The sequence below is a fragment of the Papaver somniferum genome, chromosome 5 (assembly GCF_003573695.1).
Source record: "Papaver somniferum cultivar HN1 chromosome 5, ASM357369v1, whole genome shotgun sequence".
NCBI classification, from domain to species: domain Eukaryota; kingdom Viridiplantae; phylum Streptophyta; class Magnoliopsida; order Ranunculales; family Papaveraceae; genus Papaver; species Papaver somniferum.
Genome location: NC_039362.1, coordinates 114,125,776 through 114,197,864, shown reverse-complemented (window position 1 = coordinate 114,197,864; position 72,089 = coordinate 114,125,776). Strand labels below are relative to the sequence as shown.

Sequence of the window (72,089 nt, the reverse complement as noted above, 5' to 3'; positions counted from 1 at the left end):
TGTGTTTTAAGGAAGCAAAGTTCATAAACTTGTTTATGAATCGAAAAGGAAATCGCCAGGGATTATTGGTATTGTTATTCATTGCATATCTTGTGAACAACCAATATGTGTGATTTAATATAACCGCTCATGACTTGTTTGTGTTCTTGGTAAAACTATTCACAAAGGCCTGACTTATGTATTGGTATGACTTTTGTTAGTGAAACCGATCTTAAGTAATCACCTGAGATGGTATGATCGAGTTTGTGATTTGTGTATGACCGACTTTGGGTAAAGGGAACCGATACTAGTAAGAGGTCCAACACATCACAAAGGGGAATCGATCCTTGTATGAGGTGTAACAAGTATTTAGCAGAAAGGGGAACCGATCTTATGGACATGTGCAACACGTTTTTAGGAAAAGGGGAACTGACCCTATGGACATGTGCAACACATACAAGTTAGATACCATATATATGTGGGGAACCGATCCTAGTACCTAGTCAACCGAATTTTGGAAAGCTAGTGTGGCTATGCACAGTACTCACATGGAGGTAGAACCGAAACTTGTTTTGGTAGAACCGTTAAACCCATGATTTGTGCTTGAGTGTTCTTGATCAATCACATAGTTCTTGAAAGTCAGATGAACCAATTCTAAACTTGTTTGGAAGTGTGGCAAATCGGTTTCAAGGTTGTAAGTATGAAAGAGGACATATAAAGTAAGGATGTCGACATACTTTGAACATGTACTGTAATGTTTATCTTTTATTGTTCAAAGTTATTCCATAATAGCTAAAGGAAGAAAATCCCAGGATCGAAAGATAAATAAGTTAAGAATCTTTTACTTAAGGTTGTTAATTTTATTTTAGGAAAATGAGAATTAGTAATGTGCATTTACTAGTTAAAGATTTTCCAAAGATATTTTCGGTCAATATTTTGGACAGAACATTTCCAGGAATTATGGAAACCGAATTTGGAATATATTGCATATCTTGAGAATATTTCGATTTTGGAAATTCCTTGGTGTCCAAACTTCCTTGTCTATAAATACTTGAAGTTTGCATTTCTAGCAAACTAATCCTTCGTAACAGCAAACTTCCTCGGTTATGTTGTTACTGATGAAGCCGCCTATTCGGAGAGGAGAGTAACCTAATTAGGCGAAATCTCTTACGGCCGCTCAGTTTAAAGTATTCTTTGGGATTGAGAAGCTCTATTAGTACCGTCGGTGGGAAACTAGATAATTGTGGTTTATCTTGTGTTTTCGAATGATTTGATTGACTAACGGTGGTTGAAATTTGATTGCACCTAGTTTTTTTTTATGCTTGAGAATCTTCTCTTCTGATATAAGATTCAATCAAACTAGATCGATGTTTCGACAGGGATCTTTAGACTGTTTTTAGTTCTAAAGACGATCTTGTGATAATCCATTGTTAACATACTCCATTCTGTGCATGATTGATTACAAGAGATTCAAGTTGTCGTGTGCAGGCGTTTATTAAAGATCTAAGAAGATTTGAATACAAATAAGATATTGAAGATTTCTGATTTGGGGTTCATAATCTTTGGTGTGCACAATACTTGTTTCGGTATAGAGGATCCAACTATAATCGGTTTATCCTTGTGGTAGATTGGATTGATTAGTTGTGTAGATCGGCATCAATACAATTCTTTGTGATTAAGAATATAGATTGCAAAATCTTAAGAATTACCTTTGGTAGTTGAACATAAGATAGATCTAAGAACCCGACGAAGGAGTTTATTGAGATAAACAGAAGAGCCTTTGTCGAACTCACATCACTTGGTTGAAGAGAGTTGGTACCAAACAGATTTGTTGTTCCTTTACTGTTTGGAATACGAACCAAAGGAATTGTTTCAAGTACGTGACTTATTCATAAGTTGGAGGTGTGGGAATAAAGACGGAACTAGGTGAACTATAGGTTTAGTTGCTTGGTCTCAACTATACGAAGTTGGTTTAACTTTGTGTAGCGGATTAATCCTGAGAGTATTCAATTCTGGACAAGGTCCCCGGGTTTTTCTGCATTTGCGGTTTCCTCGTTAACAAAATCTTGCTGTGTCATTTTCTTTTATTTTCCGCATTATAATTGTTTTATTATAATTAAAGTAAATTACACAAACGTTAATTCCTATTTACTTGATAATCAATCCTATTGTGTTTGGTTAAGTTCGAACCTTTTTATCAAGTAAACATACTTCGTTGTTGTATTATCTCGATCTCGTATGCATAGACGATCAAACAAAGTGTGAACCGGTTAGTTGCATTGTCTCGACTCAGTCCTAGACAATCACTTTCGGAGAAAGGACTTATAGGTAGGAAAAGTTTTAGCTTGAGGTATATTTGGGTACCCTCGCCTTTTCAATTGGTATCAGAGCAGGCAAACACGAAAAGATCTAACAATCTATGTTTGGCGCGATCCAACCTATAAGGATTAAATCTATGTCTGATTCAGTTAACGTTATGCAAGAGTATGAATACTCAGAAGTTGAAGATGTTACTCCTTTGTTGACTCATGATCCAGGAGTTGCGAAAACATCTGTGTCCATCTCTGATGGAAAAGAAGATGCTTATAAAGAGTTGGTAAAACAATTAAAGCCTATAAAATCTCTGTCTACTAAAGTAGTGTTATTAAAGACAGAGACAAATCTTCTTAAACAGGAGATCAGAGATAAATACATTCAACTGAATTGTCTGGCTAAAGAGAATATGGATCTCACTATCAAACTAGAAGTTCTTGGTAAATCTCTTACTTTTGTTAAAGAGACACTACCTATGACTCTGACTAATGATGTTGTTGTGATTTCTTCTGATCCTGAGGAAACTAAAAGTCCTTGCTCGACTTTTACAAATCGTGCTAAAACCGGTTTAGTCACATCTGAAACAGATCAAGATGATGGTAGTTTGCCTAACTACATCAAGTCAGAAGAGGATGAAAAACCAGCTTCTAGATCTACTGATGATCAAACGAAATCTTGTGCAAAGGAAACTTTGAACCGATTCCGTGAGCGTGATCTTAAGAAATACAACTTTCAGTCACTTGACAGGAAACTTATACTTCTTCAACATACGGTGGTAAAAATATTGAAGGAAGTTTCTTGTCTTAAAAAACCGAAAGACCATTCCTCAGTAGAAAGACAGATCATACCACTACCCGATAAGATCAACTCAAAAGAATCAGAGGAAAGAGTTGATAATCGCTTCTGGAAAAAGGTTCCTCCTCACCCATATCGAAACAATCCTTTCCACAAGAAAGAGAAAGATAGAATATCTGCCAAAATAAACAATCAGGAGTTTCCGATAATTGTTTCAGATAATCACACTGATGTGAATCATAAGGAAGTCCTTAGAATGAGAAAATCTTATGAAAATCTCATTGATAGAATTAAGAGATATTTATCTATCTCTGAAAATTCTCACATCAGTATAGTTTCTCCACATGATCATATCTTTTTTTTTTGCTAGGTCAAAATGGTTTATTAAAGCAAAAAAACGTAATTACAAGAATTACAAAATGGGAGGCCCATGGCCTCCCCACCCCCATAAACCAAAGGGGAGAAAAAATAACATCAAAATAGCACTTGAAACTTAAAAAATAAGCTCCAAAACACAAATAACTAACAAAGAAGAAAATATAGGAAATTAACAACGTTTGTGCCCCTTTCCCACCCTAAAATTCCTCTTCTTAGGTTGGAGACCAGCAAGGATTTCCGCCAAAACATCAGGGTCTCCATAAAACTCATTATACTCATCATCATAAACATCATCATATTCATCTTCATCTGAAACATAATTACCACCAGGAACAAGCTTAATAGGGGTTTGAGGTTTTTTCTTTGTTGAAACTCTCTCCAACAACTCCCTTTTATATTTAAAATACTCTTTTCTATAAGCTGGATTTCTAATGAAGTTAGCCCGAACTTCATCATTCTTAATGTTGCCAACCTCTGCAAGCTCCTTTTCATTGAGAATATTTTCTGTCCTTTGTTGCCTTAGATCCTCTAATCTGTCAAGAAAAGCTTTCTTCTTTTCTGTATCAACAGTTTCAGTTGAGCTCACAACTAAATCTGTAGCATTATCAATCTTCAAAACAGTGTTATTCTTGTTTTATTGTGATCACTAACCGTACCCCATTCTTTAGAATTTTTAACTTCAGCTTCCATACTAGCCGCATCTAAATCTTCATCCTCCTCATCTAAGTTTTCAACAACACTTTGTTGAACTTCCCCCTCATCATCTCTAAAACCAAGTTCAGCGCTAAGAGTTTCAAATTGATTTTTGTTAACTACAATTTCAGAACTGAGCAAAGCATCCACCATAGGTGTTAAACCATCCCCAATAGACTTAAAAGTAAAAGGAGTACCTTTTCCTTTGGTTTTTTCTTTAGAAGATGAGTGCTTACCCTTTTGATCATATCTCTAGAGTTAGAAAAGATCATCGTCTTGGGAGAAAATATTTTGGGCAGAAATTCCCGAAGAGAAGCATGAACTATGTTTCTGATACTCACTGTAAGCCAAAAAAGGCTTATTCCAGTACAACCTAGTTGTAGGGAGACTGTGCAAACTCATCCATTTTTCTTTGTGTTCGTAACCCTGGATGAGAGAAGCACATAAAAACAAGATCACAAGTGGGTACTGTTTCGTTTAATCGGTAGGGGTTAGTGTCCATTAATAAAAAGAGAAGTTCGGTAAAATAACCTATTCTCGGAAACCCTGTTTTCGTGAATCGAATATATTCTTATTTTTATAAAAAAAATCTTCTCTTAAAGAGTTAGATCTTCCCTGGAAAAAGTCTTGAACTAAAAATCATGTCTCTCGAAGTGTTACAAGGAGTAATACAAGGGAAACTCGAATTTTTAGAAATTGTCCTGGTTTTCTCTCAAAACGAAGAATCAGGAAGATTGTCTCAAGAATCTTTTCTGATCACAACTCTGATAGATCTCAAGATGGAATAATTCTCTTTGTGATCGATGATTCAGATTCCACAAATGGTATGCATGAAGTTATGCATGGGTTTGAAGAACTCATAGGAAGTCTCTTTTCTTTGTTACAAGATCGAGACAGTTTGAAAGATAGAATGGAAGAAGCAAGAAGCGAGCTAGCTGATTTGAAGCTTCAAATTGAAAATCTTGGAAAACAGAAAGTGGTTGCCAACAAAATCCTTGAGACATGATTTAAAAGTTTGAACACTGAAGAAACCACATTGAACAACAAGAGCACCACTAGAGATTAAGTTATATGTTGTAATACTTAACAAAGAAAATAAACATCAATTTTTGATTTCTTTCAATGATTGTATTAAGTCTATTATGAATAAGACTATTATGAATAAAATTATTTGATTTATAATTTTTCTTATGATGGTTTTTGATTTACATAGCCTGTGCATGAATGCTTTATTATTGCTATGGATGTTTATGGGATGTTTCATTTCGGTTTTATTACCTTTATATTCGATCTCATAATGTTGTGAACCCTTATGGTTTGGGTGACTTTTTGATTTAGCAGGATTAAGTTCTAGCCCATGTTGGTAGGCTTTATGAAAGGATCATGAGGAGTTCTGATAGAAACAGTATGTAAAAAAGTCACAATATGTTGAATCGGTTTTGGTTTGGCATAAAAACATATGTGTTTCGGTGGTTTTCAACTTTTGCTTGCAATAGTTAAAAAACGGTTTTCAACCTTTCTCTGGTAAAGGTTGGTTGTTATTATTCTTTTGTTTTTCATAAGGATGACAACATAATGATATTTCGATATCAATTCTCCCTGGAAGAAGATGCAAACATATTGGAGAAGTGGATACGAAATTTGAGGTAACAATCTTGTTAGTTAATTGTTTTCCAGTTTAAGAAAAGCCTGATTTTTATTTCATATATTTATTGCTTTTGCTTAATAAAATTTTGGTACAATTGATGTTTTATTCCATGATGTGTGTATGGATGTGTGTGTGATTCAATTGGTTCCAGTTAAGAAAACTATTGTTATCTAGCTTTATTGTGTGGTATCAATTGTTTAGGCTTACAAAATTTCAGTGCAATTGCGGTGCTATAATGTCTATGTTGTTTCAATTGCTTCCGGTTGAGGTGAATAATTATGCAAGTTGATTTATTTGGTTTGTATGAATTGTTTATGGCTTAACGAAAGAAAAAGTTTACGGGATAGATTGTTTAGTCCAATTCGATTCCGGATAAGAGAAACTAAGTTTATCTTAGTTATACTTATCAAAGTGGAGGTTTCGGTTATTCAAGTCTAATAGAATTCCTTAACAAGAAATACTAGTACTTGTCTTGTTTAAAAGTGAAAGGTCTAAGTTATATGGATAATTAGAGCCTGATGAGAAAAATAGAGTTATCTTTATTTTGGTCTTATCGAACGAAGCGGTTGTATTTGTGCAATCAGTTTAGCAAAGGAACTAAGGTGCTTAGTTGATTTTTGGTTTGCTAAACTATTAGGGAAAATTGTTTCGGGCAATTGTTTCCTTGATAACATATCAAAACAAATTACTTTGTATTTTCTGTTTTGATATTGGTTATCAGAAATGGTATGTGGAACCCTCGTGCTTAACTCTATAGGTTGCAAGTATATTTTGAGATTTGTAAGATACTTTTCGGTTTGTCCTTTATTTTTTTCGTTTCTTTGTCATTTTGTGACAAAAAGGGGGAGAAATATATGGAGTAAACAAGTGATACTTGCATTGATTTTATATTGATTGGTATCACTAAAGGAAAAGGACATTCGTGCTTAAACGTTTATCTAACGAAATAGTGAAAGCATAGACTAAGGGGGAGTAACATATCATTAACAAGGGAATAACAAAGACGTGCATATTGACAAAATCTACCTATATTACCTTTAGGGGGAGCATTAGATTTGTTATTATAATGTCAACAACGGCATTTAAGGAGTGAATGTATACAGGTTATTCTGCTGTTGAATTTGGGAATCAAGCGTATGTGTAATGAATTCTTGTAATTTGTTTATCCACATGATTGTAATAGCTTTGTCACTAAAATTGAAAAAGGGGGAGATTGTTAGAGCATTGCTCGGATGAACCCACTAAGCGTTGGTATGTCAAGTTTGGTTGTCATATTTTAGTGAATCAAAACTCATTTTAAGAGTCGCTTGATTATGTACTAGAGTCAACCTCGTATAGGTTAGCTTGAAAGTATTAGGATATGAGACATTACAAGTATTGGGAAGACTTGAAGAAGTGAAGAAGTAAGAATCTACAACGACAACGTCATCCTTCCACTTGAGGTTAGTGATATTTGACTTGAGATGTTTCATTCCATGACGTATCTTTCAAGTCGTGCATATTGAAAACAAAACTGCAAAGCATGAATACTCTAGATAGACATAGTATTAAGGAATACAATACGAGGTTTATTGCTTAACTATTAAACTTTGTATATAAGACATCAACATAATCGTTTAAATGCTATTGTGATTATGTATGGGTATGAGGTGAGGATTTCATCCTAGGAAACAATGTTTTACTTGTGTTTTAAGAAAGTAAGTTCATAAACTTGTTTAGTGAAACCGATCTTAAGTAATCACCTGAGATGGTATGATCGAGTTTGTGATTTGTGTATGACCGACTCTGGGTAAAAGGGAACCGATCCTAGTAAGAAGTGAAACACATCACAAAGGGGAATCGATCCTTGTATGAGGTGCAGCGAGTTTTTAGCAGAAAGGGGAACCGATCCTATGGACATGTGCAACACGTTTTTAGGCAAAGGGGAACCGAACCTATGGACATGTGCAACACATACAAGTTAGATACCATATATATGTGGGGAACCGATCCTAGTACCTAGTCAACCGAATTTTGGAAAGCTAGTGTGTCTATGCACAATACTCACATGGAGGTAGAACCGAAACTTGTTTTGGTAGAACCGTTAAACCCATGATTTGTGATTGAGTGTTCTTGATCAATCACATAGTTCTTGAAAGTCAGATGAACCAATTCTAAACTTGTTTGGAAGTGTGGAAAATCGGTTTCAAGGTTGTAAGTATGAAAGAGGACTTACAAAGTAAGGATGTCGACATACTTTGAACATGTGCTGTAGTGTTTATCTTTTATTGTTCAAAGTTATTCCTTAATAGGTAAAGGAAGAAAATCCCATGATCGAAAGACAAATAAATTAAGAATCTTTTATTTAAGGTTGTTAATTTTATTTTAGGAAAATGAGAATTAGTAATGTGCATTTACTAGTTAAAGATTTTACAAAGATATTTTCTGTCAATATTTTGGACAGAGCATTTCCAGGAATTATGGAAACCGAATTTGGAATATATTGCATATCTTGAGAATATTTTAGGTTTTGGAAATTCCTTGGTGTCCAAACTTCCTTGTCTATAAATACTTGAAATTTGCATTTCTAGCAAACTTCCTCGGTTGTGTTGTTACTGGTGAAGCCGCCTATTCGGAGAGGAGAGTAACCTAATTAGGCGAAATCTCTTACGGCCGCTCAGTTTAAAGTATTCTTTGGGATTGAGAAGCTTTATTAGTACCGTCAGTGGGAAACTAGATAATTGTGGTTTATCTTGTGTTTTCGATTGATTTGATTGACTAACGGTGGTTGAACTTTGATTGCACCTAGTTTTTTTATGTTTGAGAATCTTATATTCTGATATAAGATTCAGTCAAACTAGATCGAAGTTTCGACAGAAATCTTTAGACTATTTTTAGTTCTAAAGACGATCTTGTGATAATTCATTGTTAACAGACTCCGTTCTGTGTGTGATTGATCACAAGAGATTCAAGTTGTCGTGTGCAGGTGTTTATTGAAGATCTAAGAAGATTTGAAGACAAAGAAGATATTGAAGATTTATGATTTGGGGTTCATAATCTTTGGTGTGCACAGTACTTGTTTCGGTATAGAGGATCCAACTATAATCGGTTTATCCTTGTGGTAGATTGGATTGATTAGTTATGTAGATCGGCATTGTTGGAGCATTGCTCGGTCGAACTCGCATGTTATCTCAAGCATGTTTGTCAATGTTAGTGATCAAAACTATAAGTCTTGATTTCTAGTCTACTATAGCTAAGTCTTGGACTAGGATAGAAAGTGTAGTCGAGCTCAAGAACTCCATGGCGATCATCATAGAAGACGAAGCACTACTCAGGGAACTGGTGGATCTTCATCGACTAAAAGGTATGTGGAGACTTGAACTTATCTATCACTCAAAATTCTATCTACTCTATCTCCTATTTTGAGACAAAAGTTGTTTTGCTATATAGACTTTGATTTTACACATTTGTTATTTCGAGCCGAGTTTATCTCGCCTATCTATTTCTCGAAATATATGCTGGTAAGCTTTTGCTTTGGCCAAGTTCATCTTTACCTAGGTATGAAAGTCATGATACGTTTCAATCACTTTGAAAGTTGCTTACTTTGACGAAAAATAGTTTGTGAATAACAACTATATAATAACGTCCTCTAAGAATGTTTCAATGATTGAAATGAGAGTTTAGATTATATAACTAATGATGGATATAAGCATTGTGTGGTAACACATATATGTATAAGTCCTTTTTCCTTGAACCGAAGTTTGCAAACTTTGTTGATCAAGAGAACCGGAATAGTGGCGTGACCTAAGTCCGCGAACCCAGTCCGCGAACTGGCGGAAGTTCTATACCCGATAATATCTGCTGGAGTTTGTGAACTCTTTCTGGGAACTTAAGTCCGTGAACTAAGTTTGCGAACTTGAGTTGGTTATATCTAAAAATGATTGTTCTTGAACTTATTCATATTAACTAAGGAATGCTAAATGCAAACAGTGGCTATATAGTTCATGAACCGATTCGAGTGAATCAAATCGTTTTTGCTTCGATTGTGTCTTGTGTAGTTACATAAGATTTACTTGCAATTGAACAACTTTCTAACTAGTTCATTTGAGTCATTTGAACTAGTTATGGTGTAGAAAAACATGGTTGATATGAAAGTGCTCATATGGCTAACCATTGGTTAACTATTGTTGAACCAACAAATATTCATGTTTGGGTACAGTTACATAAACCCAAAATAGTACATTTCATTTGTGTGTAACAAGATAAGTTTTCGATCTAACGGTTGAAAGATATTAGCTTGAATCTAATCAGGTTTTCATCTAACGGTGAATATTGAATGCTTTGTCACCAAGCTAACATTGATTGCAAACCCTGATTTGAAAGACTATATAAGGAAGAACTCTAGCAACTGGGAAACCTAATCCCCACACCGCCTGTGTGATACTAGTTGTATTATCTAGATTCGATTCTCCTTTAACCTTTGGTTTCTTCTTAAAAAAACCAGGTTAACGACTTAAAGACTTCATTGGGATTGTGAAGCCAGACCGATACTACTTTCTCGTAGTTGTGTGATCTGATCTTGCTGATTCTATCGTGTTGAGTACAATCGTAACGATTGGCTTGAGATCTTTATCTTCGATAGGCAAGATAGAAAAGTAATCACAAACATATTCGTCTCATCGTTTGTGATTCCACAATATCTTCTTTCGCCGCGTCGATTAAGATTATTGTGAGGTGATTGATAATATTAGGTTGTTCTTCGGGAATATAAGTCTGGGTTATCAATTAGTTCCTGTTCACCTTGATTTATTAAAAGACGGAACAAAAACTTGTAGGTTTATCTGTGGGAGACAGATTTATCTATTCCGTAGACTTTTCTGTGTGATACAGATTTGTTTATTAAAGTCTTCGACTTTGGGTCGTAGCAACTCTTAGTTGTGGGTGAGATCAGCTAAGGGAATTAATTCCGTAGTATCCTGCTGGGATCAGAGACGTAAGGAGCGCAACTGTACCTTGAATCAGTGTGAGATTGATTGGGGTTCAACTATAGTCCAGACCGAAGTTAGTTTGTAGTAGATTAGTGTCTGTAGCGGCTTAACACAGTGTGGTGTTCAATCTGGACTAGGTCCCGGGGTTTTCCTGCATTTGCGGTTTCCTTGTTAACAAAATTCTGGTGTCTGTGTTATTTCTATTCCGCATTATATTTTGTTATATAATTGAAATATCACAGGTTGTGCGTTTAAATCAATCAATTGGAAATCCGACCTTTGGTTGTTGATTGAAATTGATTGATCCTTTAACATTGGTCTTTGGTATCGTTCAAGTGATTTCTCTTGTATTCAATCAGACTCGCAGACTTCTATTTGCTTGAGTAAGAATTGAATCGAGAAAGAGAGATATAACTCTTTGATATAATTTATTAAGATTGAGTCTTTTTGATTCTCTTGAAAGTATATTGGAGTTTGTCCATACATATTGCTAAGCGAAATATTGGGTGTGGTTGTTATACCCCCGCTTTTTCAATTGGTATCAGAGCAGGCAAACACGTCAAGACCTCACAAGTTTGTATTTGTAGCGATCTGACTCTATGGACAAGAGTACTATCTCTGATAAACGCGTCACCAGAAGAAAAAAATATTCTGTCTCGTCTACATCTATTAAAGAGAAAGATTCCTCAATCTCAAATATAGACGAACCCTATGTTCAAACTAGACAGACAGGCTCCGACATGTGTTTTTTCGATTTCCCTTCAAAAGAGTCATTCTCTCTAATTGAACGGGAAACAGCTAAAGAGTGTGAACTTATGATAAATTTTGTTAAAGTTCAAGTTGATCGGTTGAAACAACATGTCAAAATTCTTCTTGGAGAAATAAGAGACTATAATTCTAAAAACTCTGAAGCTTTGACTTTATCTCTTCTTGAGGAAAGTCTTGAAAGGAATATCGTGGAAATTAAACATCTCTTGAACAAGCTCTCAATTCAAGGATGTTTCAGAAAGTTCTCTAGACCTTCGTCATCAACTATTATTGTGACTAAGGAAGATCCAGAAGAAAAATCAATGTCCTCTTCTTGTGTAAAAGACGTGCCTATACCCTCTTGTCAAAAATGGTGCACATCACATGAAAAGAGGAAATCCTCACAGAGTGTTAAGATAGTACTTTCTAACGTTCAGAAAGTATGTCCTTGTTATGTTTCAAGAGGACCAGTCAGACAAATGAGAAACTCTAGGTTGAGTAACAATTCCCTTGTTCATCTTCAACCCATCTCTGACGTAATATTCAAAGGAATAACTGACTTTCATATGTCTAAACCAATTGGTTTCAGTACTCAACCTGTGTATTCTACCAGGAAAGTCAGTTATGTGAGTTCCTTAAATGCTCTGACTCATAACAAATGTCTTAACAATCTAAGAGAAGATCAAAATCTTTCCATCTTAAAAAGGAGAGTTAATGATACTTTTGATGTGAACAAGATATCAGGAAAATGTCGATATCCTTCAGGTAAGAATCAATTCTCTGAGTCATATTTCTGTAAGGATGAATTTTATGATTACCATTCACATCATAATGGTTTTCCTCCAATAGTTCGTAAGAAAAAGGATAACCAAGAGCAATGTCCATTTAATGAGCCAATGGCTCATACTTGTGTTAATTAATCACAAGGTTGAATTCTCACTTGTGAAATCCTAACTGAGTGAGAATTGATACTTTTGTAAAGTGTCACTGATTATCTATCTAATCTCTTATCGTTCTTAGATGGATCATCAGGTAGCACCTTTATATAAGTATTTGTTGTAAGTCTGTCCTTGTTTTTCGTTTATCTCTAGGATCTATGCCTTCTTCTTTTGATTGTTGTTTTTGAAAAATAAAAGCATGGACTTTTTCAATCAACAAAGTGTTGTTTCCAAACATTCCTTTTAGAAGAATTTTATGGACCTCCTTCTTACGGGTACACGTACGGTTTTTGGGTTCTCTCACAAACCAATCCTGTAAGCCCTAAGTCTCTCGAAAATTGTTTATATACCTACCCTATTGAGTTGAATATGTTCACTCTAGGCTACCTGTTGACAATGGCTTCTCCTTCATGCTCTTGGGATTTACCTGAAGACTTTGTTGATAATGCGGTATATTTCGAATTCGATAAAGAGAAGGGAACCTTTGTTGAAGTTGAAGGATCTTTTCCTCAATCTCCTGATTCCTTCTCGGATATTGAGGAAGTGGGAGAGATTTCGTATGAAGTAGTTCTTGACTTTCTCAAAAAATTTGAGGATGCAAAACAGCAGCTTGTTGATACAATGAAGTGTCTTGATGTGGTAAGAACTGAGTTGAAAAAGGTTAATTCTGACCTTGTTCTCATGAAGACCCGTGTTAAAGAACTTCCCAATAAGGATATTCTCTCCAGTGTTGCAGAGGATGTTGTCGTTCACAAGCTCAAAGACCTTAAGACTAATGGGGATTCTGAACCGTCTTTCTGACTTCTGTTCGTGTCCGTCTTTGGCATAGGAGTCTGGTTTTGTTTTAGCTTGTTTTAATTTATCTTGCAAATCTTCTATTTTTCTTGTTTTGTTTAGAAGAATAACTAGAAGTTTGGAATAGACATTATTGTGATTACACATAGCTATGTCCAACGTTTTCATCTTCATGTTTTTAGATTTATTGGTTTAAATTCTAAAATTGTTTGGAAGATGATTTTTTGCAGTATTAATCTTTATGGTTTTATATATTGCAATTTATTATCGGATATGTGTGTTTACGTCTGTGAACTGTGATTGTCCCATACCTTGTCGAAAGATAAGTCTTTTATATGTCGAAATGCATTTGTTGATAAAAGAAGGAATGAACTTTTGACAAATACAAAAGTTAAGCCTATCATGTCAATTATTGATGGAAGATAGGTTAAAATCTTTTGTTTCCGAGGATTATGTCTATTGTATGTCATTGTGCAAATGGTAATGGAAAATAGAATGAATCCTTGCTTATTCCACGGTATAAGGTCGATCTCCGATCCACAATTTTGTGTACATGTCTTATGTTGAGCACAATCGACTGAGTTATTTTTAGCTTAGTTGTTGCTCCGTGAGATACTTTATGTCGAGCATGTTCAACTAAATTAATCATTCTCGTTTGGTTATTTAGTTGTTGCTCCGTAAGTTCTCTTATGTCGAGCATGACCAATTAAATTGATTACTTTTTGTGATTAATTTGGTTGTGTATTCCGATTAGATTAATTATGGATTCTCTTGTGATTAATCTAATTGTGTACTTTTGAGTCTCCATAAGTTCACTTATGTTGAGCATTTCCGATTAAATTAATCATGGGTTCTCTTGTGGTTGATTTAATTGAGTATTTTGGATTCAAATTCATACTTGTATGTGATTTGTTATACCCAAAGAAATCCTTCTTTTATTTTGAAAATAAGGTCGCTCTTGTTGTTCTTTCAGGAATGACATATTATGGGGGAGAGTTCTTAATTGAACTTGTGCTTAATTGCCAAATCTTTGTGGGGAGTGCGGCTGTGGAATATTATAGGGGTTATCTTGTATTTTTATAAACTCCTTGATGAATGCATTTAGCTTCAGCTATATGATTGCATCTAAATAAGATGATATGTGCTTTCTTTTGGTCATGAAATGTCTCTTTTGGAAATTTCATTAGGATCCCGTTTTCGTACCTTTGCCAATTTTATTGACAAAAAGGGGGAGAATTAATATGTAGTTCACACTACAAATACATATGGTTTTCGGATCATTATGTAAGGGGGAGTGGTTTCCATGTGAGATGGAGTATTGACTAAGGGGGAGTGATACATATCACCATAGTATTGTTGTCGAACTTGTGATACAATTGAACTTTTATACTATATAATGATATTATGACACTGTATAACAAAGATTGAGAACTCTTGTTTTCTCGTTGTTATAGCTACGGATTTTCAACAACGATGATGCTGAACTTACAAACTTTGGGATCATTGGAGTACTTGGAAGTGACGAAGATTTCGAGTAATGTTGAAGATTAAGCATGTGGAATAGGAGCTACAAAAGTTATTTCATTTATTTTTGTATTCCATATGTATTGATAGTTTTGTCACTAAAATTGACAAAGGGGGAGATTGTTAGAGCATTGCACGGTCGAACTCGCATGTGTTCCTATCTCAAGCATGTTTTTCAATGTTAGTGATCAAAACTATAAGTCTTGATTTATATTCTACTATAGCTAAGTATCGGACTAGGATAGAAAGTGTAGTTGAGCTCAAGAACTCCATGGAGATCATCATACAAGACGAAGGACTACTCAAGGAACTGGTGGATCTTCATCGACTAAAAGGTATGTGGAGACTTGAACTTATCTATCACTCAAAAGTGTATCTACTCTATCTCCTATTTTGAGATAAATGTCGTTTTGCTATATAGACTTTGATTAACGAAAGTCATGATACGTTTCAATCACTTTGAAAATTGCCTACTTTGATGAAAAATAGTTTGTGAATAACAACTATATAATAACGTCCTCTAAGAATGTTTCAATGATTGAAATGATAGTTTAGATTATATAACCAATGATGGATATAAGCATTGTGTGGTAACACATATATGTATAAGTCCTTTTTCCTTGAACCGAAGTTTGTGAACTTTGTTGATTAAGAAAACCGGAATAGTGGCGTGACCTAAGTCCGGGAAGCCAGTCCGCGAACTGGCGGAAGTTCTATACCCGATAATATCTGCTGGAGTTTGTGAACTCTTTCTGGGAACTTAAGTCCGTGAACTAAGTTTGCGAACTTGAGTTGGTTATATCTAAAAATGATTGTTCTTGAACTTATTCATATTAACTAAGGAATGCTAAATGCAAACAGTGGCTATATAGTTCATGAACCGATTCGAGTGAATCAAATCGTTTTTGCTTCGATTGTGTCTTGTGTAGTTACATAAGATTTACTTGCAATTGAACAACTTTCTAACTAGTTCATTTGAGTCATTTGAACTAGTTATGGTGAAGAAGAACATGGTTGATATGAAAGTGCTCATATGGCTAACCATTGGTTAACTATTGTTGAATCAACAAATGTTCATGTTTGGGTACGGTTACATAAACCCAAAATAGTACATTTCATTTTTGTGTAACAAGCTAAGTTTTCGATCTAACGGTTGAAAGATATTAGGTTGAATCTAATCAGGTTTTCATCTAACGGTGAATATTGAATACTTTGTTACCAAGCTAACATTGATTGCAAACCCTGATTTGAAAGACTATATAAGGGAGAACTCTAGCAACTGGGAAACCTAATACCCACACCTCCTGTGTGATACTAGTTGTATTAGTTAGAGTCGATTCTCCTTTAAACTTTGGTTTCTTCTTAAAAACCAGGTTAACAACTTAAAGACTTCATTGGGATTGTGAAGCCAGACCGATACTACTTTCTCGTAGTTGTGTGATCTGATCTTGTTGATTCTATCGTGTTGAGTACAATCGTAAAGATTGGCTTGAGATCTTTATCTCTGATAGGAAAGATAGAAAAGTAATCACAAACATCTTCGTCTCATCGTTTCTGATTCCACAATATCTTCTTTCGCAGCGTCGGTTAAGATTATTGTGAGGTGATTGATAATACTAGGCTGTTTTTCGGGAATATAAGTCCGTGTTATCAATTAGTTCCTGTTCACCTTGATTTATCAAAAGACGGAACAAAAACTTGTAGGTTTATCTATGGGAGAAAGATTTATCTATTCTGTAGACTTTTTTGTGTGATACAGATTTGTTTATTAAATTCTTCGACTTTGGGTCGTAGCAACTCTTAGTTGTGGGTGAGATCAGTTAAGGGAATCAAGTGCGTAGTATCCTGCTGGGATCAGAGACGTAAGGAGCGCAACTGTGCCTTGAATCAGTGTGAGATTGATTGGGGTTCAACTACAGTCCAAGAGGAAAGATGTGTTGAGGCAGTTTGCCCGATAATACAGTACTGAGTGTTGAGGAATTTGCATGTCTCAACACTAAGAGGAAAGATGTGTTGAGGCGGTTTGCCTGCAACACAGTAGCGAGTGTTGAGGAATTGGATCGTCTCAACACTAAGAGGAAAGATGTGTTGAGGAAGTTTGCCCGACAACACAGTACTGAGTGTTGAGGAATTTTCACGTCTCAACACTAAGAGGAAAGATGTGTTGAGGCAGTTTGTCTCGCAACACAGTACTGAGTGTTGAGAAATTGGCATGTCTCAACACTGAGAGGAAAGATGTGCTGAGGTAGTTTGCCCGACAACACAGTACTGAGTGTTGAGGAATTTGCACGTCACAACACTAAGAGGAAAGATGTGTTGAGGCAGTTTTCCTGGCAACACAGTAGTGAGCGTTGAGGAATTTGCACGTCTGAAAACTAAGAGGAAAGATATGTTGAGGAAGTTTGCCTGGAAACGCAGTAGTGAGTGTTGAGGAATTTCCACGTCTCAACACTAAGAGGAAATATGTGTTGAGGCAGTTTTCCTGGCAACACAGTAGTGAGTGTTGAGGAATTTGCACGTCTCAATACTAAGAGATTTAAAATTTAATTGATATGCCTAATAGATATAAAACATTTAGTTTAAGGATAGTTACTTAGCTATGTCTCCGCTAGGCATGTCCTTCGCGCATGATTGGGCTTTGGGTGTATCAGGATCTCCCATGAGTAAGCAGTATGACAAAAGTCACCAGGTCTTGATGGGAAGAAATATAGCCGGTTGTAAGGAGATTTGCTTAACAAGACTTACTCGTGTGTGGAACCTGTGAAACTACACTCTCTCCAGGCAATTGCGTCACATTTGCGAGTTGTCCTCCTAGTTTCGCGTTGTTGCTATGTATCCATGAGCGCCCCGAAACCATATCATAATTCGGGTATTCCTTGACAATATGAAACTTGGCGTATGTTAGGGCGTCTCCTATCTTGATTTCGAGATTAATGTACCCATAGGAATCATAGTCGGGCAGTGAGCAGCTTCTTGCTTCGAAATTCCTGCAGCTCTCAGTGTCTTGACGGTGACAATGTTGAAGTCAGGGGCCACGTCAATCAATGTGCTTTCAAAATCGACACCTCTCAGGTGAGTTGTGGTTAGGAGTCCCCAGTTGCATTTACCATCCGTACCTTCCAAGAGAGACTGGGATTTTGGGTAGCTTCTCCAATTGAAAACAATCGCCTTCCCGACACAATACGGTTGAGGGATCAAAATATATCTTCGCGCTGAGCCTTGGAAAAATAGAGAATCTCACACACATGCTCCATCATAGATTGCATGGTTTCATGAACAGAGTCCCATAAAGCATCAATGCACAACTCCACTAATTGATGTTCAGTCACATTTGGATCATGACAATCTAACGCCTGAATTCTGAATCTCTTGACATAATCATTCAGATGTTCGTTGTTTCGCTCCTTCTGAGTTGTGGCCATGTCCGTATGGGTTTTGGCAACAACTTCCTGTCTCTCCATTAAATCGATAATGGTAATGGGAGGTTGGTTTCCTATGGCTCCTCCAGTCTCTCGTCCTGACGAAGAACTGGTAGCAGCCCTGGTGATGATTGGAGGTGTCATGCTCGAAGAAATATTAGGAGTAGCGGAGGCTCTGTCTCTAGTAATAGGAGGCGTCACGCCAGAGAGGATGCTTCCGGTTTTGCTGATGCTAGAGGATGTAACGCCATAGGATGTGTTAACTGCGCTTGCGGATGGTATATTGGTGTTGGCCATTCCCTTTTTCTTTCGTTCGATACGACCACATACTCTGTCTGCATCGTCGTTGGCGGAGGCACAGACCTCAGACAAGGATTCAACATTTTTTGTGTCATCTCTGAAATTGATGGCATTCTCCGAGCGAATGTTTGTTGTCTCTTGCTACACCCGGTGTGTCATACTCTTTAAGAGAGAAAACATCTCATTTTGAAACTTCACAATATCAGCTTGATTTGTGACAACATCTTCTAATATTTTTGCCATACCTTCCATGGTGATTGGACTTCGAGCATTGGCGGCTTTGGAAGTGTTTGGGATGGCCGGGGTAACTCATGAAGCGGAAAGTTTGGATTGGTGATTGAAGTGAATTATGGTTAATGATTGAATTTATACCTAAGATCCACCATCTTGAGTTTGGGAAGATTGGAATGAAAATTGGTAAATTGGATTTGCAACCGAGAGATTAATCTCCAACTGTGGTCGCCAGTTGTTTTGGGGTAAAAACTGATTCTGCTGGAAATGGAAAATTTGGGTGTGCCATCGAGAAACGAATCTAAACCCTAAACAAATGCACTGTACGGGAGTACTTTAGATTCGAGAGATCAATCTGTACAATCCTGGCCTAAACCAAAAAATGGTCGTTCCAGTCTTGCTTCGGTCACAAAGTGAAGGAGAAGGGTTGATCTTAGGAAGGAAAGCAAAGAAGGTGTTGAGATCAAAATATTGAATTTTGAGGTGTGGCTGTTTTATGTCTTGTATCAGAATTTGAAACTGGCTTGTGGAATGTATGCTATCAGTTCTTTTCGTGTTTTTTATGAATACTTGTGTTGTTGTTAACCAAAACTCTCTTGTTTGGTTGAAATAGATAGAAACCTATTTATACAAGTCATAGTTGAACGCGCCTTGATCTCATAGGAAGTGGGAGTGGTTGAGTGATGGAGAAGTGGGGTAGTATGTAAATGTTGAAAACCACGTCCCTAATATGAGGGGAGGTGGGTTAGTTTACACCTACTACTCCTCGCTGCCACTAACTGTCCGCTTTCCTGACACTTTCTCATAATAGGTGTGTTGCACGGCGCACGTTGTAAACCGCCAGACCAATACCCTGATGAACATCCCCCAGTTTGTGACATGTTTGATGTCTCGAGTATTTTAGTGGAAAATATGCAGCAGGCTGCTGAATGGGTCTTGTTTGCAAGACCTAGTTATTCTGACCAATCACGCGCAAGCTAGGTGGCGGGTGGTTGTGTGTGAGTAGAGCGCCAGGAGCTATCCATGTACATTAAAGATGTGGTGATCGGTCCCTATAGGAGAATGGTGGATGGTAGCCTTTTTGACATCCTATTGGTTGGCCCAAATTAAATCTAAACTGGTTAAGTTGGCTAGCCAAGTTGGATGGCTAAGATGATTTGCAGAAGTTTATGCTAATTCATGAAATTTCGTAATCAGAAAATTCAGATGTGAGACCCTCACTAAAACTGCTATAGAATTCTCATACGAACTCGTATTTCAACGATCCGCCCCTCCATTCTTATCGGAAAAGAATTTCCTATCTTTCCACACGTGAATATTTAGGTTTTGAGGTTGTTTAGGAGGTGAAAACAGCCCGACAGTAAAAACTCAGGAAGAGTTCAGGAGGAAATCTGTCAGTTTTCAGCCATGACCTAACTCGCCTTTTAATCTATATCTTTTAGCTCGTTAATCCGATTGATGTGATGTTTTAATATGTTATGCTAGACATCCATACGAAACTTGTGGCATGTAGACCATACTAAATTTTTTTATCAAATGCTCCCAGTTGCTCGTCCAATCTTTGGGTGATCGTTTAGAAGCCATATGGGTAGGCCGCGGCGTGGCCGACTGTTCCATACGAAAGAGGAGCTTCCAATGGTCACGACGACATTTGGTTGAACGCCTAGAATAGGAGTGTGGTGCATTTAAAGAGATCTGATTGGTCAATAAGAAAGGGGGCTGGCAAGCAGCAATATGGAGCGTGGCCAGCCGGCCACATGTGATGCCTGCTGAAACCAATCGGTCGGCCAAGTGGCGCGGCCACGCCTCCTTTTGCCACTGCTCTTACTTTCCGCAGTTCCTCTTGTTTTCTGATTTTTAATAGGTGTTTACTCCTACTTGCTCCATGTTGGATCAATTTCCTAGTGCTCCTAAGATTACTTTCGACCAATAGGGTTCAAAATATCGCGCAGGGCGCAAAAAACCTAATTTTTACATATAGGTAAAATTAGGTTAGAAAATTGAATTTCGTGAGTTGACACAAAATTAAACAATTTTCGATAAATTATTTGTGCGTTGGCACAAGAAACCTCTTTATCAGAGAGCGGTGCAACTTGCGTGTTCCTGAGTATCTTCATGCAGATCTTAATACTGACACTTCGGGAAATTCATGTTGCTCCGATGCGAGTGAACAATAATTGTCATGTCATGCCAATATTAAGAGTTCAGCTGGGGAACATAGCATAGGGAAAATGCTCAGCAAGCGATGCATTTAGTGAATAATGCAGGTGGGAGATTAATAAAATTTATAGAATACTTGGGATTGTTGCTAGATGCACCAATGTTATTCTAAATAAATTTCATAGGTATTAAACTACATAGTTCATGTGTAAGCAGAGAGGTATAGACACTCATCAGCTTCTTGGCAGCTCTACTTCTTTGCAGAAAGCATGCATATAAAATATAGGGTTTTACAATTTTATCCCTGAACTAAAAACCACCATCAACAACTGCCCAGAGTTCAGACTTGATGACGAGATTGGCCACCAGCCAAAGATCACGCACCGTTACATTCATTCCTTTTGCTGCTTTGACAGAAACCACAAGATTTTCATTAGCTTTTAAACCAAAAACATCATTAATATAGTTCCAAGCACGGCCAACAAAACTGCAGTGGAAAAGGATATGATTAAGAGTTTCTTCTTCAACTCCACAAAGGCTACACTTGCTGGCGTAAATCTAGCATTAAACATGCACAAGATTATATTTTGACAATACCCATTAGTGGGTTTAATCAATGCCTGGGTCCAAGACAATTTAGAGCCGCAGTTTGTTACCGCCTTGGTATCCCCATATTCGTCGAAGGTGGCTTATGTTCAAGTTACAATAGACCTATGAAAATTTTTGGTGATCATGCACTCCATTGTGCCAAATATGTCGGGCTCAAGTTTCTACATGACCTGGTACGTGATCTAATCGCTGACATATATTACAAAGATGGCATGCCTGCACGTTAAGAAGTGGCTCTTGGGGTTTTGTCTGATGATAATAGAGATTTGCGCCCCGCTTTTTGTTTATAATTGGGAGAATGGCCAGGATGTTTGTATGGATTTCATTGGAGTCTCACCCTTCACAGGTGAAGACATCCGCGCTTTTATTCCGGGCAAAGCTGTTTCAAATGCTCTGTTGCGCAAACGTACTAAATATTTAGACAAATGTGTCTCACACGCTTATGGTTTGGATGTTTTAGATTTGTCTACTTTGGGAGAGCTTAGTGAGGATACTTTGTGTCTTTTTAGTTTAGTAATGATGCTAGTAATGGTGTTGGTAGGTTTCTTTTTTTACAAATTAGGTGTTGTTATTCAAAAAAATGTTGGTACTCAGCTTGTTGCTAGGCTACCAAGAAAAGTTTTGTACAAGTCTTTGATAGATTAATCTAACAATTTATTTAGCTTTGGTAAAATCATTTAATTAAATATTATTTAACAAAGTTTTCTTTCAAAAATAATCAACAAATTGGTACAAAACAAATCTAGCAAAAGAAGACATGTTGAACTTCATTACTATAACATAGAACCATTTAACAGTCTTAAAAATAAGTTTGGAGGGAAAAAAACAAATAAACGAATATCAATTAGGAGTTGATATTCAAAACGGTGTTGGTGCTCATCTTGTTGCTAGACTACCAACCAAAGTTTTGTACGAACCTTTAATGGATTAAAATCCTGTTATTGCGATAAAAATATATCAATTAACCAACATTGTCAATTACATTCGAGTACACACATTTTTGATCCTACAAACAATGATTAAAAATAAAGTTTCCACCATTGTTGACCATGAAAAACTTGAACGTTCAACTAAGTAACACACTTATCTCATCATGAGGTCCAGATTCTTCATTCGACTCTTGTTGAGATGAGAAACGATGAAAAGTTTTACCATCCAAAAAATAATTCATCTCGGAATCTTGGGTTGTATTGAATAAAATAAATCTTGCAACCGTTTTTTCATCACTCTCCTCCATCTCCTTTATTTCAACATAGTAGTCGAATGGTAGATTTTCGTCTCCCCAAACAATTGTTGTTTGAGATACAATTTGAGAAGGAATGGGTGGGGGCCTAGGGTAATATAGTGTGAGTAGTAGTAAATAATTATAAATAAATATCCTGCACACACGCACGCACACACACACATATATATATATTAAATAAGGTATTTCACTAAAACAACTAAGACTCGGAATGAGTCGTGATTACATTAGAAGTTGAGCCATTTAATATGAGATCTTGTAGATTTATCTCAATATTAGATTTATCAACTGATAGATGATTCATAATACATGTAGGAGGTATCCTCTCCCAATTTAAAACCGAATTTAGAGGTCTTGCATATTTTGCTAAGATGTCTGCAGCCCTATTTCCTAGTATAGGAACAAAATGAAATCCCAAAAATTAGAACATAGATTAGTTAGCCTGATTGCCTCATTGAGACATGCTTTAAAACGCCAAGATATATCAGAACTCTTCCAATGAAATAAGTTGAAAATACTTTCACAATCACCTTCTATACTGAAATTTTGAAGTTGCTTCTCCTTAGCCCATATTGCCGCCTGGAGAACTCCTATAGCCTCTACTTCTTACGGATCTGAGCGTGCTAACTGTCCTGCTCGTCCTCCTTCAAAAATTCATGTATCATTCCTCATGATTAAAGCGTAACTAGATGGTAATATGTCAGAAATCCATATTGCATTAATATTGATTTTTAATTTATCTTTTCTAGGTGCTTTCCAAGTAAGAGAGATTTTCTTCTGTTGAACCTGCTTAGCTTTTTTAGTTTTACCCTTTCTTATAGACCAAAAAGAGAGGTGCCCCTGAATTTCTAAAGCTAGACTAGAAGCAGATTTAGATTTATCTTCAAAAACCAAATTGCATCTCTCTTTTCAAATAAACTACATCTTAGTTAAAGCATTTCAATAGAAATTTTTTGTCTGGGATTATCTAACCAGTCTTTACATAGATCTAGGATCTTACTAGAAGTATCTAAATTTAAGGAGATTGGGTTAGATGTTGAATTCCATATTTCCTTAGCATAAGGGCAGTAGAAAAGAAGATTCCAGTGGTTCCTACTTCAACTTGACACATAGTACAATGAGGAACTACATCCTTGACTTTTCCAAAGAGTTTAGAGTTTGTAGGCAATGCATTTTGTAAACATTTCCATAAAAACAACTTTATTCTTTCCGAGATATTAAGATTCCACATAGATTTCCAAAATGACTCATGCAAGAATAAACTAACTATATCAAGTCCAGATTCATTTTTAATTTATCATAATGAATTTAACAGTAGATTCTCCTGATCTAGTTAGTGGCAGAATCAATCAAATATGAGACCCATTCTAAATGGTTATTTTTAGGGATACGTAAATTGGATATGGTATGATGTTTCCCAGGTGTTGATGGTGGATTTTAGTTCAGAGCTAAAATTGTAAAACCAAATTTAATGCACTAACATCCTACAAAGGGTAAAGCCGTTTGATAAGTGATGAGTACCTCTTCAATTTATTTATTCGAAGCAATTCAATAAATACACAAAATTCACCCAGAATGGTGCATGCAGCAACAATCCCAAATATTCTGTGAATTTTTAGCATTATTAATTAATGCATGATTTGCCTAGTAGTTTCTGTGCTATGTTCTCAGTTGAATTCTCTTTATTGACATGACATGAAGACTGAGTGTTCACTCACAGTAGAGTAGCATGAATCTTCGTTCCAATATTGAGACATGCATGAAATACTCACACAGGCTGCATCACTCTCTGACAAAGAGGGTCTCGCATCGACGCGCTTTAGTTAGCCTGATCGAGCATGCTTAACTTCCTTAAAGGAAATCTGGACTGTCCGTATCAGTCTCAGAAATGATCACGGCCACGCAAGTTGACCGCATGATTTAACCATCCTAGACGAACCCTAGCAGGAGAAGGTGATCACTGTGATGACCACCGACGGTCCCGCTTATGCCCTACCCGGTCGAACACCACACTACACTCCCAAACGCCTGTCAAACGCCGGCCCAAAGAAAGGTGGCCGTGTTTCTTTAGGAAAGGCTCGAACGAGCAAAGGCTATCCAAAACAGTCTCAAACTCATCGCAACCGTCCAACTTCACCAACCTAGTTGGACGGATTGGATCGTCTCGCGATTGATCAGTGAAGCGCTAATGTACATATTAGCGGGCCCACTCCTCACCTGCCCTATCGGCTTGCTTACGGCATGTCATAGAGCCGTGAACGTTTTCCCGAAACATGATGAGCGTGGTGCTTTTCAAGGGTCACAGAAATTCCACTAGCGTCTTAAATTAATCGCAAACATCCAACTTAGCCAGCATATTTGGATGGCTTATGTCGCGCTTAGGATCATCAGGAAAGTGCAGATATGTTCACCGTCAACCCAATGTGGGTCCCACACGATCGGTTTCTCCAAAGGAGAAGCTTAGCTTTCCAAACCGTTTGGCCAAAGTCATGCGTGCGTGACTATTAAAAACCCTAATTAGGGTTTGCGGCAATGCATATCTGTCGTAGTTCGATCTCGTCCATCCATCTTCACCAGCCTAAACGGAGGGTGTAGATATAGAATCAAGAGGTCCCAAGGATGTAGACATGATCACCGTGGGACCACCTGTGCGTGTGACCGGCCGGCCTAGGCAGACTAGGACTCGGCAATCTCGAAACGCACGCCCAAAGGTGGCATGTCACGCGGCTTCCAAATCCTTTACGGTAATGGATTTCTGTCGCAAATCGATCACGACCACTCATCTTTGCCGGTCAAATTAAGTGGCCTAAATCGCACCTTCGTGAGACAAAGCGGTATGGACATGTACACCGGCAGGCCGTCTACACGCATGCCCGGTCGTTCCCACCAAAGATGGTGTCCATGCTTGAATTCGGTCAAGCCAAAGAGTGATGTTTGTGCACCTATTAAAAATCCTAAAATTCCATCAACGGTTGCAAATATGTGTCATAAACCTTCTCGTCCGTCCAACTTTGACAGCTTGGTCGGACAGCCTAGGTTAAAGACTAGACAACTAATGAAGCACCTCGATGATCACCGTCCGCCACTCTTCCACAGGGAATGATCGGTCAGTAGATGGCTCGCCCATGCATCCTCCAAACGGTCACTCAAAGATGGTTGGACGTGATATTATTTTAAGACGCTTAAATCGCGACTTATTCGGTTAAGCTTTAAAATATCGATGCTTCATACATATTGATTGTTTTCGATGCATTACATGCATCGAGCATACACGATATTTCATGAATATCGATTTCTTAAATAACTTAGTTATTTAAGTTAGCACCGTATGCTACTTACTGCGGTGGGTCCCACGATCCACTCATTCGAGACATCAAGCATGTTACAAACTGGGGGATACTTACTGGGGTATTGGTCTGGCGGTTTACAACGTGCAGCGTGCAACGCGCCATTACTAGAACGTGTCAGGAAAAGGTGGACGGTTAACAGTGATGAGGGAAGTGGGCAAAGGTGTGATCGTGTGACAATCAACACTCCTACACGACCCCACTACTCCATCACTTCACCTCCTCCACTTCCTACGAGATGAGGGTTGCGCTCAATGACTTGTATAAATAGGTCCTTCACTTATTTTCCAAACAACATGGGAATACAGACACAGAAAAACTAAGTGTTGTCACAGTATCCAGAAAACACCCAGAACTGATAGCTTACATTGTGCAAGCCAGTTCATCATTCTAATACAAGTTATAAACAGCCAACACCTTCACAATCTCAACACCTTCTTCGCTTCCCTCCCTAAGATCAACCCCATCTCCTTCACTTTGTGACCGAAGCAAGTCTGGAACGGCCATTTCTTGGTTTAGGCCAGAATTGCATAGATTGATCTCTCGAATCAAAAGAACTCCCGTGCAGTGCATTTGTTTAGGGTTTAGTTTCGTTTCTCATCCACACACACACCCAAATTTACCAAAACCGGTAGAAACAGTTTTCACCCACAAACACCAGGTATCCAATTATCATTCCAAATGATGATGTTATGACCATTCCCTACTTCCCATATGCTATATTTTTGAATGGGTTCAAGCTCTTGCCTTATACGATTCCAAGTCCATGAGCCAGTTGGTGAAGCTTTAGTTCTAAGTGGAGATTTATTCCTAAAATACTTTGAGCCCATTGTTTTTTTCTCATAAGGAATGAGGTTTCTTAACTAACCTCCAAGCAACTTTAGTTATAATTTCAAGATTAAGCTTACGAGCATTTATAAACCTGAATACTCCTTTCAAAGGTGGTTTGCATAGATAAGGCTAGGTTTTAGGGTAAAATCCTTTGGCTCAAGCATCTTTCCCCCACCAAAAATCCTTTTGGATAGCATTAATTTTGTTTGTTATCTTTTTCGGCAGGATAAAACACCCCATTTGATAAGATGGGATACTTGACAAGACATCTCTGTTCAAAACAAATCTACTTGGTTGAGAAAGGATTAAGCCTTTCCAACCTTTAGATTTAGATTTCATTCTCTCAAGAATAAGGGAAAACGTTTTTATCCTTGACCTATCCATGAAAAAGGGTGCTCCTAAATAAGGGTCTATAAGATTGATATGTTTTATTTTCAGCAGTTTAGACATCGTTCTCTGGTGTTTTGGTTCCACCTTTTTACTAAAGAGTACACCTGATTTCTCTAAATTAATTAGTTGGCCAGAAGTTTTACTAAAAATTGTTATTGTTTCTAATAAATTCTTACATTCTACTAAGTCAGCTTTAACAGACAACAAACAATCATCTGCAAAGAAGAGATGGGAAACTGGTTCACTTTTAGGTGTTATCTTAACACCATGCAAGACTTTGTTGTTTTCCTGAGAAAGCATAGATAAGTATGGAGAGAGAGGATCTCCTTGACGTAAACCTCTTGAGGGTTTGAAAGATTCAGCAGGAGTTCCATTTAGTAACACATAGATAGAGGTTGTAGAAATACATTGCTCTATAAGCTGACAGACTTCCATGTTAAAACCAAATGTTTTAAGAGCAGAGATTAAGAAACTCCAATTTACTCTATCAAAGGCTTTAGAGATATCAATTTTCATCCCTAGTCTTCCAGTTCTAGTTTTCTTTTTTTAAAAGGAATGAATAATTTCATGGGCCACAATTATATTATCAGAAATTTGTCTAGAAGAAAGAAAAGCAGATTGAAAAGGAGGGATAATCTTTTCTAGGAAAGGTTAATTCTATTAGCCAAAAAAATTGCAATCACTTTATAGACTGTATTGCAAACCCCTATTGGTCTGAATTGACTAGGGTTCTTTGGTTGTTTTATCTTAGGAATCAAGAAAAGATGTGTTTTGTTTAGCTCATGATGCATTATTTTATTAACAAAATATTCCTGAATTGTATCTGTTACTTGTGATCCCATAGTTTTCCAATTATGTAAAGAGAAACTAACTGGAAAGCCATCAGGACCAGGAAACTTGTTAGGTTTCATGTTTTTAAGAACTAAGAAAATTTCCTCTTTAGTGGGGGAATAAGAATGCTAGAATTTTCAGAAGGAGAAATGACAGATGGGATATTATTAAAAATTGGGTCATTTATACTTTGTTCAGTTGAACATTCAGTGAAGAGAGACTGAAAATATGAGGTTAGAATTTTACCGATCTCACCTCTATCTCTAGTAACTACACTCTGGTCATTTATCATACTCTCTATATTATTTCATTTTCATCTTCTCAAAGTAATTGTGTAGAAGTTTTTGTATTTCTTTCTCCTAACTCAATTATGTTATCCTAGATTGTTGTTTAGCTATTGCTTCTTGGGTATCATAAATGGTTTCTAATTCCAATAATTTCTCCTTTAGTTTTTCTGTTGGTAATTTGTTATTCTATTTGTCTTTATTCTTTCAATTTCTTTTAAAAGCTTATTATTTTTTTTCCAGGCAAACCAAAAATATTCTTTTTCCAGTCTAGCAGATCAACCCTTAAAGACTTTAAGTTTTGAACTAAGCTAGAAGAAACCACTTCCTCGTTGAAGCTTTTCAGGTTTCTTTGATAACTTGAATACAAGATTTTTTTTTAACCAAGTATCATAGAATTTGAAAACCCAATCTGATTTAAAGTGTTTATTATCTAGAGTCAGAAGAACAGGACAATGATCTGAACCAACAACTACTAAATGGGACAAGGAAGCACTTGGGAATTGTATGTGCCACTCAGCATTAGAAACTGCTCTATCTAGTCTTTTTTGATGTTTTGGTTACCTTCTCTATGGTTATCCCAAGTGTAATCACATCCACTATATAACCTACATCATATAGACCCGCTCTTTTAAGAATTTTATAATAATATTCACTATTAGTTTTATAAAAGGTAATCGCTCCTAATTTTTCAGATTGGCTAAAGATTATGTTAAAGTCTCCTATGACAATCCAAGGCATATTCCTTTGAGATATTTGAACACGTATATATTAGTAGAAAGGGTAAAATATGAACACAATATATACAGTTAAGGAACAAATTCAAAGATTAGGGAAACATCGCCCTTTTCGCCTAGTGAATTTGCGCTACACGAAATTTTGTAGCGCAAACCATGGCAAAAACTTCCCCATGACTTATACTCTGCCTCGTGAACCGGGACCGAAATTTGTACTTTAACCCAAAATCTGCCGGTGCAGCGCGAAATTTGCCTTGTGACCAGCACGAGCAACCTAAACGTGTAATACATGGGTGAAAAGAGTAATTTATCCATCTACACAAACATGAAAATAATAATTTGCCTTGAATTTATTGGCCATTGTCTTAGAATTAAGGAGAAATTTTTGGCGATTAGTAACCTGATTTGATAATGAATACAATCATAAAAACCATTACGAAGGCAACATATAGCGGGATTTTGTTCTATTTACATGCTCTTAGCTTACAAATTGCCTTTCCAGAAGGCTAGTGCAGAATGCGAAATCAAAACGCTCCTCCGGTGGATCTCCAATGCAGTCAAATACTGCATCGGCGTTTGAAAAGTCCTCATCTGATGTGTACCTGTAACCAACAACAATTGAAAATTTGAATAAGCAAAATCAAGCCATATGTTAATAGTTTAGGCACACAATTTATAATGACTACACATTTAAATGACATGCAACTGTCTATATAGATGATTTTCAAACTCCCGAATTCCTGTTGTTCTATATATATAAATATATATATATATATAGCCTAGGCTGCCAGAAAGAGAAAAGAAATCATAGAAGCTGTATTGACTTGCCCGCCTGCCTAATGGCTTCTTCTATGTTTCATTGGGTACTTGCCCCACTGTTCAGGCTTCCGTAGCCAGTGCCAACTAGAAAAACTCCCCAAGAGGGGTGTACTGTTGCCTGTTGGCTACCTCAACCTCGTGTCTGCTCAATATTGTGCCTAGATAATGACGAATATGAGAACTAAGTACATATGTTTTTGCTATTTCTAGCAAGAGAAAGACTTGCCCGCTTTTTGTTATGATGCACTTCATACCAGCAGCTTTAGCAGCCACAAGACCTATGCCACTATCCTCTACCACCACACAACTACAAAATGAAGCAAGTGTTAGCATTATTTAACAAATGCTAGCCCTATACCATTACCACCACACAACTACAAAATCAAGCAAGTGCTAGCATTATTTAACAAATGCCATCGTGGAAACAGAACGCTAATGTAGTTAGATCGAAGTGGGTAGTGGTTAAGACAATCTCAAAATGTGTTCTGCAGATGCCCATACCTTGATGGCTCGACACCTAGAGTACTGGCTGCTAAAAGGTAGATAGCCTGCCAAGAACAATGGAGAGTCATTATCAAGTTACCACAATTGACGGCAGAAGTTTCTTCAAAACAAAAAACCAAAAGAGATTCATCTATGTTTGGATAGGTATTAGTGACATAGAAAGGATTATACTGGATCAGGTTTTTTAAGAGGAACTACATCCCCTGCAAATATCGTAATCTTCTCGGCTCTTTCAGGACCCAACAAGCAAGAAACTATAGCTGAGACCTGAAATCAGAAATAAATTCCTACACATTAAAGGCGAAAAGAGATTGAGCGAATAACTACTTTTTACACAATAGTTTATCCCAGTGGCACTTTGTGGTGTGGTAAGTTAGTTGAAAACCTGTAGGACCTAACTATACATACCGCTTTATCATTTGAAGTACTGCAAACAGCGACTTTAACCCCTTTTGCGAAAGCTTGATCGATTAACCTGTAGATTTAGTTAGTCAATCAAATGGCTCAGTTTACGAATACGATTTCTGATACACTAAAGAAGTTCAATTTCGCATCGATAGCAGCATAACACTGTCAACAAGTAACATGAAAAGAAGTGACCATATGAATAGTTACTAACTTCGCTACACCGGGCCGTAGAGGAAGCAACTTCTTTTCAATAAGAACCATAAACAATTCCGTTTTCCGCTTGTGCAGTGAGGCTATGAATTTCTTTCTTTCTTCATTACCCGTTGGAGCTTTTTCTGGCCAACTCGTCTTGTTGAAATATGCCGTCATTCTGAAAACATAGAAACACAATCAATTATCAAAATCATCTCACGATTCACCTCGCTGTAATTGTAATGTTAAGGACATCAAATCCCCATAATAATAATAATAATACGAGATGAGTCCAAAATTGAATTTTAATTACCTCTCTTTTCCACCCCCAATTTTAAGCAATTCACCGTACAAATCGACATCCCAAGTTACGCCCAGTTCCATCTGTATAACCATCACCAATTCAATAGACAAATCCAGATTCCAGTTTAAGAAATATTCTCAAACATTAAATGGATAATAATATTGAGATGAACTAGAAATCTTACTTCAGCAAATGTATCGTTAAATGAAATCCTATGACCATCTTTCTCAGTGTCGACAAGAACACCATCACAATCGAAAAGAAGAGCTGAGGGAAGAGTAGAAGAAGCTGAACAAGTAACACCCTTATGAGTCTTTAATGTAGCTCCTCCTCGTCTTCTAAGTGTAACTATACTTGTCTCACTGAAAGAAGAAGAAAAGCTTCTTCTTTGATAACATGGGATAATGGAGTTCTTAGGGAGAGAAGAAATAAAAGAAGTTGAAGAAGAATTTATAGTTCTGCTGAGAATAGTTTTAGAGGGAGAAGTAAGAGCTGAAGTTGTAGGGAAAGCCATTACGGACTCTCTTCGAGTTTTTCTCTCTCTCTCTCACTACCTGTCTGTTTGTTTGCAACGACTTTATGGTGCTCAACTTATCCTCTAGCCCGCCACAAATGTTAGTGATTGGATTTTGAGCTGCCAATCGTGTTCCCAGATCATAAAAACCAATTTTATAGGTTCCATTTTGTTTCCTTTCATACTAAATCTGGGACCAATGCAATCACCGTTGACTAGAAATTGGAAGATATTAAGAGTAGCGTGTGCTACGCTGGATCAAGTGAGAAGCCGCTTCAAAATACAGGTTGTAAACAAGTGTTGCTTGTGTAATAACGCGGAGGAATTTTTGGATCATTTGCTTTGGAATTACAGGTTTGTTGTGATGGTTTGGAGCTGGATTTCGGATATTTTTGGAGTGTAATCTGATAATGTTTTTGATTGTCGTTGTTGTAAGATGATTCGTTCACTCAGATTTGTTGAGAATTTGTTTTAAGACTTAATAAAAAAATAAGGAAAAATATATATACAAAATTTGTCACGGGATGAAGAGAGACCGGGACTCGGGATTCCACTGCTTTTCATATTGTTGTGCTTCAGTCATTAACTCTAAACAATATAGCTCAAACAAAAGAAGTTGTGACTCTAGTTCTTTGCCAAAAATAGATTTCGTAAAATATTATTTGTAAGTTAAAAGCATGACGCATCTAAAGTAATTAAAACTAAGCATGCGGCATCTAACAAAATAACAAATAATTAATAGAAATCATAAAACAATTAAATCTATGCAAAAAGTCAATAAAAGAATTAATTCATTTACCACAATCATGAAAAGTTGCTTCCTCCGTTGTCCCAGTGATGGGGTCTAGCTCCGCATGGTGAAAACACACTCAAAGAAATTTTTCATTGCTCAAAAAGGTGTTTACAAGGAGAAAAGGTATAAAACAGGGCCTTTGTAACAGTTATATGTGTTACTGTTTCTTTAAGACCCACGGCTCTGTGTCGCAAACGCTGTAGCAAATAAGTCTGCTTCTGATGTACGACCCTCGCCTGTGAGTCGTTATCACTGTATAAAAACGACTGTCTTTGGAAGTCTGTTCTTCGTGTTCTTCGTATTCTACAGCAGCAGAAAAATATTCTCTGCAACTCGTCCAATCTCTTCTCTGTAGGTCTTTATTCTCTTCCCCAACTCTCCATCTTCTTTCTCTGAGTTCCCAGAACCCTATATATACTCAACAGGACCAAAATATCTCGCCATTACTCTCCAAATATCCTCCATTACCCGGTAATCAATAAAAATTATTTTCATGCAAGATACGGCAATTTATTCCCTGTTTTAACTTCTCACGCAGCTAGCTGTTGTTTACACACTCCAAACTGACAGATACACCTTCCAGAATGAGATGACAACGCTGTATACTCGCTCCAACTTTCCAAAACGAATCCAACAGAATCCCGTGAGTCTCTCAATCATGTTTCACGTCATTCCCACGCACACAACCCAAATTTGCCGAGATAAACCACATTACCACCCCTGTTTAATCGAAACAGGGTTGTAACAATCAAAACCGGGAATTGAGTCTCAATTAATCGCCTCAAAATCTTCCGCCAGAAATTTGTCGTAACAAAATATTTGAACTGAAGAATTCCCGCCAATTTTCTGTCTCCCGTGAAGAAGAAGAAGTGCCCCTTATCCGGCTGTGGAGTGTAAATAGCATCTGTCCAGTTAGGGTGCCCCTTATAAACTGAGGTGCTCCTTAACCAACGGTGAGAGTCCGGATAACACGTGTCCTCTAAGGGTGCCCCGGGCAACTTTTCGAGCCGAATTTTCCAAAAATGTTTATTTCCGAAAAATGCCTACAAACACACGAAACACCATAATAAGTACGAAATCGAGTACTAACAATACGAAACATTGAGGACAAATTAGACACATAAATGCGTCTATCAAATACCCCCAAACTTATTATTTTCTAGTCCTCGAGCAAAAGAAAATAAAAAATAAAAAAATAAAACCGAGTTAATCTCGGGAGGGCTTACCAGAGGTGTACCCACAAAACCATGACTTCTACCTGGTCACAAGTATCCAAAGAGCTATGAGGACATACATATTCTCAACCTATCTCCAAGTAACTAGAATGCTAGAGAAATTAAAGGTGCCAGCTCTAAAGTTGACTAAAGAAAAGGGGAGACACATCCGCAACACTGCTAGATAAAGAGATATCCGCTACACAGCTAGATAAACATTGTAAGATGCGTCCGCTTATTTACAGCTGGATAAGATTATGAGAGAGATAAAGATGAGAGGGACATCTGCTACACAGCTGGACTAATTACGTGTGATGAGTTAAACCAGTGCTAGAAAGATCTTGTGCCAGATTGAAAGTGGACTAACAAAGCAACCAAATGTATCTTTCTTCGACTCTCTCATAGTGCTCAGTAGAAAGCGTCTTCTTCGGTCTTCAACTGTTGATGATAAACTATCGAACCTCATAGAACCTGGACAATTAACTCTTCTCTTCGATTTCTTGCTTGATTTATAAAATTCTACTTCCTTTTGGCCTTATTGAACAAAACATAACGATGATTTTTTTTTTCATTTTTTTTTTCAACAAAAATAACAAGACAAAAATTTAAATGGCCATGATAGAAGGACTTTAGAACTTGGATCTTCGCAACTTGTGATGTCTTGGTATCATGAACTTCAACAACTTATATCATTTGCTCTTATAACTTTTTTTTTTGAATTATTCTTTTCTATTGTTGCTTCTAAACCTTAAACGTCTTCAACTTTCTTCATAAATTTTGATGTCGCTCTGCTTGTTGATGATGATAAGTTTCTACTGAGAGAGAGTCGTAATCCAGTAACTAAGACTACATTGTGAGGTTGCTTTGTCTTTATGGCATTTCCTGACCTACTTGCCTTTCCATCATGGATGGTTAGGTCCATCACGGTTACCCTCTAAAAGGAACAAGTTCTCTCCTGAATTTCAAGGATCTCAATGTCTTTTTCTCTAATGTCTCAATAGATTGTTATCTCTAGCATTCCAATTTCTATCTTTTCGGTGAGAAATAGTATGTAAACTTAGCTAACCGGATACCATGTGACCCTAGAAGTTTCAAAAATGCGACTAAAATACCCCCAAACTTAAATCTAACATTGTCCTCAATGTTCTAAAGATAAAATTAAAAGCATGAACAAGGAGAAACTGTTACCACTTGAAGCAAAAGAGATAAGGAAACATATTACCGTGTCGCAAGAATATTGGGTTACCTCCCAAGAAGTGCTAAGTTTAAAGTCTTCAGCCAGACATTGGAAGAATTAGTCACCTCATAGAATCATATAGAAGTAGCCGGAATAACTGTGGGTCATCTGGATCAAAAAGTATTACCCACAAGAAGAGGAAACTGCAACAGACCAAAAAGATACCGAACATACCCTTGTTTAAGACAACTACATCTAGTTGTGGCTCAGGTTCAGGTTCTATAACTGGGTCTAGATAACAGGTTTTCATCGGTTGGATTTCCTCAAAGCTAAGATCCGGTTCAGGTATTAGAGTCTGGAAAAACTCAACTAAGAACTTAGAAGCACATAACAACAACCTGAATAATTGGGGATCCTCTAAGTCAATTAGATTTGACTCACACAGCTGACCACAATGAAAGAGGTGGTCTTCCTTAAGAAAATGTGTCGACCCTAATATCCTAAAGTGATTAGGTTTAGTCTCAAAACTTAATAACCGACACATCTTAAAATCAAAAGTTCCCACAATTGGAAAAAAGTGGGGGAAAACAAAGTCAATCTTGGTATCATAGCCTGGGTTAACCACATCAACCAGAGGATGGGTTTCTAACAACTGAGCTTCTTTCTGGACATCATTAGGTTCGGGAAAACGTGTATGAAGATAATCTTGTAAGATGGTTGAGGCACAAATGTCAAGTCCTACAGGAGGGTACTTTCTAAGAGTTAAAGCACACGGAGAATGATAATCACCCCCAAACTTAGAGTTTTCTGTGTCTCTAGAAAGACTAGTCACAACTTCCCTAATTTCTAGGTCATCAGATTCCTGGAAATGGTCAATAGATTCTTCTAAGTTGGGTTCATCCTCACTCATTTCTACGAGTTTATCATCTTCTAAGACTAGTGTTTCTAAATCGCTAGATTCTAAAACAGTATTCTCAGGGTAAACTCTTTCCTCTAAACCATCATCACAATCATATAAAGGATTATCAGAGAAAGTTTCATATAAAGGCTCATCAACTAAGGTTTTAATCATAGTTACCTCCTCCGATTCACTGATAGGCACATCAAATAATGGATTATCCAACATACTGCAGGCTAAAGGATCATGAACTACATCGTCTAAAACGGTGGTATCTCTAGTCAAATCTACATCCTTTTGAATAGGTGAATAATTATTAAAATTATTTGGATTTGTACTAGAAATAACACGATCATTATAAAGCTCAACCGGAGTAACAAATTCCTGATCACTATGCCTACATATTTCATGTTCTTCATCAATACTATCCTCATTATAATCATCACTATAATAACATGAAAATGATCGAACCTTATCAAAACAAGTAGTGTTACCAATTCTAACCTCGTCATCTTGATTATGTGAATAAAAACTATCCTTATTTTCGAGGGTGGTATTGGGAAAACTACACTGGAAATTAAGACTATCCTGAGCAAGTTTTTCCACAATCCTATTGGTATTCTCAGTAAATTGCTTGAGGGTCTCTTCTAGAGATAACTTAGTTGACCGCTCTACGGACTCTTCTGGGAGAAGAATATTATAAGTCTCTTTCATAAATAACTTCCGTGCTGACTCATTGAAACTCTTGAGAGACTCTTATAGAGAAATAGAAGGATTTTTTTGCTCGTATGACCTGTGGGTATGTGGATAGTAATTGGGCTCAAAATGGTATGGACCATAACCTTCAAAGGTTTCGCGTTCCCAATCACTATTCACACTATGGACATAAAAAGGATAATGTCTAAGCTGCTCAGTCGGATACTCATTGTATTGGCTATTATAATACCATTTCGACATCCTAACTGCAAGGGAATTCTAAACAAACACAAAGAAGGCTGACTCGACCACAACAAGCCTATTTTATATAGCAAACAAAAAGCATGATGGCTCCATTTTGATTGTTTCTAGACCAGCTTCTAATCCTTCGAAAGGGAATTCGTTACAATTTGAGCAAACCCCTATGGAATCAATCCGAGTCAAAGTAAGTTGAATAGAGGCGAGGGAATCTGCGTTGATCTTTGATACCCAAGGCCTCACCGCATTACAAGGCGGCGCAGTCACGCATTCAACTCACAGAAACTATCATGAACTTCGAAGTATGCTTAAAAGAGTAACCAATATTTCTCGAATGACTTTCCTATTAAGCTCGTTACCCTATCGGTCTCGTTCTAGTCAAAATTTTAGGCTTAGTTTCGCGTAGGTTACGTGTTCCTAAGGCGGGCAAGAAGGAAACGGTGATGAAATCTGAGTCCTTATCTTGATTTGGCCAGGCCTTGCCTTTTACTAGAAAATTAAATCTGATTTCAGGTCCTCAACATATAGGCATACAAAATCATCCAGTAAACCCGCTGACAGGGGATTCGCGGGTGTTTAGAATTCTTACCTCCCGTTCCAGACGGGGGATGAACCGTTGAAGTCGACTCGGTCCACCGACTCCAATGTCAGTGTACGAACCCGAGGGGCCGAGACGATATCGTAATCGTCGTCCTTCTCTGCACACAGTTTATATTTAAAACTACCCTTCTGTAGGGTTTAAAAAATAAATAAATAAAAATGTCCAATGTCCAAAAATAAAAATGTCCAAAAAAAAAAAATTTACAAAAATAAAAAAAAAAACTTAATTACAGTTTTTAAAAAAATAAAATAAAAATTATCTACAAAATCTTCTTCTTCACTCCTTTTGGATTTCTCTTTTCTTTCCTTTTTGGGCTTCGCCTTTCTTTTCAGCACTTCTCTTTATCTGAAAGCAAATAAAAGTACCAAAACGCGTAAAAAAGAACAAATAAAATAAAACCTAAAAACAAATCTATAAACAAATCCGCGTCGGTGGTGCCAAAAATTGATAATGTTTTTGATTGTCGTTGTTGTAAGATGATTCGTTCACTCAGATTTGTTGAGAATTTGTTTTAAGACTTAATAAAGAAAATGAGGAAAAATATATATACAAAATTTGTCACAGGATGAAGAGAGACCGGGACTCGGGATTCCACTGCTTTTCATATTGTTGTGGTTCAGTCATTAACTATAAACAATATAGCTCAAAAAAAACAAGTTGTGACTCTAGTTCTTTGCCAAAAATAGATTTCGTAAAATATTATTTGTAAGTTAAAAGCATGACGCATCTAAAGTAATTAAAACTAAGCATGCGGCATCTAACAAAATAACAAATAATTAATAGAAATCATAAAACAATTAAATCTATGCAAAAAGTCAATAAAAGAATTAATTCATTTACCACAATCATGAAAAGTTACTTTCTCCGTTGTCCCAGTGATGGGGTCTAGCTCCGCATGGTGAAAACACACTCAAAGGAATTTTTCATTGCTCAAAAAGGTGTTTACAAGGAGAAAAGGTATAAAACGGGGCCTTTGTAACAGTTATATGTGTTATTGTTTCTCTAAGACCCACAGCTCTGTGTCGCAAACGCTGTAGCAAATAAGTCTGCCTCTGATGTACGACCCTCGCCTGTGAGTCGTTATCACTATAGAAAAACGACTGTCTTTGGCAGTCTCTTCTTCGTGTTCTTCGTGTTCTACAGCAGCAGAAAAATATTCTCTACAATTCGTCCAATCTCTTCTCTGTAGCTCTCTATTCTCTTCCCCAACTCTCCATCTTCTTTCTCTGAGTTCCCAGAACCCTATATATACTCAACATGACCAAAATATCTCTCCATTACTCCCCAAATATCCTCCATTACCCGGTAATCAATAAAAATTATTTTCATGCAAGATACGGGAATTTCTTTCCTGTTTTAACTTCTCACGCAGCTAGCTGTTGTTTACACACTCCAAACTGACTGATACACGTTCCAGAATGAGATGACAACGCTGTATACTCGCTCCAACTTTCCAAAACGAATCCAACAGAATCTCGTGAGTCTCTCAATCATGTTTCACGTCATTCCCACGCACACAACCCAAATTTGCCGAGATAAAACACATTAACACCCCTGTTTAATCGAAACAGGGTTGTAACAATCAAAACCGGGCATTGAGTCTCAATTAATCGCCTCAAAATCTTCCGCCAGAAATTTTCCGTAACAAAATATTTGAACTGAAGAATTCCCGCCATTTTTCTGTCTCCCGTGTAGAAGAAGAAGTGCCCCTTATCCGGCTGTGGAGTGTAAATAGCAGCTGTCCAGTTAGGGTGCCCCTTATAAACTGAGGTGCCTCTTAACCAACGATGAGAGTCCGAATAACACGTGTCCTCCAAGGGTGCCCCGGCCAACTTTTCGAGCCGAATTTCCAAAAATGTTTATTTCCCAAAAATGCCTACAAACACACAAAACACCATAATAAGTGCGAAATCGAGTACTAACAATACGAAACATTGAGGACAAATTAGACACATAAATGCGTCTATCACAATCTCACCTGAATTTGACTATAGCCTACAAGGCAGTTCGTGGTAGAAGCTGTATGATTAAGGAACTTTGGCTGCTTGCTGTTTTGGTTGTAAGATCATAACTTTGGAAAACAAGAAAGCGTTTCGTTTATGAAAATAAAAAGGTTAGCTGGGGCTTCTTCAAGACTAGTGTTTTCAACCAGGTCCAAGATTACTCGAGGCGTCTCAAGGGCTATATGTTTAACACGGTTGAAGATTTGAAAATCCTGGATTTTTTCAAGGTTGCGCATAGACAGGTGAAGCTTCATGATCCTGTTAAGTGTAGATGGTACCTCCGGAGGTGGATGAACTGATGTTGTGCTGTGATGGTGCGGATCGAGGGAATTCAGGTGTAGTGGCGCGTGATCATGTAGCTAATGTACTTGGTGCTATGAGTGTTGGTTTGGGTGTAATGACGAATTACATTGCGGAAATTTCTGGAATTACAATTGGTATGGAATGGGCGCTGCAATGGGGCTGCTCAAAAGTTTGTATTCGTTCTGATTCATTGAGTGCAGTTATGGCTTTTAATACTTCTACTCTTCCTTGGTTCGTTAGACAACGTTGGAGGGAGGTTTCTTCTAATTATGAGGTTATTCGTTTTGAACGTACCTATAGAGAGGCTAATTTTTCTGCAGATAAGATGGCGAAAAGAGGGTGTATTCTTCCTAGTGAGGAGGGACAACATTATCTTGGAAGACCTGATTTTTTGAACTCTATTGAATTACCAAATGTATCTTATTTTCGTTTCAAATGATTAGAAAGTTTTTGGGGTTTTTCTAACCTCTTTTCTTGCTGATTCATTTTGTTTTGTAATTTTGTTATTCATTGATGAAAAAGCAGGGGTCTAACAACACCAGCCAATATTTCACTTAGCAATTTGTATGGACAAACTTGAATATACTTTTAAGAGAATCAACAAGACTCAATCAATTAAAAGTATATCAACGAGTTTATATCTCTCTCTTGATTTGATTTCCTCAAACAGAAACTGCGAGTACTAATCAAATACAAGGAATAATTTGGATGGTACCAAAGACCAATATCCAAGTGTCAATCAATATCAATCAACAACCGTTAGGTCGGATTCTCCAATTGATTGATCTAACGCACAACCTGTATTATTTCAATTATAAAGATAAAACAATATAATGCGGAAATTGAAATAACACAGACACCAGAAATTTTGTTAACGAGGAAACTGCAAATGCAGAAAAACCCCGGGACCTAGTCCAGATTGAACACACACTGTATTAAGCCACTACAGACACTAGCCTACTCCAAGCTAACTTCGGACTGGACTATAGTTGAACCCCAATCAGTCTCCCACTGATCCAAGGTACAGTTGTACTCCCTACGCCTCTGATCCCAGCAGGATACTGCGCACTTGATTCCCTTAGATGATCTCACCCACAACTAAGAGTTGCTACGACCCAAAATCGCAGGCTTTAACAATAAACAAATCTGTCTCATACAGACAAGTCTATCAAAGGATCAATCTGTCTCCCACAGAAAACCCTAAAAAATTTTGTTCCGTCTTTTGATAATAATCGAGGTGAACAGGAACCAATTGATAATCCGGTCTTATATTCCCGAAGAACAACCTAGATTAATCAATCACCTCACAACAATCTTAATCGTATGGTAGCGAAACAAGTTGTCGTGGAATCACAAACGATGAGACGAAGGTGTTTGTGATTACTTTTTATATCTTTCCTATCGGAGAACTCTCACGATCTCAAGCCAATCAATATGATTGTACTGTGACGATAGAAGATGCAAGATCAGATCACACAACTACGATAAAAGTAGTATCGGTCTGGCTTCACAATCCCAATAAAGTCGTTAAGTCGTTAACCTGGTTTTAGAAGAAGAAAACCAAAGGTTAAAGGAGAATCAACTCTAGCAGAGAAACTAGTATCACACGAACGTGTGGGGATTAGTTTTCTCAATGCTAAATGTCTCCTTTATATAGCCTTTCAAATCAGGGTTTTGCCTTAGTTACAAAGCAATCAATATTCGCCGTTAGATGAAAACCTGATTTAGATTCAAGCTAATATTTCTCAACCGTTAGATCGAAAACTTAGGTTGTCATACACAAATGACTGTACGCTTCTAGGTTTGTTAACCGCACCCAAACGTGTACATTGTTGGTTCAACAATAGTCTACCCAAAGAGGTTAACCATATGAGCGTTTCATATCAACCATGTTCTTCTTCACCATAACTAGTTCAATTGACTCAAATGAACTAGTTAAGAGAGTTGTTCAATTGCAAGGAAATCTTATGTAACTACACAAGACACAATTGAAGCAAAGATGATTTGATTCACTCGAATTGGTTCATGAACTTTAATAGCCACGGTTTGCAAATGTATTCCTTAGTCTTTTAAGATTAAGTTCAGAAATCATCTTTAGATATATAACCTTCTCAAGTTCGCAGACTAGGTTCGCGGACTTAAGACACTGGATAGAGTTCACAATCTCCAGCAGAAATTCTCGGGTTCGAGAACTACGTCGGTTTGCGGACTGGGCTCACGCAAGTAGTTAGCCAACTCCAGCAGAAATTCTCGGGTTTGAGAAGTTCGGCAGTTCGCGGACTGAGTTCGCGGACTTGGCACTTGCCATACTTCCGGTTCTCTTGATCAACAAAGTTTGAAAACTTCGGTTCAAGGAATCCATTGGTTATGTAATCTAAACTCTCATTCCAATCATTGAAACATTCTTAGAGGACGTTACATAGTTGTTACACTATTTCTCGTCGAAGCAATTTTCAAGGTGATTGAAACATTCATGACTTTCGTCACTAGGTAAAGATAAACTTGGTCGAAGCGAAAAGCTTACCAACACATATTTCGAGATATAGATAGGCGAGGTATACTCGGCTCGAAATACCAAATGTGTATGATCTAGTCTATATATATAACATACGACTATTGTCTCAAAGAGTAGGAGATAGAATAGATAGACTTTTAAGTGACAGATAAGTTCAAGTCTCCACATACCTTTTTGTCAAGAAGTTCCACCGGTTCCTTGAGTAGATCTTCTACTTGTATGATGAATCGCCATGAAGTCCTTGAGTTCAACTACACTTACTATCATAGTCCGAGACTTAGCTATAAGAGACTAGAAATCAAGACTTATAGTTTTGATCACTAACATTGACAAACATGCTTGAGATAGCAACGCATGCGAGTTTGACCGAGCAGTGCTCTAACAATCTCCCCAGTTGTCAATTTTAGTGACAAAACTATCAATACATATGGAATACAAAAAAGATAATGAAACTTTAGTAGCTCCTATTCCACATGTCTAATCTTCAACATTCCTCGAAATCTTCGTCACTTCCAAGTACTCCAATGATCCTAAAGGTTGTAAGTTTAGCATCACCGTTGTTGAAGATCAGTAGCTATAACAATGAGAAAGCATCGGTCTTGATCATTGTTATACAGTGTCATAGTATTATTACATAGTGTCAAAATCCAATTGTATCACAACTTCAACAATAATACTATGGTGATATGTATCACTCCCCCTTAGTCAATACTCCATCTCACATGAAAACCACTCCCCCTTATACAATGATCCGAAAACCATATGTATTTGTAGTGTGAACTACATATTAATTCTCCCCCTTTTTGTCAATAAAATTGGCAAAGGTACAAGAACGGGATCATAATGAAATTTCCGTAAGAGACATTTCATGACTGAGATAAAGAAACACACATCATCTTATGTAGATGCAATCATATAGCCGAAGCTAACAACATTCATCAAGGAGTTTAAAGATACAAGATAACCCCTGTAAAATTCCAAAGCCGCACACCCCTCAAGATATGACCATTAAGCACAAGTTCAAAAGAACTCTCCCCCATTAGATGTCATTCTCAAGGGAACAACAACGAGCAACCTTAATTTCAAGAGAAACGAAGGATTTTATTGGACACCAAAACCATGAGGATGATTTTTACATCCAAGACTCAATCAAATTATTCATAAGTAAACCCATGAATAATCTAATCAGAATACATAATCAAATTAACCACAAAAGTGATCAATTTAATTCATTGTGCTCAACATAAGTAAACTTACGGAGCAACAACTAAGTTAATTATACAAGAGAGTGATTGGCTTAATCGTTCATGTACTCAAACAAGAGAACTTGTGGAGTAATAACTAAATAACCAAGAAGATGATTAATTTAGTTTTAAATGCTCAACATAACGTACCTCACGGAACAACCAACCAAGCTAATCAAAAATAATCAACTTAGTTGTATCGTGCTCAACATAAGACACATTACGGAGCCTCATGGTAATACAAAAAGATGGATCAATGAAGATCTATACCGTGGAATACACAAGGATTCATTCTTTTGCACAAGCATATACAATAGCAATAATCCTTGGATACAAAAGATTTTAACCTATCTTCCGTCAAGGGTTGACAATATAGGCTTAACTTTTGTATATGTCAAAAGTCTATTCATTCTTAAACCAATACGTGAATACCGATCATGAACGACTTTACTTTTGACAGAAATATGGGACAACAAAGTTCACGGACGTAAACACAAATGAGCCATAACAAGTTGCAATATAACAAAATCAAAAATATTGAAAAACGTCATCCTCCAAATAGTTTTAGAATTTTAAACCAAAAACCTAAAAACAAGAAGATGAAAATAATAGCTATGTGTAGTCACAATCATCGCTATTCAAAGCACTAGTTATTCTTCCAACTAAACCAAAAAGAAGACTTACTAGGCATTGTAGATTTTCCTCAAGGCATCTACAGACAACTCCTTCTCATTATTGAAAAATCCATTGATAATGGGATCGTTCAATTCCTATAGATCTTCAGAAATGTCAGTTAACTCACTAAATTCTCTTTTTAGATCACCCAGAGCATTCTTGGTTAGAGACAACCTTTGTTCATAGTGAGTTATCTCTTCCAAAGAGGAAATGATTCGATATTTTAGATCATTTCGCTTGTTGATTAAAGCTTTCACCATGTCTCTCAAATGATTATCATGATACACGGAAAAGAGACAGTTAGAGGAAGAACCTTTTTCATAGATTGTTGACTTCTTCTTTATCATCCTCGAGGAAGTGATTCCTTTGCACAGATATACGTTGACTGCTTCTACTGCATCACTTTTGGAAGTGCCTCTGGTTACAGGATCCATGATAACGTATGAGAGGAAAAAAGAATGTGAGAAGATTTAAAAGTGCCAAACCCTAGAGATCTTTGACACAGTCTTCCACAGTTTAAAAGTCCACAATCTATTTTGTTAGAAGAATATTTTCTTAACAAAAATAGATACAATACTTGAGCCACACAAATGCAGAGCCTCATTTTATCAAGTTAAGGATGAGGATGTGAACATCTCTAGAGTTAGATAGAGACAATGTGAGCCAGACGCTCCCCTTGTTTACCAAGGCTTGTTGTATAAACAGGTTTCCTTCCTCTTCTGATTCTGGAAGCATTGATTTTATAAGACTTTTGTTGATTCTCCAGTTTCATCTTTTGCATGCTCTTTTGCAGTCTGGACATTCTTTTGTTGCTCCTCTTGAATTTCAACACGTGCTTTGAGCATGATTTGCATTTCCACAAAACGAACAAATCGATGATTCCTTGTCTTGTTGAAGTGCCTTCTGTTTATCACAACTGCCAACCTATGATTTCCCATGACACTTTGGACCATGGTTGACAACACCCGCAGACTTGCTTTTAAACCCTAAACCATTGGTATTTCCAAAGGATTTCTGACCAAATAACATTGTTGAGATTTTATCAGAACTTCCAGACAATCGTTGAAGATCATCTTTGAGAGTATTAATCTCTTTTTCCTTTAGAACAACGGTTCTGGTGAATTGATCATTAAGACAATCTATCTCAAGATCTTTTACTTGGATTAAAGATTCTAGTTTCTTCAATTAAGCTTTTAATTGAATATTTTCTTGAAGAACCTCTTTATTCAAGAATTCAAAAATCTCTGTGTCAGACTCAAATTCTGAGTACGTGGAGGTTTCTGCTGCGAGAGCTGCGGTTTCATCACATCTAATAGATGCATTTAAAGCGTTGACACTTAGAGAATTTTCTTTCATAGAATCTTTAGTAGCAACAGCTGACGGGAGATGTTTATCACATCTAATGCTTCTTTTTACAAATTACTTGATCCTTTCTGTGAACAATGGTTTATCAAACCTATTATCATTAGAACATCACTCATCATCCCAAGACACGTTAGAGGATTTACTTGTCTCGGTAACAACGTTGAATGCAAAGGTTTGAACAGAATTTGGATCATGAATTGTCACCTGTCTAAGAGAGGTATTCATGGAGAGGGTGTTGAGGTTATTTCCTCCATTGATGGCATGCTTCTTAGAACCGTATCTCTTGTCTTCAAATACATCTTCTAAGATATCCCAGGAATCTTTAGACTTAGTGCATGTATACATATAGTGCTGAAGGTCTGGGGTAACGGCCTGTTTGATAGCATTTAATCCGTTAGAGTTTTGCATTGCAACAAGAGATTCTTCAGGACTATAACTACCAACATCCTTAGGTATAGATACATCTCCTTTTGTATTAACAAGAGGATCATAGCCTTTAACAATACGTACCCAGGTTTGAAAATCACATGCTTGAAGATAAGCACACTTGGCAACTTTCCACCCTGAGTAGTTTGAGCCATCAAAGACTGGTGGTACGTTTACTGAGATAACACAGCTGTCCATAGAGTAGGATCGCTCCAAACACATACTCGTAAGGTCTTGAACTTGTTTGCCTGCTCTGATACCAATTGAAAAAGCTGGGGTCTAACAACACCACCCAATATTTCGCTTAGCAATCTGTATGGATAAACTCGAATATATTTTTAAGAGAATCAACAAGACTCAATCAATTAAAAGTATATCAACGAGTTTATATCTCTCTCTTGATTTGATTTCCTCAAACAGAAACTACGAGTACTAATCAAATACAAGGAATAACTTGGATGGTACCAAAGACCAATATCCAAGTGTCAATAAATATCAATCAACAACCGTTAGGTCGGATTCTCCAATTTATTTATCTAACGCACAACCTGTATTATTTCTATTATAAAGATAAAACAATATAATGCGGAAATTAAAATAACAAAGACACCAGAAATTTTGTTAATGAGGAAACCGCAAATGCAGAAAAACCCCGGGACCTAGTCCAGATTGAACACACACTGTATTAAGCCACTACATACACTAGCCTACTCCAAGATAACTTCGGACTGGACTATAGTTGAACCCCAATCAGTCTCCCACTGATCCAAGGTACAGTTGTACTCCCTACGCCTCTGATCCCAGCAGGATACTGCGCACTTGATTCCCTTAGATGATCTCACCCACAACTAAGAGTTGCTACGACCCAAAATCGCAGGCTTTAACAATAAACAAATCTGTCTCACACAGAAAATTCTATCAAAGGATCAATCTGTCTCCCACAGAAAAACCCTAAAAGTTTTTGTTCCGTCTTTTGATAATAATCAAGGTGAACATGAACCAATTGATAATCCGGTCTTATATTCCCGAAGAAAAGCCTAGATTAATCAATCACCTCACAACAATCTTAATCGCATGGTAGCGAAACAAGTTGTCGTGGAATCACAAACGATAAGACGAAAGTATTTGTGATTACTTTTTATATCTTGCCTATCGGAGAACTCTCACGATCTGAATCCAATCAATATGATTATACTGTGACGATAGAAGATGCAAGATCAGATCACACAACTACGATAAAAGTAGTATCGGTCTGGCTTCACAATCCCAATGAAGTATTTAAGTCGTTAACCTGGTTTAGAAGAAGAAAACCAAAGGTTAAAGGAGAATCGACTCTAGCAGAGAAACTAGTATCACACGGATGTGTGGGGATTAGTTTTCTCAATGCTAAATGTCTCCTTTATATAGCCTTTCAAATCAGGGTTTTTCCTTAGTTACAAAGCAATCAATATTCACCGTTAGATGAAAACCTGATTTTGATTCAAGATAATATTTCTCAATCGTTAGATCGAAAACTTAGCTTGTCATACACAAATGACTGTACGCTTCTAGGTTTGTTAACCGCACCCAAACGTGTACATTGTTGGTTCAACAATAGTCTACCCAAAGAGGTTAACCATATGAGCGTTTCATATCAACCATGTTCTTCTTCGCCATAACTAGTTCAATTGACTCAAATGAATTAGTTAAGAGAGTTGTTCAATTGCAAGGAAATCTTATGTAACTACACAAGACACAATTGAAGCAAAGATGATTTGATTCACTCGAATAGGTTCATGAACTTTAATAGCCACGGTTTGCAAATGCATTCCTTAGTCTTTTAAGATTAAGTTCAGAAATCATCTTTAGATATATAACCTTCTCAAGTTCGCAGACTAGGTTCGCGGACTTAAGACACCGGATAGAGTTTACAAACTCCAGCAAAAATTCTCGGGTTCGAGAACTACGCCGGTTCGCAGATTGGGTTCGCGGACTGGGCTCACGCAAGTAGTTTGTCAACTCCAGCAGAAATTCTCGGGTTTGAGAACTTCGTCAGTTCGCGGACTGAGTTCGCAGACTTGGCCCTTGCCATACTTCCGGTTCTCTTGATCAACAAAGTTCGAAAACTTTGGTTCAAGGAATCCATTGGTTATGTAATTTAAGCTCTCATTCCAATCATTGAAACATTCTTAGAGGACGTTATATAGTTGTTACACTATTTCTCGTCAAAGCAATTTTCAAGGTAATTGAAACATTCATGACTTTCGTCATTAGGTAAAGATAAACTTGGTCGAAGCGAAAATCTTACCAACACATATTTCGAGATATAGATAGGCGAGGTATACTCGGCTCGAAATACCAAATGTGTATGATCTAGTCTATATATATAGCATACGACTTTTGTCTCAAAGAGTAGGAGATAGAATAGATAGACTTTTGAGTGACAGATAAGTTCAAGTCTCCACATATCTTTTTGTCGAGAAGTTCCACCGGTTCCTTGAGTAGATCTTCTTCTTGTATAATGAATCTCCATGAAGTCCTTGAGCTCAACTACACTTACTATCCTAGACCGAGACTTAGCTATAAGAGACTAGAAATCAAGACTTATAGTTTTGATCACTAACATTGACAAACATGCTTGAGATATCAACGCATGCGAGTTTGACCGAGCAGTGCTCTAACAATTAATACATATTTGGATTTACCAAAAAAAAAAAAACTTGGGCAGTTAAAAACACGCACAATGCCTAGGGGAGCAATTGGCGTGGTTCCTGTCATTTTTGCGCTGCTCCAATGTTTGATTGCATCATAGAAACTTGGTGTCCAGAGAGCCGGAGCTGAAGCAGTTGAATCCCTCCACTTTTATGTATTCTCTACAAAGTTTCCTCTTGACCCATTGTCTGCTTAGAGAGCCTTGACTCAAGACTGGGAATGACAGAAATGGCATAGACTCTCAGCACCGAATCACTGACATTCTTAAAGTTGAAGTGAATATTATCATCTGAGCATTTCATACAGTATACATGATTATAGTTTATAGATGTAATACTCTGAACCAGAGGGAACAACTGAGTACTGTAAGTATAAAATTACATTGTTTTTGATAATATACAGACTAGTGGATTGTCCATGCCATAATGGCACGGGGACGGAAGGGGCGCGCTGGTGATCTAATTTTAACAATAGTAACATCTTCCAAATTTTTTTGACTCTTATCTCTTCACCAAAGCAAGTTATCAATCATACTTGTAACTATCAACAAAAAGGTACACATAACAACATACTACCCAACTCAATAACAGCAGCTCTGAATTTAATCCAATCACCCTTAACCATTATGTTACAGTTCAAGTCAAAGAATCGTAAAGAACAAATAGAAGGCAACACCACATTCAAGTTTACATGCAAGTCATAAGTACTGACTATGTGTGTTTTCTGTTTGATTTTTGTTCATATCTTCTCTAACTTAGCAAAGCTAACAAAATTACATAAGCCATACACACTTCTGATAAATATGTGAAAGAATGTAACATTTTACGGAATATAGACTAAAAATCAACTTCCTAGAAGCCAAGCCATCTAATACTATAGCAAATGAAAGCATGAATTTTGTAGCAGAATCTCCACGTAAAAGATGCGCTTTCCCAGCTGCAGAAATGGCAAAATCTGCTTCATGGATGATGATTTCAAGACCGGGTGTATGAGACTGGACAATAGTCACAATAGCATCAACTTTCAAAAGAAGCAATGACATGTAAACCAACTACAACTTCCCTCTTTCCTGTCACTCTTATACCACTATGACTTAGGTGTTCAAGACATCTCTATAAAAACATAACATCTTTTAAAAGAACACTAATCCAAAATCTAAATAAAGAATTAGATCAGCACGATGTTTACATTCTTCCAATAACAGAATAACGGAAGATTTTGAATTAAAAATGAGTACAAACTAAAATGGTATTCAATTTGGCATTTACACAAACATGTAATGTTCACAAACGTAATCTTTCTATACTACAACTAAGGATGAAATCCAAAACTCATACCCAACTAAAATTCAACTATCAATTCTTACAATCTGGATTTCATTTAAAAAAGTTGTCAATGGAAATCAAAATTAATCAATTGGTATGTCCTAGTAAATTAGTTTAGGGTCATAAATTGCTCTATGATGAGTGAAACTAAACATAATGACATCACTTTCTTGGCTCTACTACAGTTTTTCATTTTCAAAATACCCACGAGCCAAGATCAAAATTGCAGGATAGATCAAAATTACAAAAGCAAGATTCATTAGCATGAATTACCCAAATTTTCAAAATGAAAGTTTGAAACTTGAAAGGAAAACAATGGACAGAAAAATTGGGTACTAAACCGTATGAGGAACAACAGATAGAACTAAAACCCCTAGATGCGAGAAAAATTATTATCCCAAAAACAGAACTCAACTGTTGTTGTTTGGCTCGATCTACCGTTTCAGCTCTCAAAAAAGTGTATTGGTATCTCAAGAACTTCAAATGCAATTTAGTGAATTTCATAGCAATTTTAGGAACTCCTGCCCAATCATCAACAGCTTACTAAGGTTCTTCATTGTTCTTCTTACTAATTGGTGCATCTCCATTACAAGATTTAAAAGTAAATATTTTCAGAAAACTAAAATCATCATCATTACCATTGAAAGTACCAAAAACAACTTCAAACATATCCCAACCCCGTCTGTCTTTTTTACAGACCTACAATTTGATACCCATCACCCAATTTACAATCAAATATCCCACTACCAAGACATCACTGATCAAAACAAACATATATCTACCATCATCAACTTCACAAAAAGCAATACCATTACCTGTAACCCACAAAAAGGAACAAAAACTTCACTTACCAAAACCGGCCAAAAAGAAAGCACCATCAAAAATCTGTTTACCAACATCACCGGCAAAATTCAAAAGACAAGGAGTAAGCATAGATGCAGCCACCTGGGAAAAAACTTGTTAATCATAATCAAACTTTTTTCAAAGTCTGAAAGTTTGGCCACCTCTATACCCCAAAAGAGAAATTTAATAGTCCTCCTTATCGTAGCTCCAGTCCTCCTCATATCGTTCACTGCAGCTGCTACCTGACGAAGCAGGGGATGTATCACTATCTCCTGATGACGAATCTTCATCATCCTCTTCATCACTGGACGCTTCAGGGAGATCTTCATCAGAATCACTGGAACAAGCAACTCGAGGGTGAATTATCACAAGATCTTTCTTCTCAACCCTGGGTTCTCCTTCATGCATGGTTCTGGCAAATATCTTGGGATTGGCTCTCTCAAACTCAAAACGCCTTCGTAGCTTCCAATCAAGATATTTCTCCATCTTTCTCTTATCTTCAGCAGCACCATAATCCTCCTCACTGGTATTTATCTCTTCTAATGGGTACTCAAATCCTGCATCAGATCCTCTCTCAGAGTCACTTTCAGTCGCATTGCCGTACTTTGGACCTTTCTGATACCTTTCAGATCGCTCCTCTTCCTTCCGATCAACTCGTGAAAAATGATGTGGTAACCATGCACAATAGAGTGACTCAGTTTCTTCTTCTTCTTCTCTTCTCTTCTTCTCGTCCTCTTCTCTTTGTCGTTGTGCCTCTTCACTTGCACGCCTGTTTGTCTCACTTTGAACTTCATCTCTCAACCTCATTAATTCATCCATCGGAAGTGAAAAATCTTGAGTTTTGGCTAATTGGTATTGATCAGAAGTTGTAGCATCGGCCGGAATGGGGTTACTGGAACTTGCCATACTTACAGATCATATACCTAGTTTTTCCTTCTTCTGGTAAAATTGCTAATGGTTATGTTAATCTCATCTGAAACCATCCTTTTAAAGGCAAAAATGCATTCATTAACTGCCATTTATGGATTTTGGTAATCAGTCCCGTCGCTTGGTTACTCACGCCCCTTCAAAGCCATGTGTCCTCAATCCAACTTCCTCATCATAATTACCCTATAAACCCCTATTTTCAACACCTAACCCCTTCATTACCCATAACTTCCCATGGAACTGCCTTCAAGTGGTGCATTGGTAGGTCATCTAACTCTTACAAAGTATTTTTGGGTCTAATTAAAATTTTGTGTTTATGCTGACTAGAAGAATGCAGCACCAGTTGAGAGGCACCATTGCGGTCTGGGGCATATCTGCTAGATGGGTTACTAGCTCTAAAGCCAAATCTATGACACCTATTGAACCACAACAATCCTTTCAAATCCATCAACTACAACATTATTTTTCCCACAATCCCATCTTTACTCCCCATTCTACATCTCTTCTACCATTATTACGTTTGGCAGTTTGTACTACCACACCTATGTCTATCAAACAAAAGACAAACCCATTAAATATCCACCTACCACAAACTACGTCAGGCATTACCACCCTCCTCTACCCCAGGAAAGCCAACAATGTATTATTGGGTTTGTCCTTACTTGGATTCATTATCATCAAACTCACGTGAATATCTCAAATCTGATGGTGTCCATAAAGCATGGATACGAAAGTGACATCCCATATGATAAACCTCTACCCCAACACAGTCTTTGCAGTACATCAACAACTACCTTACACCAAATTTCTCCTGAAAAAATTCCAGATATTAGTCAACAGTCTTCTAATTCCATTTTTATTATCTTTCCTCTACCCTAGGAAAGCCAACAATGTATTATTGGGTTTGTCCTTACTTGGATTCATTATCATCAAACTCACGTGAATATGTCAAATCTGATGGTGTCCATAAAGCATGGATACGAAAGTGACATCCCATATGATAAACCTCTACCCCAACACAGTCTTTGCAGTACATCAACAACTACCTTACACCAAATTTCTCCTGAAACACTTCCAGATATTAGTCAACAGTCTTCCCATTCCCTTTTTAAGGTTCAAATACATTAACAAATAAACCCCTCTTGCCTTTTCTTCATTCATATTGTATGTGATCAATATCAGTACAGTACCAACAAGAGATTCTTTTCTCTAAAACTGTATTGTATATTAGTTACTTGGAACACTGATCTCAATCAAACCAAATTTATATATATATCCAATTCTCTTACCTGATGGAAATCCCAAACTCAACAGAGAACACTCAAAACTTGTATCAAGATATTCAAACCCTTTCTGCTCAAATGACTGAGAAATTAACCTTACCATCCTCCCTGGCCGAACCAGTTTTCATTGATAAGAAATGTTAGAGCATTGCTCGGTCGAACTCGCATGCGTTTCTATATCAAGCATGTTTGTCAATATTAGTGATCAAAACTATAAGTCTTGATTACTAGCCTATTAGAGCTAAGGTCTTGGATTAGGATAGAAAGTGTAGTTGAGCTCAAGACTCCATGGAAATCATCATACAAGACGAAGGACTACTCAAGGAACTGGTGGATCTTCATCGACTAAAAGGTATGTAGAGACTTGAACTTATCTGTCACTCAAAACTCTATTTACTCTATCTCCTACTCTTGAGACAAAAGTCGTTTTGATATATAGACTTTCATTATACACATTTGCTATTTCTAGACGAGTTTATATCGCCTATCTATTTCTCGAAATCTGTGTTGGTAAGCTTTCGCTTCAGCCGAATTCATCTTTACCTAGTGAAGAAAGTCATGTTATGTTTCAATCACTTTGAAAATTGCTCTGACGAAAAATGGTATGTGAATAACGGCTATATCCGTCCTCTGAGAATGTTTCAATGATTGAAATGAGAGTTTAGATTACATAACCATTGGTAGGATATAAGCATTTTTGTGGAAACACATATATGTATAAGTCCTTATTCCTTGAACCAAAGTTTGCGAACTTTGTTGATCAAGAGAAATAGAAGTGGGGTGAGCCAAGTCCTCGAACTAAGTCCGCGAACTCAGTCCGCGAACTGGCGGAACTTCTTGGCCCGAGATTTTTTTCTGGAGTTTGTGTACTCCTTCCATGAGCTTAAGTCCGCGAACCCAGTCCGCGAACTTGAGCAGGTTATATCTAAAACCAGTTGTTCTTGAACTCATGTTTATTTAAACTAAGGAATGCTTTTGCAAACCGTGGCTATAAAGTTCATGAACCGATTCGAGTGAATCAAACCGTTTTTGCTTCGATTGTGTCTTGTGTCGTTACATAAGATCTAATCAATTGAACAACTCTCTAACTAGTTCATTTGAGTCATTTGAACTAGTTATGGTGAAGAAGAATATGGTTGATATGAAAGTAATCATATGGCTAACCATTTGGTTGACTTGTTGAACCAACAAATGTTAATTTTTGGGTACGGTTCATAAACCCAAAATTGAACATTTCATTTATGTGTGACAAGCTAAGTTTTCGATCTAACGGTTGGGAAATACTAGCTTGAATCTAATCAGGTTTTCATCTAACGGTGAATATTGAATGCTTTGTTACTAAGCTAACATTGATTGCAAACCATGATTTGAAATTGTATATAAGGGAGAACACTAGCAACTGGGAAACCTAATCCCCACACCTTACGTGTGATACTAGTTGCATAGCTAGAGTCGATTCTCCTTTAACCTTTGGTTTCTTCTTCTAAACCAGGTTAACGACTTAAAGACTTCATTGGGATTGTGAAGCGGACCGATACTACTTTTATCGTAGTTGTGTGATCTGATCTTGTTGTTTCTATCGTACGAGTAAAATTATAATAATTGGCTTAAGATTGATATCTCTGATAGGAAAGATAGAAAAGTAATCACAAACAAACTTTTTCTCATCGTTTGTGATTCCACAATATCTTTTTTCGCTGCGTCGATTAAGATTATTGTGAGGTGATTGATAATACTAAGTTGTTCTTCGGTAATATAAGTCTGGTATTATGATTGGTTCATGTTCACCTTGATTTATCAAAAGACGGAACAAAACTCGTAGGTATATTCGTGGGAGACGGATTTATCTATTATCGTAGACTTTTCTGTGTGATACAGATTTGTTTATTAAAGACTTCGACTTTGGGTCGTAGCAACTCTTAGTTGTGGGTGAGATCAGCTAAGGGAATAAAATTCGCAGTATCCTGCTGGGATCAGAGGCGTAAGAGCATAATTGTACCTTGGATCAGTGTTAGATTGATTGGGATTCAACTATAGTCCATACCGAAGTTAGTTTGGATTAGGATAGTGTTTGTATTGGCTTAATACAGTGTGTGTTCAATCTGGACTAGGTCCCGGGGTTTTTCTGCATTTGCGGTTTCCTCGTTAACAAAATTATGGTGTCTGTGTTATTTCTATTCCGCATTATATTTGTTTATATAATTGAAATATCACAGGTTGTGCGTTGTTCAATCAATTAGAATATCCGACCTTTTTGGTTGTTGATTTAAATTGATTGACACTTGGATATTGGTCTTTGGTACCATCCAAGTTATCTCTCTTTGATAAAGACTCGCAGATTTCTATTTGCTTGAGTAAAGATCAAATCGAGAGATTGAGATATAAACTCTTTGATATACTTTTCATTGATTGAGTCTAACTGTCTAGTTGATTCTCATAAAAGTATATTGTAGTTTGTCCATACAGATCGCTAAGCGAAATATTGGGTGTGGTTGTTAGACCCCCGCTTTTTCAATTGGTATCAGAGCAGGCAAACACGTTTAATACCTTACAAGTCTGTGTTTGTAGCGATCCGACTCTATGGACAGAGGTGCTATCTCTATTAACGTATCACCAGTCTTTGATGGCTCTAATTACTTATGGTGGAAAATTGTTATGCGAGCTTTTCTTTAAGCGCGTGATTTTCAATCATGGGTATATGTTGTTAATGGCTATAATCCTCCCGTTGTGGCAGTTGGATTTTTTTGATAAGTCAAAAAATTATATTAAAGATGATAACAAAATTTACAAGTAGTTTACAAAAAAAAGAGGTCAGAAAAACCTCAAAAAACTCATAAACTATTTAAATATGAAATACTCCACATTTGGATATTCTATTGAACTCAAAAAATTTGGACGCCCAACATAGTGCATTCCCACTTCATTATCAAAAGAACACCCCTTTTTAGCCATTTGATCCGCTGAAAAATTAGCTTCACAAAAAGTATGAGTAAAGCGGACTGAAACATAAGAGTGACGCACATCCAACCATCTCTGTTGCGCAAACCAGGGAATAGAATTCTCTTCAAAAGCCTTAATCACACTGGTAGAGTCTGAACGAATAAGAATTCGCTGAAAACCCCACTGTCTCGCCCATTCCAAGCCAACAATTATGCCATACATCTCTTCCAAATAATTGGTTGTAATACCAAGTCCAATGCTCATCGCTCCAAGCATATTGCAATCAGCATCTTTCTCTACAACTCCAGCACCCGCTACACCCGGGTTACCACAAGCCGCACCATCACAACAAAGAAGTAATTCATTGCTCTCCGGAGGCTTCCAATAACAAGTAATGGGTTCCACATGCTTCACCTTTCTATGAGCAACTCTAAAAAGGTTCAAAATACGGACATCTTCAACTGAATTGTACATGAAACTCTTCAGCCGGTAAGAGTACTCATGAATAAGCTTAAATACACGTTATTTAAAGAAGTGTAAATTTGATGTTTGTTTTTCATACACACACTTATTACGAATGAACCATAATTCAGACCTTACCACCAGATTCGACACAAGCCATAGTTCCTTGATAATTCTACTACGACCCTTAGCTTCCTTGTAAGAAATAACTAGATTAGAGTGAGGTTTTAAACCAAACATACCAGAAATCCAAAGCCATGCCTGAACAACAAAGTTGCATGACCATAAACATGTTCCAAAGACTCATCATCACATTTACACACCATGCACTTGTTCGGAAAAGAATGTTTGAACCTGCTTTTAACTTTATCTAAAGTAGCGCAAGCACCCCTTAAGAATTTCCAATTTTGAGCAGCTAAATTTGGATGAACAGCTGAATTCCAAAGCAAGCTAATCCCCTCCATAGCAATGTATTTAGTACACACCAATTCCTTAGCAGATTTAACAGAAAATTTACCTTTGAAGTCCGGCATCCAAACTTTTCTGTCACTTCCCATATGAAGCCTAGGTAGATTGTTCACGTCAACACCTGCAAAAGGAAAATGCTCCATGTGCTCCTCCGGGATCACCCAAGAGCCTTGTTGAATCAAATCACCCACACGAGCCTGCCTGTCTAAGTCCGTGCGATTTAAAACATCAGAAATACTCTTTTCACCATACCATATATCATAATAAAGTGAAGTCATTCTGCCATCTCCTATAAGAAATTTAGTATTCTGATCCACCACTTTGTAAACCCAACGCATACCAACATGAATGGTTGATTTTACACCATACTCTTTAAACTTGCCATTTCTATACGTCAATTTTGTTTCCAAAAAACGAGACCAGGCTTTAGAAGAGTATTTGATATTCCACCAAAGTTTCATAAGCAAAGCCTTTTTTAGAACTTCCAAAGTAGGAATCCCCAAACCACCTTCTTTGTAAGGACGGCAAATTTTATCATAACCAACCACAAAAGAACGAGATAAATTCGAGTCACCCGACCAAAGAAAATTCCTTATCACCCTCTCACACTGCTGAATAAACTTCTTTGGCCATTTATAAATTGCCATATTATGAATTGAATAGCTAGAAAGAACTGATTGATAAGAACTATTCTATCATGAAAAGAGAGAGTTTTACCATTCCAAATCGTGAGCTGATCCTTAAGTTTATCCACCACATTACTAATGTGAGAATACTTCACCGCTCCAGGCATGATCTTTACTCCCAAATAGCGATCAGGGAAAGTAGTTATAGCCATACCAAAAAAATCAGCAATACTTTGACGACGATTCAAGGACCCACCCCCATAGTAAATTTTGCTTTTCTGACGACACACAGTTTGCCCTGAGGCCTGTCTATACCGCTCCAAAAGGTTCACCAGATTTGTAACACTATGCATGTTTCCTTTGCAGAAAATCATGATATCATCTACAAAGAAAAGGTGAGTAGGCGAAATACCATTACGAGTAACCATATACGTCATCTCTCTATTTTGAAAAAGTTTTGAAATATTTCTACTCAAAACATCCTCAATTAACATAAAAATAAGAGAAAGAGGATCACCCTGGCGCAAGCCCCTATTGATTTTGAAAAAACCTTCAGGACTGCCATTCATGAGAATAGAGATACGAGCCGATTGAAGAATATGATGAATCCAAGTGCACCAATTTTCAGAAAAACCATATCTTCGAAAAACCTCCAAAACAAAAGACCAGCTCACTGTGTCAAAAGCTTGTGAAATATCTAGCTTCAAACCCAAATTACCATCCTTACGCCTAATTTTGAGTTCATTAACCATTTCCGAAGCGAAACTAATATTCTCATGGATATTTCTCCCCTTCATAAAAGCCACTTGCTCCTCCAAAACCAAATTACCAAGAACACTATCCATCCTAGTAGTTAAAATCTTAGTAAATATTTTGAAGAGAAAATTACTGAGCCCAATCGGTCTAAAATTCCATAGAGTATTAGCACCACGCACCTTAGCAAGAAGAACAATCAAGCTAGAATTAACTCCACTTAGAATTGTTTTAGACTGCCAACAAAAAATAATAGCATTAGTCAAATCAAGTTGAATAATATCCCAACAATGCCGATAAAAACAACCTGAAAACCCATCTGGACCCCGAGCACTATCAGCATCCAAACCAAAAACCGCCTCCTTGATTTCATCAAGGGTATGAATAGCATCCATAATACCACTTTGTTCAGCCGTAATTGAAGGTCTCTCATAATCAAATAAAAGATCATCAATTATTGTGTCATCTCCATTGAATTTAGCCTCATAATAGTTCACAATATGGTCACAGAGCAAAGCACTATCAGAAATAACACTACCATCATCAGAAACAAGTTCTGAAATTGTGTTTCTTCCCCTCCGAATATTTATGTTGTTATGAAAATAAGAAGTATTACTCGACCCCTCCAACAACCATTTATTTCTAGACTTCTGCTTTAGCATAATTTTTTGTTGGTTACGAATAACTTGGACCTCAGCAAGAGCATCCCTGGCAGTATTAAATTTGGACTCATCAGAATGATCTTCATCCGAAATTCTGAGAGCATTTTCAAGGAGTAACTGTGCCTGCTTCAAACGAACATTCACATTGCCAAAAATCTGCTGGTTCCATAATTTGATAGCTACCTTAAGTCGCTTCATCTTGTAAGGAAAAATAAAAGCGGGAGTGCCATGGAATGGAGCATTCCAACTATCATGAACAAGTTTCATAAAATCTGGATGTGAAAACCAGATTTTTTGAATCCGAAAAGGAGCACGTTTCGGACGCTGAGTAGCAAAAGGATAACCAACCAGTGTCGAATGGTCAGAAACTTCTCTAGGAAGAGCTTTACACCGCCAATTCGAAAATTTATTCAACCAGGCCTCATTAATAATAGCACGGTCCAATTTACTTATGATACGACGGACTCCTGATTGACCATTAGCCCAAATGAAAGTAGCACCCAAAGCATCATCTTCAAAGAGCTCATTATCGTCCATCCAATCAGAAAATTTATTAATACAAGAAGTTCTTGGTTCCCTACCACCCTTCTTCTCATCAGTTCTTAAAACACAGTTAAAATCCCATATAACCAACCATGGTACAGAGTGATCATTAACATTCAGCTGATTCCAAAGTCTCCTTCTATTCACTTGAATATAACTCGCATGAACAAAGGAAATAAACACACCATTCAAAGAAACCGTAATAGCCTGCCTACTAGTATTCACCACCAAAGGATCATCCACATCTTCTGACCAGAGAATCCACAGATTACCCATACTAGTAAGAGTATAATTATGTACAGACATCTTCTTAAAACCAAGCAAATTAAGCCTTTCAATAACAATATCAGCATACGGAATTTTAGGTTTATCAATACACAAAATTTGTGGATCATATTCCCTAACCAACTCACGTAATTTTATACCAGCTTCTAACTTAGCCACGCCATTGATATTCCAAAATATCACACGCATTAAACATAATTGGATGGTTTATTTTTTAACTTTCCAGATGTAGCATTACCACGCGGATTCTTGTCAAAACTGGAGACCGCCCACGCTGCACCTTAGTGCGAAGTTCATTGGTTTCCGATTCTGATTCAGAATTGCTCTCTTTTGTGTTTGAGCTAGCGTTGTCTGGAGTAAAAATGTGAACACGCCTGGCCTGCCTTTTTAGCGACCTTTGCAGCTCTTTCCTCTTCGTCCATACCTACCCATTTTTTTCCTTTAGTAACTTGATCTGAGTTCTATGTAGAATCCTCATCCGAATTTTTATCAGCAACATAACCCTCCGAATGATTATTAAGCCCCAGTTCATCACTCAGAACATTGAATCTGTTTGGAGATAACACAATAGCGGTCTCCTCAAGAGCATTAGATAAAGGAGTAGAAGATGTAGCAATATTCTTATCTGTAGGTGATTGTTTAGTTCTCGCCAATTCAACAACCTCCCCAGACTTAGCTTCCAAAGATTTAGTTCTCGCCAGTTCAATCTTGGAAACTAAAACTGCATACCCGCTAGCAACCTGCTTAGTTCTCTCTAACTTAGCAGTCGCAGCACGGATGTCAGCTTCAGATTGTGCAATCTCATCTTCAAGTTGTTTTGACTTCTCCAAAACAGCATTCTCCTCCTCAATAACAACAACCAATTCCAAAGGATTTTCAGAATGTTTGGTTTTCTTGTTGCGTTTCTTATTTTTAGCCGCTTGCCAGACTTGCTTAGGTTGAACTTCTCCAGTAGCAGGTGTAGCTGCTTTCTTTGAGATGTTCTTATTTGCTGGTTTCTTTTTATATTCTTCCTCAGTGTGTCCAATGATATTGCAATGTAAACAGAATTTTGGATAATTTGGGATATCCAAATATTGCCAGAAACTCCTTCCACCAGCTGTAATATGTATCCTATCAGGAACATGTTTAGCAAAATCTATGTCCACAAGCACTGAAGCAAAATGGCCATATTCCAGATTCAAAGTTTTCTCATCAACCACAATGGGTGCACCAATTACTTTTTCCATTGCTAGCAACGTCTGTTCTGTCCAAAGCTCCACAGGTAATCCAGGTAAACGTAACCAAACTTCCGCGTGAGAAGTTCTTTGCTTTTTAGGGCTGAATCCAGGATACGAATCATTCACACGCAATGGATATTGATTAACAAACCATTTGGTATCACATACTTTTTTCTTAGCTTCTTCATAATTGAGCATGATGGTAAAAAAACCCTTGCTCATTGGTAGAAACTTGCACATATTTAAACCTAGTTTCCATTGTTCTTTTAGGTTTTTCTTCACTTCATGGAACTTAAGACCAGTAGAATCTAGTCTTGCAATGAGATTGTGTTGAAAGGGTTTACAACCCTCCTGAAAGTATTCACTAGGAATCTCCAAAGCTGGTTCTCCTTCCCTTAAAGTTGGAGTCGACAACTTTGTTAAATCAACAGTAGTAGGGTTTAGGGTTTTACGCTCCCTAACCTTATCAGTGAACGTTGTAGTTTTTGCATGGCTCTGATTTGAGATGCTAGGATCTGAAACGGATTTTAGAATCATCCTAAATCAACCGAAATTGATCTAGATAATCCCACAAACGTGAAGAAAAAAAGATGAACTTTCAAAATCGCCTATGAGAGAAAAAAACGGACATTCTCTCTCCTCACAAACTCCAATATAATTTTAAGAGAACAAAATTGCGGCAGTTGGAGATGTAAACGTTCCCAAACCTATTGGTGAATACACCTCTGCCGAGATAAATGCTACAAAGCAAAACTTCGACGGTTTGAATGCCATTATACATGCCATTACCCCAAATCTTCAGCACCATGTGACTAATTGCACTAAGTCGCAAGAGGCTTGGGATATCTTGGAAACCGTATTCGAAGGTAACTCCAGTGAAAAGGAAGCTAGGCTTCAAAACCTTAATTCCGATTGGGAAAACCTTCGTATGGCAGATGAAGAAACATTTGATGATTTTAATCACAAAGTGTCTGAAATTGTTAATGCATCCTTTGCATTGGGTAAGACTATTCCTCAAAAGGACATTGTGATGAAAATTCTCAGATCGCTTCCATCTAGATACGATTCTAAGAAGCATGCCATCGTTTAGGGAAATAACCTTGATAATCTTTCCAGAAATACGCTGGTTGGGAAGCTTAAGATCTTTGATCACGAACATTCATCCAAAACCAAGGATGTTGCGTTCAAAGCACATAGGGACACTAAATTACTTGATAAGAGTAAAAACGTGTATATCACTGAAGATGATCACTCTGAGACAAATTCATCAGATGAAGATCTTGACAAGTCAGTCTCGATGATCACAAGACAGTTTAGGAATCTTCTGTTGAAGAGAAGTAAACGGTTCTCCAGAGATAAGCCTAAGGCATCAGTTAAACCTCATAATCATATTCCTCCTAAAAACAGGGAAACAGATGAGACTGATGATGAGGATATGACTCAGTGCTTTAAGTGTAAAGAATTTGGTCATTTTGCAAACGAGTGTCCAAATTGTAGAAAATACACTGGGAACAAAGGTTTTGCGGCAACTCTTGATGAAATGTCTGACAACTATGATTCTAATAAAGACGAGAAATCAAGTGTTGCACTTCTTGGTGAAAATATTGATTTTGATAATTGTAGCAATACATACATCAATCTTTATATTCTTTCAGAAGAGAACCCAACTAATCTGGAAGAAAAAATTGACCCAATTCTTGGAAACTCTATTGGTAATGTTTCAGGTTCTACCATATGTCTAGCTGCGTGCACATCTCAGAAGTCTGACTTTTATCCTAGTTTGACGTGCTCGTATTGTTCTTTAAAGGGTCATGAACTCTCAAGTTGTTACAAGTGCAAACATCAATTGAGGCACGTCAGCAAACTTCAACGAAGAGCAAATCATTTAGCAAGGAAGCTTAAACTTGCTCAGAAGACCGCTGAGGTATGTAGGATTTTATCTTCTTCTAAGAAGTTAGTTTCCAAGGATAAACCAAGACCATTAGATAAGAAAGTATGGTCAAGTAGTTTTGATAGACAGAAGTTTGTGGATTCCTCTCAAGAGGAAAATGGTGGACAAATTGTTGTTCACCACAACGCAACTTAATTGTGTTGTCGTTGGAAAAATCTTGTCTCATGTGCCTGATCAAAAGAGACAATGATTTTGTATTTCTCAGGCTTTAGGAAAAGTTTTCTTTCTTCTTTTCTTAGTTTTTGTTCTTCCTGTCTATCAAAGGAGGGTTATTATCGACAATTCCACTCTTTATAAGGTTGTGAGTTGGACGTGTGCGAACCTGTTTAAAGGTTTCGAAACCCTACATTCCTTTTTCCTTCCTCAAAACCTCTTTTTATCTCAATACTACTTGTTGAGTTCAATTTGTGATTTCCTCTCACAAACCCATATGTTATGGATAATCCAAGCATGATGTCTTCTGATGGAAAAGATGTTAATGTGATTATTAAGCCATCAATCATGAAGGAAAAAGAAAAATCTCCATTATCTCCTACCTTGAAAAGAAAAAGAAGGAACGTGAGGAAGCCAAGAGCCGTTCCTTCAAACTCTCAGAAGTTTTCTGGTGTTCTTGAAGAGTTGAAGGAGATACGAAAGGAGATTCAATAAATAAAGGCTTTTGTGTATAAGACTCATGAGATTCAGAAGGCCCTGTGTAGATGGTGGATTTTCGACAAGGGCTAAAATCGTAAACTCATAATTATACGAAGCTCTGATCCAACAATCAGACGTGAGTATTGAGACATGGGTCTCTCATCGAATTCTCAACGGAGAGTACTTTCTCTCAGAGTACATGTAGATATGTAGTCTCACGACTGGACAACGGCATATCTCATGAATACTGAACACTTTCAGTGATTATTTATATATAGTATCACGAGATGGACGTCTCTTAGACAGCTTGCTCTGCTAGTATAGAGCGATAACGTCTTCAGGAACAAAAAACGAGTTTACCCTGACTATATAAAGGATACGACTTACCGACAAGCTCATATAGGGATAATTAATGCTCCTAGACAGCTTGCTCTGCTAGTATAGATCCACAAAGTTAATTATTCCTAATTAAGATTAATTCTTCCGTGACATTCACTACTGAATTCCCAGAATAATCTATTATTGCTCCTATTCCATGGTCGAATCCACGACTGGTCCCATGGAATGGCAATAAACAATTTTTATGATTCTATGATCGAATCCACGACTTGATCTCATTGAATAGAAATAACTATATTTATCTCATTACTCCGATTTCATGATCGATTCCACAACTAGTCTCATAAATGGTAATAGATAAATCTTAATTACTCTGATTCTATGGTCGAATTTACGATCCCATGGAATGGTAATGCTCACTTTATTATTCTGAATTCGTAGTCGAATCCTCGGCTGATCTTATAAATTAATAATAAACATCTTATTACTCAGTTTTGTGAATTATTCTCCACCGAATTCTACAATTAGTAATAAATAATCAACAACCGGGCGTCTGAGCTACCTCTAAATAAGCCCAGATTCAAATGGTGAAGGTGTATTCAACGACGATACACTAACAGTCACCACACGAACGAGTATTTCAAAATACAACGAAACGATGAACCTATGCAAAATAGGGAAGAAATTTAATAAATAATTAAAAATATAGACCAGGGTGCTGGGAGCACGGACACACGACCGACCGACCATGTCGTGGTCAATCCCGCGCCAGTTTTATATTTTTAATGCATTTTTATTATTTTCCATGATTTGATGAAAATTCTCTCATTTTATCAAATCTCCTTCGTCTCGAGGAAACTCCTCGGTTTCATGGTATTTTCATAAATTCGTAAAAAATAATATAAAATTAAGGAAAGAAGTGTGGGGCGTGATCGTTGGCCAACCGGTCATGCCTTGGTCCCAGCCGGCCCCACACCTCACGATTCCTAATTACTTTATTATTATTATTATTTCTCTAATTTCATGAAAAAACTCCTTGATTTCATGGTATTTTGCACAAATCATCAAATAATAAATAAAATTATGAAAACTTGTGGGACCGGTCCACTAGCCGGCCGGCCATGCCCTAGCCGGTCCCACACGCCCCTTGTTTTATTATTTTATTTTATTTTTCCTTGAATTCATCAAATTCCTTGATTTCATGGTATTTCTCTCAAATTAGGAAAAATTCCCTCAAATCATGAAAAATGCTTAAAAAATATAAAAGATTATGAAAACTCGTGAGACCGGCCCCCTAGCCGGCCGGCCACGCCCCACGGTCCCACACGCCCGTGTTTTTAATATTTTTTGCTTCCTTGAACTCATGGAAACTCCTTCAATTCATGGAAACTCCCTAAATTCATCAAATTTCTTAAAATTCATGAATTCTTCATAAAATCATCAAAAATATTATAAAATTAAGGAAAATGGCACCACGGGACCGTGGTCACGACCGGCCGACAATGCCTTGGCTTCGGTGGTCCCACGCCTCCTTATTCCTTATTTTATAATTATTTTCCATCATCTCATGGTGTTTTCCTCAGTTTCGTCGAAACCCTAATTTTGGCATATTTTCTCGAATGGATGCTCAATTGCACGCCAGAAAATATCAAAATTCTCAGGACTGAGACACGGACGCCTTGGGGACACGAGCACGCTATCTTGACCGACCAATATTGGCTCTTTGGCTTACAGAAGCCGGTCCCATCAAGTTTCACAGTTTTGACCTAATTTGCACAATTGCACGTATTAGGTCCAAGACTCTTCCAAACACTTTGGATTTTCATGAAGTGATCATCAGGCGGTCACGTGACTACCCAGGGCCGGTTTCATGACCCCATGGTCGGTCCCTCACTCCATCATAATTAATTAGGTTTTCTCACCTAAGGCTCAGACGAGCATTTTCGAATAAATGATTAAACCAGCATTTAATCATTCTTTCACCAAAAAAATCGTCAACTCTTCAGGAATTCTTTGTATTTGCTCACGTGAGCGTATGGACACTACATGGTTGATCCACGGTCCCATGTAGTCACTCCCTCCTTCGTTCCATGGTTAAACATCTGACGAACCATGAATTAATCATCAATTGATCAAATTAGGGTTTCTGAATCCAAGGATCATCATTCCAGATTCCAACCTTAATAATTTTACGACGACCTCATGGTCATTAATTTTATTAATTATGCTGGGTTCAACGACCAGTATTCTAATTAATATTTTTAGTACGCTGCGAATAATCCATCAGATGAGCAACACATGCTCAGACGGTCAAATATTCAACAATTCATCACATGAGCAACACTTGCTCAGATGATAAATATTTGCTCAAATCAAGGAATATTGGTTCAACAATCAATATTCAACGATCCATCGAATGAGCAATACTTGCTCACTTCATCGTAAGAACTATACCTCTGTCTCATGACATGTTCAATTCATGAGTTTCAGAACATCATGTTTAACTCAGCAACTACATGGACTCATCGTCCCATCAAAACACGAAGTCATCAATTGACTAACATACCACGACACGTCAATCGTGTCACTTTGGGGGATATCACTTAGGGTTTTGGTCTGACGGTCTACGACACGTGTGTTCAAACACACGATGGAATGTGAACAAGTCGTGCAATCAGTTGAAGGAATTCACGAGGTAGTGGGTGTAAATTCGACCAAGTCTCCACACGTTGAGAAACTGGTTTGAAACACGATCTCCACTTCCCCACTCCTTGATTCCATCAACTGTCACACTTCATGGGGTCATGGTGTCTAAAATTCCAGCAGTATAAATAAGTCTCTGAATCATGATTGAGGGATGAGCATCAACGGTATCATCAATCTCACGTCTCATCGACAACACGAGATCATCAACTCATCAATTGAGCAATTTCAATCATTCAGAGCTTATCATATTCAGAATTCACACACCCACAATCTTTGATTACCATTGATTCCACACATTTCCCAGCTTTCCTCCTACAGATCAACCCATCCTCTCTTATGACCGAATTTACTCTGGAACGGTCATTGTCCTGATTTAGGACGGAGTACTAAAGATTGATCTCTCGAATCTAAAGCACCCCCTTTGCAGCGGTGCATCTGTGTGAGGTTTAACATTTCGCTCGGTTCGAGGAGTCTCCTCCATACGGTCGTCTCCTCAATTCCTTAAAATTCAGCAAATCGTTTTTCCCCATCTACAGATTGGTGACGACAGTGGGAGATCATTCTCTCGGTTGCAATCTCAATTCTCACAAAGATGGTCGGTCTTAGGTATAGTTACCAATCCTTGTTCAACCCCCAACTCTAACATTGCAAGTCCTAGTTGTACTCCCAGTAAGTACTACTCTTATTAACGTTGCAGGCTCTAGTGGTAGCGCTAACACCACTCCTTCGGCCAGCAATATCACGTCACATGTTACTATCACTTTTCCAAGCACTGGTCCTCCAGAGATCGCCCCTGCAAGTGACGACACTGGCGCCATCAACAATCCACTCTTCGGTTGGTCTCTTGAAGAAACCATAGGAAATCAGCTTGATCTCATGAAGGTTCAGACTGACGTGGCTGCAACACAGAAAGAGTTGTATGCTTATCTCAAAACTCTTACAGACAAGTTTGCGTCTGAACGAACTCAGACTCATCGCGAGAAAGGAGAATCTAAAGAAACATCTTCAACTGCTGATCCTGAAATCTCTCCAATCCATGTTGTACAAGATGAAGAATTCCGCAAAGTTGCAGATGACTCTCCAGCAAAGGAACTTGCAGGCTTCATCGCTCGTGAGGACCTGGATCGCTTCATGGAGGATCGAGGAAAAGACAAAGCATCATTTGTTCATCGTTATCAACTTTCATACCATGTTGCTACGCAAATAATTTCTTTCCCAAAGGGCTACACTTCCCCAACGTTCGCACTATATAACGGAACATGGAGCGCTCGAGAACACGTCTCTCGATCCCTAGAGGCACTAGGAGAGCATGAACAAAACAAAACGATCCCAATCTACAGAGCCTTTCTCTGCGACTCCAGACTCTCTCAGAACTTCATGAAGCAGCCAAACGATCAGAAACTACTACACCTGCTTTGCTGAGCAAAGTCTACAAGGTCGAGGAACCTCGGAGCAACCGATGCCTGATCAACAAACAATACAATGTCCAATCTTCCATGAACGTTATTGCTCAAGCAAAAGGAAAGCTCCTGCTCAAACATGACACATCCAACACCTCATCCTACAAAAGCATCAAGAAAGGATAACCAATCTTACACAAACATCGATCCGGCATTAACGAACGGGGAGATGATCGGACATACTCAAACTTATCATGAAGAAGTGATAGAGTTACTAGAAGTCTGGGTTCAAGATGGTGCAATCAAATCGTTGCTCATCATAGAGAGCCAACTGAAAAAAAATGAAGAAACCCAGGTACTGTCACCTTCATAGATTCATCAAATCATCCAACAAGTAACTGCAATATTTTGAAGCAAATTTTCAAAGAGAAGGTCCACAATAGCTTCAACAAGGGATTGAAGGAGTACACAAGATTCCTCTCCCAATTATAAGATTTACACTCTCTCTGAACAACCTATCTAAGAGGCAGTTCAATCCTGGTCGAACGTGAATTTCTCTATCTGTCGAAGGAACGAAGGAGAGACATGTTCACAACACTGAACACATCATGTCAAGAAGTCCATTCCAAAAATACTTCTTGAGCCTCCATCCACGGACCAAGAGGTGTACGACTGGGGACTGCTTACCACAATCAATCTCAGAAGAAACGAATTGGGAAGAACGATGATCGATGCTGACACCGCCATCAACAACATTCCACTGAAAACCATCGGATCCACATGCATCACTCGACAAGAAGATAATCATGCTCCATCTCAATCAGAGACCTTGAAGGAGCGCTCGGAAATACTTATGGCTATATCATTCTCAAAGTGAACATAAGTTCAACCTGGACAGAAACCAAGTTTCACATAATCAGGAAGATCCAGGATATGACACGTCCTTCATAATAGAAGAGCGTGGATCCACGCTGAAAAGATGGGTACTTACAAATCGCCTTTGGTTACATATCTCTCCAACAAATAAAGTTCTGATCCAGAAGATTTGAGGGACATTCCATCATCAGAGCACTTGGAGGAATTTCGAACTTTGACGATATTGAAGCAAGAACCTACAAAAGATGCATAGACATTCATCAAGAAGTTCCACACTCAGGCAAGTCTCATTCCTCCCGTGTCTACGTCATTTATTTCCTCACATGCTATGTAGCATGGGGACTTAATTCTTCTAGCAACTCTGCAAGACGTTATGAATGGTAACTTCACCGCATTAGTATTTTACCAAGTGGTTGAATTTGACATTTCTCTGAATCGATCGTTGAGACGTTTATTGCTGAGATGATGTCCAAACATGGCAAAGAACACTTTGGGAGTTTCTACATAGCCTTGCAGGAGCGTCCATGTGTGCCACAAAATTAGAAAGCTCTGACTTCTGCACAAGTGTTGAATCCCACTGCTGCAACGAAAGGAATGCTGAATCAACAAAAGAAATTCGGGGCCCAGACGATCAAACCTAAGACATGCTCAAGGGGTATGACGCTTCAACGCTCAATCATCTAAGAAGCCTTCAAAATTGTACTCACAATCAAAGAGTATACCTTCGATAATGGCGCCTCTGGATTCAACACAAATATCTCGACACTGATTTCAACACCAGCACGGCACTACATTCGATAAGTCTTCATTATCTCATTATAAGACTTCTGAAGCAGATGCAACATCATTCACACATGAATATTACCAACTCCTTCAACATACACTGGGTAACTTGAGGTGATTCCGTGAAACTTCATCGACGGGACTTCTCTACATCACAAAACCCTACATGACTGAGGAACTTGTTCCCTTCACCGATCTAGAACGGAGATTTCTGCTGCTATCTTCCACAACAACGTGGATTCACTTACAAAGCCGCTTCACGATACAGTCATGCTTTCAAGAGCACTCAGGTTGAACTCCCAGTATACCGGATTCTCAACTCACTAACTAGTTCGTGAACGTAAAAGGCTCACTGGATGAAGGAACAAAAAATATATCTATAATCATAGTTCTAGCCTTTTCGGTCTTTAGAGCAACTTCAACCATGGTATCAACATCAACAATAATCTCTAGAGGAACACCATCCATGATCTTAGCATCGACAAGGATATCTGGAGCATAATCATTCATGGTCTCAGCACCAACAACGGTCTCAGGAGCAACATCCTCATGACAAGGCTCCATCAACTAACCATTCTCTGAAGTATTGCTCGAGGAAACGGACTTCTCGAAGCACTAATGATTCATATAAAGGCGTGTATACATGAAATATGCTCACATGAAAGTCTTTCTGAAGATTGCATGATGGGCGGGCACAACACCAAAGTCTTCTACAAGATGTTCTCATCACCTCTACAAATGAGATACAACATACTTCAGCAAATAGGTTTACAAAAACGTACGAACGAGTGATGAATGAGACGATACTTCCTCAACAAAAGATGTTCGTTTATGTCTCTTATACAACCTACCAAAAGGGCGCATCAATCGGACGTACGAGCTGAAAGATATGGCCTTTACCGTCAGGTCTACGAAATATGAAAAATTTGTAAGGGATTAAAAAATACAAATGTGCACGCTTCGTTGGATGACCTATACAACTCCAAATTGAGTGATTCTTGTCTCATGGGATAACTCAGTCTCTTAGCTTCAAAAGTTGGGGTCAAGAATCAAATTCCAACGTCGTATGAGTTCCTACATCTTCCAGAGCATACAATATGCAAGCAGCAATTCTTAGACGGTATTCATGACTTCCACAGTCGATCGGTGTCCACCAGGTCTTTCCACTAAGTACTTCATCAAGGTACCTCCAACTTCAACCATCTAGGTCTTTACATCAATTTTTTCTACCTGGGTCCTCTATCCAAGTCTTGCCATAAGAAGAGAAAACGAAGAGGAGAGATCTAACCAAAATACTGGGGACTGACGATCCACTGATCATGACGACCAGTTTCACAGTCCAAGACTCGTGTCACCAGACTCTCATGTGCTAATCATTCATCATAAAAGTAATGCTACCATCGGGACATGAAACCGTGGTCATTACATCATCCCCTCTCAAGAGCAACCTCAGCTATGGTCCCATGACCAGGGTTTCAGAAACGATGTTTCTACGACTGACAGAAGCAAGATGGCGCTGCAAGCACCATGATCATGTATCAATCAAGGGGTCCTGATCTCAAACAAATCAACGACATTAAAATCCTTCACCAACCGTTCAAGACACAAGCGAATGGTCTAAGAACACAACATGAGTGTTTTACAGCAAGCTCGGCTGAGATGATTGTACACTGTCATGTACAAACCGACGCTCTGTAAGCAATTGGTGAAGAATATAGGTATGGGTCATATACCATTCTCTTCGTATTAAGGCCTCTATAACATATCCAAAATTCAAAACAATTGGAGAAACGAACAAAGAGTTGTGGCCCAAACATTGGACCACATGCCAGCTGAAAATCTTCTGAAGGTCTCCTGGAAGTTTACTGTTTCGTCGATTTCACATCCTAAACATGCTCGGAACTCAAAAGGCTTCTTTGAGAAAGTTTGGAAATTTTCTGGGCATGAGGATACATGGGTCGATCGCGAAAATCCGACATCGAACGAAGATTCTACAAAAATTTCAACGAAGACCTAACTTCTGAATTTTCTGATGACGAAATTCTTCATTCATCCAATCAGGAGCTACACCATCAACACAAAGCCGAACTTCATCTTCAGCCGATAGTCTCACTTGCTGAAGTCGGCGGTGCTTCTGCTTATGAGGGACGACTCTCGGATGATCGAGAGACATACAATATGTCAGCTTTCAGTGTCTCTGAAAGGTTGATTTTCCTCAGTATGAACATCCGCAGAAGTCTTCATCTTTGACTTGATATTTTTGGAGTGCTCCACGGAAGATCCCGAAGAGTGGCTGTAACCATAA

General features: G+C 37.6%; 4 protein-coding genes across 5 annotated transcripts; 1 reads left to right on the top strand and 3 right to left on the bottom strand.

The window, feature by feature from the left end:
• Nucleotides 1-29,485: 29,485 nt before the first annotated feature.
• LOC113282461 (CBBY-like protein) lies at nt 29,486-31,972 on the bottom strand. Of its 2 annotated transcripts, XM_026531470.1 has the most exons (8): nt 31,571-31,967; nt 31,396-31,466; nt 31,102-31,260; nt 30,891-30,957; nt 30,654-30,749; nt 30,480-30,526; nt 30,205-30,285; nt 29,486-29,761 (listed from the first exon to the last, which is right to left on the bottom strand). In XM_026531470.1, the coding sequence occupies exons 1-8, from the start codon at nt 31,898-31,900 to the stop codon at nt 29,638-29,640; spliced, it is 975 nt and encodes a 324-aa protein (XP_026387255.1). In that variant the 5' UTR covers nt 31,901-31,967; the 3' UTR covers nt 29,486-29,637. The 2 variants fall into 2 exon arrangements, with proteins under 2 accessions (XP_026387255.1, XP_026387256.1); XM_026531471.1 differs by lacking the exon at nt 30,205-30,285 and having other exon boundaries at nt 31,571-31,972.
• A 7,839-nt stretch (nt 31,973-39,811) lies between these two features.
• LOC113279479 lies at nt 39,812-40,282 on the top strand. The gene has a single exon (XM_026528173.1). The coding sequence runs from the start codon at nt 39,812-39,814 to the stop codon at nt 40,280-40,282; it is 471 nt and encodes a 156-aa protein (XP_026383958.1).
• Nucleotides 40,283-51,110: 10,828 nt separating this feature from the next.
• LOC113279477 (PHD finger protein 14-like) lies at nt 51,111-51,833 on the bottom strand. Its single transcript, XM_026528172.1, has one exon. It carries the CDS (start codon nt 51,831-51,833, stop codon nt 51,111-51,113), a length of 723 nt encoding a protein of 240 aa, XP_026383957.1.
• A 4,142-nt stretch (nt 51,834-55,975) lies between these two features.
• On the bottom strand, nt 55,976-60,065 carry LOC113279476. The gene is made up of 4 exons (XM_026528171.1): nt 59,438-60,065; nt 57,725-59,320; nt 56,782-57,680; nt 55,976-56,587 (listed from the first exon to the last, which is right to left on the bottom strand). Exons 1-4 carry the CDS (start codon nt 60,063-60,065, stop codon nt 55,976-55,978), a joined length of 3,735 nt encoding a protein of 1,244 aa, XP_026383956.1.
• Between the last annotated feature and the right edge of the window lie 12,024 nt (nt 60,066-72,089).

Excerpts from the sequence above, each read along its gene's own strand:
- LOC113279476 (XM_026528171.1), bottom strand. The coding sequence starts at position 60,065 with ATGCGTGTGATATTTTGGAATATCAATGGCGTGGCTAAGTTAGAAGCT. Across the intron at positions 59,321-59,437 it reads TAAATTTTCGAATTGGCGGT|ATTTTATGAAACTTGTTCAT; the intron begins GTAAAGCTCTTC and ends TTTCACATCCAG. Across the intron at positions 56,588-56,781 it reads GGCATGGCTTTGGATTTCTG|CTTATTCATGAGTACTCTTA; the intron begins GTATGTTTGGTT and ends CGTGTATTTAAG.
- LOC113282461 (XM_026531470.1), bottom strand. The coding sequence starts at position 31,900 with ATGGCTTTCCCTACAACTTCAGCTCTTACTTCTCCCTCTAAAACTATT. Across the intron at positions 31,261-31,395 it reads ATTGGGGGTGGAAAAGAGAG|AATGACGGCATATTTCAACA; the intron begins GTAATTAAAATT and ends CTATGTTTTCAG. Across the intron at positions 30,286-30,479 it reads CTAGGTGTCGAGCCATCAAG|TTGTGTGGTGGTAGAGGATA; the intron begins GTATGGGCATCT and ends TTCATTTTGTAG.
- LOC113279477 (XM_026528172.1), bottom strand. The coding sequence starts at position 51,833 with ATGGCAAGTTCCAGTAACCCCATTCCGGCCGATGCTACAACTTCTGAT.
- LOC113279479 (XM_026528173.1), top strand. The coding sequence starts at position 39,812 with ATGGTACCTCCGGAGGTGGATGAACTGATGTTGTGCTGTGATGGTGCG.